The sequence below is a fragment of the Nerophis ophidion genome, linkage group LG08 (assembly GCF_033978795.1).
Source record: "Nerophis ophidion isolate RoL-2023_Sa linkage group LG08, RoL_Noph_v1.0, whole genome shotgun sequence".
NCBI classification, from domain to species: Eukaryota; Metazoa; Chordata; class Actinopteri; order Syngnathiformes; family Syngnathidae; genus Nerophis; species Nerophis ophidion.
Genome location: NC_084618.1, coordinates 3,819,242 through 3,891,330, shown reverse-complemented (window position 1 = coordinate 3,891,330; position 72,089 = coordinate 3,819,242). Strand labels below are relative to the sequence as shown.

The 72,089-nt window shown below is 42.8% G+C and overlaps 2 protein-coding genes across 2 annotated transcripts; both read right to left on the bottom strand.

Moving 5' to 3' along the window:
* Positions 1-28,166: 28,166 nt before the first annotated feature.
* On the bottom strand, positions 28,167-44,977 carry LOC133557211 (cytochrome c oxidase subunit 7A-related protein, mitochondrial). The gene is made up of 3 exons (XM_061907503.1): positions 44,824-44,977; positions 30,828-30,962; positions 28,167-30,743 (listed from the first exon to the last, which is right to left on the bottom strand). Exons 1-3 carry the CDS (start codon positions 44,896-44,898, stop codon positions 30,594-30,596), a joined length of 360 nt encoding a protein of 119 aa, XP_061763487.1. The 5' UTR covers positions 44,899-44,977; the 3' UTR covers positions 28,167-30,593.
* Positions 44,978-57,829: 12,852 nt separating this feature from the next.
* LOC133557210 (potassium voltage-gated channel subfamily G member 3-like) lies at positions 57,830-71,365 on the bottom strand. Its single transcript, XM_061907502.1, has 2 exons — positions 70,574-71,365; positions 57,830-59,086 (listed from the first exon to the last, which is right to left on the bottom strand). The coding sequence occupies exons 1-2, from the start codon at positions 71,191-71,193 to the stop codon at positions 58,441-58,443; spliced, it is 1,266 nt and encodes a 421-aa protein (XP_061763486.1). The 5' UTR covers positions 71,194-71,365; the 3' UTR covers positions 57,830-58,440.
* Positions 71,366-72,089: the final 724 nt, after the last annotated feature.

Here is a 72,089-nt window from a genome sequence, read left to right as displayed (position 1 = left end):
TCCGCTTTTCCTCCATTCAAACAGCGTGCCGGCCCCTGTCACACGATAAACGCGGCTTCTACACACACACAAGTGAATGCAATGCATACTTGGTCTACAGCCATTCCGATCACACGGAGGGTGGCCGCATAAACAACTTTACACAGTTACAAATATGCGCCACACTGTGAACCCACACCAAACAAGAATGACAAACACATTTCGGGAGAACATCCACACCGTAACAGAACATAAACACAACAGAACAAAGACCCAGAATCCCTTGCAGCACTACCTCTTCCAGGATGCTACAATATACACCCCTTGCTACCACCAAACCCTGCTCACCTCTTTATTCTATTTTCAAATTTATTAGCCTGTGGAAAAAGTTAATGTTATTTACCTCAGAAGGTTGCAAATAGAAAAGAGGCATTACATTTTTTATTTAGATTTTATTTAATATACCATTGATGTTTTTCATTAGTTTTGTGAAAGTTGATTTTGCACCATTAAGTTATATGAGTGTTGCTTGTTCCATATTCATTGTTCAAGCAAATCAGTGTAGCAAACTGAGCAATAATTAATTTATTCATGCACTTTCTCTTGTTACTTCAAGGCTTGAATGTTTGATTCATTCATTATTGTTATTTTATTTTCAAATTTATTATTAGCCTGTGGACAAAGTTTATTTTGATATTTACCTCAGAAGGCTGCAAACAGAAAATAGGCACTCAATTTGTATTTAAATTTAATTTGATATGCCATTGATTTTTTTAATTATCATTATTATTATTTGAAACTGGATTTTGCATGTCACTATAAAGTTACATAAGCCTTGTTTGTTCAATATTCAATGCAAAACTTGTTTGAGTTCCTATTAAAATGTTAATTTGTTCAACCCTGGCCCGCGGCTTTGTTCCGTTTTTAATTTTGTCCCACTCTGTATTTGAGTTTGACACCCCTGTTCTACATTAATAAAAACATGACTTTGTGAGTTGTGCCAGCTTATTCTCGCTAGGGGGCGCCTTTGCACCATGACCTGCACCTGGGGATAGGTGGATTGGCAACACTAAATCGGCCCTAGTGTGTGAATGTTGTCCGTCTATCGGTGGCGACTTGTCCAGGGTGTACCCCGCCTTCCGCCCAAACGCAGCTGGGATAGGCTCCAGCACACCCCAAAAGGGCAAACGGTAAAAAATGGATGGATGACAGGGTGCTTGCTTACTGTGTAGCTCAGGGGTGCCCACACTTTTTCTGCAGGCGAGCTACTTTTCAATTGACCAACTCGAGGGGATCTACCTCATTTATATATATCATTTATATTTATTTATTTATGAAAGAGACGTTTTTGTGAACAAGTTAAATGTGTTTAATGATAATACAAGCATGTGTAACACATATAGATAAATGATAAATGGGTTGTACTTGTATAGCGCTTTTCTACCTTCAAGGTACTCAAAGCACTTTGACACTACTTCCACATTTACCCATTCACACACTGATGGAGGGAGCTGCCATGCAAGGCGCTAAACGGCACCCATCAGGAGCAAGGGTGAGGTGTCTTGCTCAGGACACAACGGACGTGACGAGGTTGGTACTAGGTGGGGATTGAACCAGGGATCCTCGGGTTGCAGACGGCCACTCTGCCACGCCGTCCCTTGAATTTCAGTGTTCATTTATTTACACATATACACACACATTACACTCATCTACTCTACGTTGAGTTAAGGGTTGAATTGTCCATCCTTGTTCTATTCTCTGTCACTATTTTTCAAACTACCACTACGTCCTCCTGGAGGCTATCCAGGTCCAATCGCAGCTGCGGCTTGGAACTTACAAGCGTATTTCTTCATCTTACTCGTTGTCGGCGTCGCCACCGGCTGTATCTTCCTCGTTCTTCTGCTTCATCTCCTTGTTGTGGGCCCAGTCGTGCACTGCATTCTTTAAAAGCCGTAGATTTTATTGTCACATATGCATGTACAGGAGATGGCAGTATTGTCCTGTTTAAGAGTGTCACAACATTGCCGTTTACGGCAGACAAACTGCTTTACGGTACATGAAAACTTGTTGTGTGTTGTTCCCGCGCTGGGAGGACTTTAATGAAACTGCCTAATAATAAACCCAGATAAGAAACCAAGAACTCGCCTTTGATTATTCTACAGTTATAACGTCATTGGGCAGACACGCTGTTTATATTGTGGGAAAGCGGACGTGAAAACAGGCTGTCTTCATGGAGCTGGAGGGGGCGTGGCCTCCAGCTCCGCCTGAATTTCGGGAGATTTTCAGGAGAAAATTTGTCCCGGGAAGTTTTCGGGAGAGGCGCTGAATTTCGGGAGTCTCCCGGAAAATCCGGGACAAGTATGCTTGCAGCCCTATAATCCTGCTTTGATGACAAGTTGAGGAGGTTTCCCGTACTGATGTCTTTCTTTCACAAAGACAAGAATATAAGTTGGTGTATTACCTGATTCTGATGACTTGCATTGATTGGAATCAGACAGTAATGATGATAACGCCCACATTTTCAAATGGAGGAGAAAAAAAGTTGTCCTTTCTGTACAATACCACATGAAAGTGGTTGGTTTTTGGCATCTAATTCATCCAGCTTCCGTACACTTTACAAGAAAAACATTGGCGGCAAATTCCGTAGCTTGCTTGATTGACATTCACGGCACTCGAGGGTCTTGTGAGATGACGCTGGCTGCTGCCAGTTCATTATTATGAAAAAATGACAGAGAGGAAGGCGAGAAACACTTTTTATTTCAACAGACTTTCGCGCCGTCCCTTCCGTCAAAACTCTAAAGGCCGACTGCACATTTCCTATCTTCACAATAAAAGCCCTGCTTCATGCTGCCTGCGCTAACAAAATAAGAGTCTCGGAAAGCTGGCGTGCACAAGTGATGTGCACGCCAGCTTTCTCAGGGATCGCTTGTGCACGCCAGTTTTCCGAGACTCTGTATTTAGTTAGCGCAGGCAGCATGAAGCAGGGCTTTTATTGTGAAGATAGGAAATGTGCAGTCGGCCTTTAGAGTTTTGACGGAAGGTACGGCGCGAGAGTCTGTTGAAATAAAAAGTGTTTCTCGCCTTCCTCTCGGTCATATTTTCATAATAATGATCTTGCAGCAGCCAGCGTCATCTCACAAGACCCTCCGGTACCGTGAATGTCATTTAAGTGACGTCTTGGTGAAGATTGATGATCACTCATTTTTAGGTCTATTTTTTTTAAAAGCCTGGCTGGAGATCGACTGACACACCCCCCGCGGTCGACTGGTAGCTTGCGATCGACGTAATGGGCACCCCTGGTGTAGCTACTTCAAAGTGTGACACGTAACATGACGCAGCCTACATTCCTGCACCTGATGAATACTCTTCCTTTTTAACCCACCATTCAGCACTTCCCCACATCCCCGGGAGCCACTTTATTGATTCATTTTCATTTCGAGATCATTAACTTCCCGGCGCATTTTCAGGCGGCCCGAGACCCTCGTTAGTCAGACCGGCGCACGGAAGGGAGCCTTTTACCCAGGTTTGGCTTAAACAAGTTGAAAAACTTATTGGGGTGTTACCATTTAGTGGTCAATTGTACGGAATATGTACTGTACTGTGCAATCTACTAATACAAGTTTCAATCAATCAAAGACCGATTCAAAATGTCGGCGGAAAACTGGCCGACTTTCGCCATCACTGTAGGGTTAGTTACTGAAAACCAGTTACTAGTTACAGTTCCTAGTTACTTTATTTCAAAAGTAACTCTGTTACAACAAAAAGTAATTTGTTACTGTGAAAAGTAACTATTTAGTAACTTCTTCAAAACTATTGTAGATAGCTGCGACATAACATACATAAGTAACAAACCACACGGTCAAAACATCGCTGTAAACCTGGCTTCGACCAAGGAAGGCACACATGACACACACCAAGTCTAACCAGGCTTTTTTTTCTCTCTCATGGAATTGTGAAATAAAAATCATGTCTTCAGGAGATCAACACTGTACTGAAGCCCAGAACACTGAACGCATTTCCCCAGTTTTAGTTTAGAGATAAGGAACGATTGGCCTGGCCCACTAGGATCCCTTTTTATGTTTGCGAACTTTATAGTCCAGTGGTCCCTAACATTTTTGTAGCTGCGGACCGGTCAACGCTTGATCATTTGTCCCGCGGCCCGGTGGGGTTTGGGTTTTTTTTGGGGTTGGTGCACTAATTGTAAGTGTATTTTGTGTTTTTTATGTTGATTTGATTAAAAAAAAAAAAAAAATATATATATATATATATATATATCCTGCGGCCCGGTAGTTGCTGTTATAGTCGATTCATTTAAAGTGATGTGATAATAAAACGCTCTAGAAGTCTAGCATGAAAGAGAATATAAGTGTCATGTCTTTGTGATCGCGTTCAATTTAGTTATGTTCTGTTTTGTTTTTGACGCCATTAGTCCCTGTTTTTTTTTACTTCCCATGACAACAACTAGTTCTCACCTGTCATGTCACGCACCCGGTTCATTTGGACTCATGCGCCTGTTAATCCCCACAGCATTATTTAAGCCTGTGGTTGCCAGGCAGTCAGCCTGGCGACATCCCCCTCTACGCACCCTTGCTCCATGCTGATGATCCATGCTCTTTTCTCGTTCCCCGTAAGTTTTGTTATTCATGCCATAGTTTGCAAGTTTTGTTTTATGTCCATGGTTTATGTTGTAGTAATAGTTTTGTTTCACAGCCAAGTTTTTGTACCTCCTCTGTCAGCGTCTCTCGTTTGTACCTTTTTTGAGTTACGAATAAAAGATGTCCATTCCAATCGCTTTGCACCACGGGGGAAACCAAACACACCATAGTCCTAGTCATGACAATAAAATAATTGACAGAGTGTGTGTACCTTCAGTGGTGAATGATGAGCAGAGGCAGAGTTTGGAGTGTCTTCCTTAGCTCGCTTTCCACGTTTATGTCCTCACTGTCCACTGTGTCCAGGTACTTGGAAAAACCTAATACGCCGGTATCATGCTAATTAGCTGCCGGAAATTGGGTGACTCCACTGTAGAAATAGCCTGCATGTCTTCTAGCACATACACTGCAATGTCTCTAACAATGTTGTCATTGGCTAGCAGTCCTTCGTTAAAATCCAGCCGAGGTCAAGTGTGTCTCTATCTTTACTAGCTTTTGTAGCTGTTTCAGCAGATTTGAATTGCTGTTTTGGGCAGTAGATAGGAACTTTAATCCAAGACACAACTTACATTTAACTAAAATGTTATTTTCTTTGTGCTCGACAAAGGAAAAGTAGAGAGAATATCTCCACGTTAAGAAACTCGACTTCTGGCACTGCAGCGCTCCAATAAAACACACTCAGATCTTCTGTTTCTGGCTGATACTACATAAAAAACAAGGTAAAATAACGCACTAAAACATCTGTGGAGAGCCGGAGCCGGCGAACGAGCAGCGGCGAGGAGGCGGGGATGGCGGGGCGTGACGGGAGCGACGCCACGATCGAGTTCAGGTGCGTGGATCGCGCACCTGTACACAACCGGTGAGTCTCCTCCATCCATCCATCCATCTTCTTCTGCTTATCCGAGGTCGGGTCGCGGGGGCAGCAGCCTAAGCAGGGAAACCCAGACTTCCCTCTCCCCAGCCACTTCGTCTAGCTCTTCCCGGGGGATCCCGAGGCGTTCCCAGGCCAGCCGGGAGACATAGTCTTCCCAACGTGTCCTGGGTCTTCCCCGTGGCCTCCTACCGGTCGGACGTGCCCTAAACACCTCCCTAGGGAGGCGTTCGGGTGGCATCCTGACCAGATGCCCGAACCACCTCATCTGGCTCCTCTCCATGTGGAGGAGCAGCGGCTTTACTTTGAGTTCCTCCCGGATGGCAGAGCTTCTCACCCTATCTCTAAGGGAGAGACCTGGAAACTCATTTGGGCCGCTTGTACCCGTGATCTTATCCTTTCGGTCATGACCCAAAGCTCATGACCATAGGTGAGGATGGGAACGTAGATCGACCGGTAAATTGAGAGCTTTGCCTTCCGGCTCAGCTCCTTCTTCACCACAACGGATCGGTACAACGTCCGCATTACTGAAGACGCCGCACCGATCCGCCTGTCGATCTCACGATCCACTCTTCCCCCACTCGTGAACAAGACTCCTAGGTACTTGAACTCCTCCACTTGGGGCAGGGTCTCCTCCCCAACCCGGAGATGGCACTCCACCCTTTTCCGGGCGAGAACCATGGACTCGCACTTGGAGGTGCTGATTCTCATTCCGGTCGCTTCACACTCGGCTGCAAACCGATCCAGTGAGAGCTGAAGATCCCGGTCAGAAGAAGCCATCAGGACCACATCATCTGCAAAAAACAGAGACCTAATCCTGCGGCTCCTCTCGCTGTATAAAAGAGCAGCAGCAGAGGAGGGTGAGGCGGAAGGAGTTGGAGAGCCTGCAGCAGTGAATGAAGAGCGGAGGCGACAGAGAGCAAGACGGCGACGACGGGGGGCGGCTGAAAAGCGACCGATCAACGAGCAGTGGAGGAATAGCTGAAAAGCGACCAGTCCTGCAGACAAGCTTGTATTGAGGAATAAAGCAAGTCAGACCTGCTCGATCATGTCCTTCCTTGATGGTCCTGGGAACCCGCACGACGGCATGAGACTGTCACAGCATCATGTAGTTTCGGTGACTGAGTTACTGAACATAAAAAATAGCGCGTTAGACTACTAGAGTATACTACTATCGATACAGCGGACACTGTATCAATCCGTTGTGGTGAAGAAGGAGCTGAGCCGGAAGCCAAAGCTCTCAATTTACCGGTCGATCTACGTTCCCATCCTCACCTATGGTCATGAGCTTTGGGTTATGACCGAAAGGACAAGATTACGGGTTCAAGCGGCCGGAATGAGTTTCCTCCACTGGGAGAGGATCCAGATGAGGTCATTCGGGCATCTGGTCAGGATGCCACTCAAATGCCTCCTTAGGGAGGCGTTTCGGGCATTTCCAACCGGGAGGAGACCACTGGGAAGACCCAGGACACGTAGTAACAGGAACTGAGGAACTGAATATAAAAAATAACACATTAGACCTCTAGGGTAGACTACAATGGATACAGCGGACGCTGTATCGATCCATTGTGTTGAAGAAGGAGCTGAGCCGGAAGGCAAAGCTCTCAATTTACCGGTCGATCTACGTTCCCATCCTCACCTATGGTCATGAGCTTTGGGTCATGACCGAAAGGATAAGATTACGGGTACAAGCGGCCGGAATGGGTTTCCTCCGCCAGGAGAGGAGCCAGATGAGGTCATTCGGGCATCTGGTCAGAATGCCACCCGAATGCCTCCTTAGGGAGGCGTTTCGGGCATTTCCGACCGGGAGGAGACCACTGGGAAGACCCATGACACGTAGTAACGATAACTGAGGAACTGAATATAAAAAATAACACGTTAGACTTCTAGGGTAGACTACTATGGATACAGCGGACGCTGTATCGATCCATTTTGTTGAAGAAGGAGCTGAGCCGGAAGGCAAAGCTCTCAATTTACCGGTCAATCTACGTTCCCATCCTCACCTATGGTCATGAGCTTTGGGTCATGACCGAAAGGATAAGATCACAGGTAAAAGCGGCCGGAATGGGTTTCCTCCGCCGGGAGAGGAGCCAGATGAGGTGGTTCGGGCATCTGGTCAGGATGCCATCCGAACGCGTTTCGGGCATGTCCGACCGGTAGGAGGCCACTGGGAAGACCCAGCACACGTAGTAACAGGAACTGAGGAACTGAATATAAAAAATAACACATTAGACTTCTAGGGTAGACTACAATGGATACAGCGGACGCTGTATCGATCCGTTGTGGTGAAGAAGGAGCTGAGCCGGAGGGCAAAGGTCTCAATTTACCGGTCGATCTACGTTCCCGTCCTCACCTATGGTCATGAACTTTGGGTCATGACCGAAAGGACAAGATCACGGGTACAAGCAACCGGAATGAGTTTCCTCCGCCGGGTGGTGGGTCTCTCCCTTAGAGATAGGGTGAGAAGCTCTGCCATCCGGGAGGAACTCAAAGTAAAGCCGCTGCTCCTCCACATGGAGAGGAGCCAGATGAGGTGGTTCAGGCATCTGGTCAGGATGCCACCCGAACACATCCAACCGGTAGGAGGCTACGGGGAAGACCCAGGACACGTTGGGAAGACTATGTCTCCCGGCTGGCCTGGGAACGCCTCGGGATCCCCCGGGAAGAGCTAGACGAAGTGGCTGGGGAGAGGGAAGTCTAGGCTTCCCTGCTTAGGCTGCTGCCCCCGCGACCGCACCTCAGATAAGCGGAATAAGATGGATGGATGGAACGCGTTGGACTACTAGTTACCGCCGAAAATAACGACCCAACACTGGTCGCCATTAGCCTCGCTCGCGATTCCTCAATTGTGGCGAGGACCGGAGCACGGAGAAGTCTCTCGGGCCTGCGGCTGTCACCTCACCTTGGAGCCTCCGGCACAAGAGGGGTGTTACTGGGAGCTGAGATGATTCATAGCACCAGGGGGTGTTACATTTTACGGTAAAGGTGATTAATTTGCGGACAGTAGGCGCACGGCGTGGCAGCAGCCTCAATCTGCTCGTACTAGTCGACACGTCCAGGCTTCACAAATGGCTTCCCTCATTCAATCTGGGGAGGATTTTATTTATTCATCATTTGTTCCCGGGCAGGGACGAATCACCTGACTTCTTGCCTGCTCAAGGGGGGTGTGAGGAGACACCATTCCTTTTTATTGCTGTTCCTTCCAATACGTGCGGAGCAATAACATCGCCGACTGCAGGGGTTCCTCGGCTCAACTTTTCCACTCAAATATGAACACTGAATGAGTAATCCCACGGTCGATTTGAATCATATTCAAAAATGATATCTAACACCGATGACATCTATTAAACAAGAAGAAGCAAGGAATTAAACAGAGACAGAATTAAATTTGGCTCCATTGAGGAGAGACGTCTGGACTGTAGTAAGTCTCACCACGCTCTGACGAAAGATTGTCAATCAATCAATGCTTATTTATATAGCCCTAAATCAAAAGGGTCTCAAAGGGCTGCACAAGCCACAACGACATCCGCGCTACAGAGCTAAAAAAAGGACAAAGAAAAACTCACCCCAGTGGGACGTGGATGTGAATGACTATGAGAAACCTTGGAGAGGACCGCATATGTGGCCTCATATTCGAATCAATTCTTTCCCACACTCCTAATATATATACATATATACATACATACATGTATATATACATACATATATATATACAAACATACATATATACATACATACATGCATATATATATACATACATATATACAAACATACATATATACATACATACATGCATATATATATACATACATATATACAAACATACATATACATGTACACATATACATATATACACATATATATATATATATATACAAACACACACAAACATACATATGTGTATACATATATATGTATATATACATATATATATACATACATATTTATGTATATATATATATTTATATATACTGTATATATCTGTGTGTGTGTACAGTATATATACAGCTGCGATCAAAAGTTTACATACACTTGTAAAGAACAAGACCCCATCTCCGGGCTGATGATTTTAGGTTGTCCTAAAGAATTTGGAGGTAAACCTCCTTTTTTATTGTCCCCTTTAAAGCACCAGTTCCATCGGCAGCAAAACAGGCCCGGAGCATAACACTACCACCACCATGTTTGACAATAGGTGTGGTGTTCCTGTGACTGAAGGCCTCACTGTTTCTCCTCCAAACATAGTGCTGGGTTTTGTGGCCAAACAGCAACATTTTTGTTTCATTGTTTCAAATAAATTTCCTCCAGATAGTCTTATCTTTGTCCATGTGAAATCACGGACAAATAAAATATCTGTACAGTCCTTTTACGAAAGTCTTTTTTAAAAATATTTTTTAATAAAAAAAAAAAGTTGATGTTTAATCACTGTAATAAATTATCTACATTTCATGTATTTGCTAATTCTATGCTCAGTCTTGTTCCTCCAATGAGGAACTTTAGTGACCCGACTTGTGTCGATGTACATTTTGAGTAGTTCAATGTTTTGTTTTGTTTTTTAGCTAGAACAACAAGCAAATAGCTTTCAGACTTCTTTGATCTCAAGCTGACGTTTGAATCTTGCTGAATCAATTTGTGGATAGACTTGCTGATAGACCCTGCGTCATCATCATCATCATCATCATCATCATCATCATCCATCACGACGGCCCACTTGAGCACCACCCCTGCCCCTCGCAAACAATGGCCGCCTTTGTTGTCGCGCGACAGGAGAGCCGTGCGACAACATGCTTAGTGCGACACTCCAACTGTGATGAGGAGATGAGAGAAGATGGCCGAGACTCTTTCGGAGACAAACAGAAAGTGTCTTCCTCGCCGTGAAAGGTGTCATTTGTTTGGAGCCAGGCCTCAATTGAACATGCGAACATAAACAAATGATAGCCTTGTTGTCAAAATTAGTTTGTGACGAACCCCAAGATGCAGAGATGGAGGCAGGCATAGAATAGGAAAACATGATTTAATAAAGATACTAAGACAAAAACAAAGGGTTAAAAAAAAAAGCGCGCACGTGGGCGGATAACAAACAAAAGGCCTAGCGTGGAAGCTAACAGGTATCCAGCAGGAAACAGAAGTCGTACTTGTAAAATGAAAAAACAAACTTGGAAGCAGGGAACTAAAGACAATAAACTACAAACCACTATCGAATATAGCTTACCGCAACGCTGCATGGACAAGATATGATACGACACGACAGGCAGCAACGACACAAGAGCGACAAGAAGTGACATCGACAAGACAATAATCCAGCACTGACTGGAAGACAAAGCAGGTACAAATAGGTCGGGCTGATTGACACCAGGTGTGGCCAGGTGCCAATGTTTGTCTGAGGGAGACAAACAGGAAGCTGAACCAAAATAAGACTGCTGACAGGAACTAAGGAAAGGAAATACTAAACACACAGAGAAAAAACTAAAACACAAACCAACTGTCAGTGGCAAGCCTGAAACTTGTTCCAGCATTTACAAAAGCCACTTCTTACTGTAGGATTATTATATGTTTTACAGATGGGTATAATATGAAAAGCAGATGTATAAATGTTTATTTTCAATAACCGCAAAATATGATTGGTGCATCAGATCATATTAAAATGTGCAACATTTTTCTGTCAAAATTGAAAGAACACATACTTTCATTTTAGCCAGGAAGTGCCTTTTTTATTAGTCCGAATCAGGCGTTTAACGAGCATAAAAATAGCTAAATTAACTTAAACGATAGCGATACCACTGATTTTCTTTATGATCCGATACCAAGTAAAAATCAGGCTGGTGTCGGCAATCATGATCCAATACCGATACTTTGTGCACATGTACTTAACCTGTCTGCTAAGGTTTTAAAAGTTCTGCATTTTAAAATCATACCATATCTAAAAAATATTGTAAAAATTTAAGAAAAATAGCAAAAAAAATCGGAATGTAATGAGAGAAAGCTGGATATATATATATATATATATATACATACATACATATATTAGGGTTGCGAATCTTTGGGTGTCCCACGATTCGATTCTTGGGTGTATATAGTTTTCATTTTTTTATTTTTTAAATAGAACATTTCAAAATGCCCCCCATAATTTCCTTTTCAGAATTTCTTCTCCACAAATACACCAAGTAAAAAGTACAATTTATCCCAAAAAGTTACTTAAGTAAAGATCATTGTCATTTGTGGGTTCTTCCGAGGATGTTGTAGTCGTAATAGTTTGTGCAGTCCTTTGAGACATTTGTGATTTGGGGCTATATAAATAAACATTGATTGATTGATGATTTGGGATTAAACGTGCTTAAAAAAAAACATTTTTATTCCATCCATCTAGAAAAGCGCTATACAGGTACAACCCATTTATCTTTTTCTGCTTATCTGAGGTCAGGTCGCGGGGGCAGCAGCCTAAGCAGAGAAGCCCAGACTTCCCTCTCCCCAGCCACTTCGTCCAGCTCCTCCCGGGGGATCCCGAGGCGTTCCCAGGCCAGCCGGGAGACACAGTCTTCCCAACGTGTCCTGGGTCTTCCCCGTGGCCTGCTACCGGTCGGACGTGCCCTAAACACCTCCCTAGGGAGGCGTTCGGGTGGCATCCTGACCAGATGCCCGAACCACCTCATCTGGCTCCTCTCCATGTGGAGGAGCAGCGGCTTTACTTTGAGTTCCTCCCGGATGGCAGAGCTTCTCACCCTATCTCTAAGGGAGAGACCCAAACTCATTTCAGCCGCTTGTACCCGTGATCTTGTCCTTTCGGTCATGACCCAAAGCTCATGACCATAGGTGAGGATGGGAACGTAGATCGACTGGTAAATTGAGAGCTTTGCCTTCCGGCTCAGCTCCTTCTTCACCACAACGGATCGATACAGCGTCCGCATTACTCAAGACGTCGCACCGATCCACTCTTCCTTCACTTATGAGCAAGACTCCGAGGTACTTGAACTCCTCCACTTGGGGCAGAGTCTCCTCCCCAACCCGGAGATGGCACTCCGGACTTGGAGGTGCGAATCCCCATCCCAGTCGCTTCACACTCAGCTGCGAACTGGTCCAGTGAGAACTGAAGATCCCGGCCAGATGAAGCCATCAGGACCACATCATCTGCAAAAAGCAGAGACCTAATCCCGCAGCCACCAAACCGGATCCACTCAACGCCTAGAAATTCTGTCCATAAAAGTTCTGAACAGAATGGGTGACAAAGGACAGCCTTGGCGGAGTCCAACCCTCACTGGAAATGTGTTCGACTTACTGCCAGCAATGCGGACCAAGTTCTGACACTGATCATACAGGGAGTGGACCGCCACAATAAGACAGTCCGATACCCCATACTCTCTGAGCACTCCCCACAGGACTTCCCGAGGGACACGGTCCAATGCCTTCTCCAAGTCCACAAAGCACATGTAGACTGGTTGGGCAAACTCCCATGCACCCTCAAGAACCCTGCCCAGAGTATAGAGCTGGTCCACAGTTCCACGACCAGGACGAAAACCACACTGTTCCTCCTGAATCTGAGGTCCGACTATCCGGCGTAGCCTCCTCTCCAGTACACCTGAATAGACCTTACCAGGATGTCATCTTTGTTTTATATTGATACTGTTGTTGATAATATTCAAAAGTCCAATGATAATACTTTGGACTTTTTAGCTCATAATTACGACTTTCAATTAATAAGAGTCATGTTTATGAGTTAAGAAAGTCAAAATTATGAGATGAAAAGTGGTAATTATGAGATTAAAAAATGATAATACTTTGGACTTTTTAGCTCATAATTACGACTTTCGACAAATAATATTCATGTTTATAAGATAAGAAAGTCAAAATTATGAAATGAAAAGTGGTAATTATGAGATAAAAAATGATAATTGGACTTTTTAGCTCATAATTACAACTTTCTATAAATAGGAGTCATGTTTATAAGATAAGAAAGTATAAAATTATGAGATGAAAAGTATAGCTCGGTTGGTAGAGTGGCCGTGCGAGCAACTTGGGGGTTGCAGGTTCGATTCCCGCTTCCGTCATCCTAGTCACTGCCGTTGTGTCCTTGGGCAAGACACTTTACCCACCTGCTCCCAGTGCCACCCACACTGGTTTAAATGTAACTTAGATATTGGGTTTCACTATGTAAAGCGTTTTGAGTCACTAGAGAAAAGCGCTATATAAATATTATTCACTTCACTTCACTATTGCATCAACGAAAAGATGAGGCCACTTATTCATGATGAAGGGGATATTTTTCATCATACGTGTTTGTCTTTGTAAAGCCACCTCCTCTGAGCATCTCTGAGCGATGTTATTATTTAAATATAATTTTAAATGCAGTAACCTGTATCCAGCCGCCTGAACTGATGGACCACATTATTATTATTTTTTTATTTGCCTGTCATTCATGTCATGATTTCAATATGTCATTCTCAATAACAGTGATTTGATTAAAAATATTAAAAGGCCCAGGGAAATAAACTGGATACATGCAAAATACATGTAAAACGAGGAAAACAATGACTAAGCAAAGTGTTTTATCTAATAAGCATAATTTTATGTTCCTCGTCTTTGTTTTTTAAATGTATACCTAGATGTTGACTGGTATACTCAAGCTATGGCGATGATATCAGGAGAAAACTGCATTTAAATGAGATAATAATGAGTCATATCTTGGAAAAATGGTGTCAAAGTCTGTTGTTGACGAACCCCAAGATGCAGAGATGGAGGCAGGCATGGAGTGAGAAAACATGATTTAATTTAAATAATGGAACAAGAACAAACAAAAGGCGGATAACAAACTAAGGGAGCCAGCATGGGAGCTGGAAAACAAAAGGGAACTTAGCATGGGAGCTAGCAAGAAACGAAAAGGGGCCTAGCATGGAAGCTAGCGGGTAGCAAACAGGAAAACAGAAGTCGTTACTTGTAAAGCAAAAACAAAACAGAAGCAGGGAACAAAAAAAAACAGTAAGCTACAAACAGATACCGAAAGATACCTTACCGCTACGCTGCAATGACTCGACACGACAGGAGCAACAATTGGGAAGTCATCGACAATACAATAATCCAGCACTGACTGGAGTAACAAAAAAGGTAAAATAGGAGCGGGCTGATTGACACCAGGTGTGGCCAGGTGGCAATCAGCCACAGCTGAGGGGAAACAAAGTACTCAGGGAGACAAACAGGAAGCTGAACCGAAATAAGAGTGCTGACAGGAACTAACGACAGGAAATACTAAACACACAGAGGAGAAACTAAAACACAAACTGTCAGTGGCAAGCCTGACATATTGGCTCCATTCTATATCTATATATATATATCTATATTATACATCTTTGCAATTACTCCAAAATTCAGCGGAACGTGTCAAAGACCAGAAGGCGGGCTCATATTACACCAGTTTTAAAATCTCTGCATTGGCTCCCCGTGTGTTTCAGGATCAATTTTAAGGTACTTCTTATGGTTTATAAATGTTCTTTTATGGTATTGGGCCTTCTTATCTTTTAGGTTTGAGTCTACCCTAAGAACCCTGAGATCCTACGGCACTCATCTCCTAATTATTCAAAAAGTCAGGACACAAAGTCACGGGACGGCATCTTTCCACTATTGTGGCCCCCCATCTAAGGAACAGCTCGCCGGAGGACCTCAGGGCTGTGGAGAACGTTCATAGTTTTAAGAGAAGGCTTAAGACCAACCTTTTTGATTTGGCTTTTTAACTGATATTAGTTTATTAAAGTCGTTTGTATTAAACTTTTTATCCTATTAGTTATGCCAGACTTTTATATATATATATATATATATATATATACATACATACAAACCCCGTTTCCATATGAGTTGGGAAATTGTGTTAGATGTAAATATAAACGCAATACAATGATTTGCAAATCCTTTTCAACCCATATTCAGTTGAATGCACTACAAGACAACATATTTGATGTTCAAACTCATAAACTTAATATTTTTTGCAAATAATAATTAACTTAGAATATCATGGCTGCAACACGTGCCAAAGTAGTTGGGAAAGGGCATGTTCACCACTGTGTTACATCACCTTTTCTTTTAACAACACTCAATAAACGTTTGGGAACTGAGGAAACTAATTGTTGAAGCTTTGAAAGTGGAATTCTTTCCCATTCTTGTTTTATGTAGAGCTTCAGTCCTTCAACAGTCCGGGGTCTTGTTGTCGTATTTTACGCTTCATAATGCGCCACACCTTTTCCATGAGAGACAGGTCTGGACTGCAGGCGGGCCAGGAAAGTACCCACACTTTTTTTTTTACAAAGCCACGCTGTTGTAACACGTGCTGAATGTGGCTTGGCATTGTCTTGCTGAAATAAGCAGGGGCGTCCATGAAAAAGATGGCGCTTAGATTGCAGCATATGTTGTTCTAAAACCTGTATGTACCTTTCAGCATTAATGGTGCCTTCACAGATGTGTAAGTTACCCATGCCTTGGGCACTAATGCACCCCCATACCATCACAGATGCTGGCTTTTGAACTGTCGATAACAGTCTGGATGGTTCGCTTCCCCTTTGGTCCGGATGACACGATGTTGAATATTTCCAAAAACAATTTGAAATGTGGACTCGTCAGACCACAGAACACTTTTCCACTTTGCATCAGTCCATCTTAGATGATCTCGGGCCCAGAGAAGCCAGCGGGGTTTCTGGATGTTGTTGATAAAGGGCTTTCACTTTACATAGTAGAGCTTTAACTTGCACTTACGCTGTTGTAACACGTGCTGAATGTGGCTTGGCATTGCCTTCCTGAAATAAGCAGGGGCGTCCATGAAAAAGACGACGCTTTGATGGCAACGTATGTTGTTCCAAAACCTGTATGTACCTTTCAGCATTAATTGTGCCTTCACAGATGTGTAAGTTACCCATGCCTTGGGCACTAATGCACCCCCATACCATCACACATGCTGGCTTTTCAACTTTGCGTCGATCAATCAATCAATCAATCAATGTTTATTTATATAGCCCCAAATCACAAATGTCTCAAAGGACTGCACAAATCATTACGACTACAACATCCTCGGAAGAACCCACAAAAGGGCAAGGAAAACTCACACCCAGTGGGCAGGGAGAATTCACATCCAGTGGGACGCCAGTGACAATGCTGACTATGAGAAACCTTGGAGAGGACCTCAAATGTGGGCAACCCCCCCCTCTCTAGGGGACCGAAAGCAATGGATGTCGAGCGGGTCTAACATGATGCTGTGAAAGTTCAATCCATAGTGGCTCCAACACAGCCGCGAGAGTTTGCCGGAGGACCTCAGGGCTGTGGAGAACATTCATAGTTTTAAGAGAAGGCTTAAGACCAACCTTTTTGGTCGATAACAGTCTGGATGGTTCGTTTCCCTTTGTCCGGATGACACGATGTCAAATAAATATTTCCCAAAACAGTTTGAAATGTGGACTCGTCAGACCACAGAACACTTTTCCACTTTGGATCAGTCCATCTTTGATGATCTCGGGCCCAGAGAAGCCGGCAGCGTTTCTGGATGTTGTTGATAAATGGCTTTCGCTTTGTATAGTAGAGCTTTAACTTGCACTTACAGATGTAGCGACGAACTGTATTTAGTGACAGTGGTTTTCTGAAAGATTCGTGGATGAGGATAGAGTGAAGGACTAGGAAAAAAATAGACAGGGCAGTGGGAGCGATTGAGATGTTATTAGACACATTTACTAGGATAATTCTGAAAAATCCCTTAACTGCTTATTCTGTTACTAGTGTTTTAGTGAGATTATATAGTCTTACCTGAAAGTCGGAGGGGTGTGGCCAGGGGTGTGGTGACCACCGGTGTCTCTGAGGGAAGCCACGTTTCTCAACGAGGCGAAGCAAGGCAGCCGGTCGGGCCGGGCTGAGCTTTTTTTGTGTGTGAATTTTATTTATATAGCGCTTTTCTCTAGTGACTCAAAGCGCTTTACATAGTGAAACCCAATATCTAAGTTACATTTAAACCAGTGTGGGGGGCACTGGGAGCAGGTGGGTAAAGTGTCTTGCCCAAGGACACAACGGCAGTGACTAGGATGGCGGAAGCGGGAATCGAACCTGCAACCCTCAAGTTGCTGGCACGGCTACTCTACCAACCGAGCTATACCGCTTTTTCCCCCTACTCCATGGTGGAAGCATCCCACGTTCGGGGGCGGCCGGTCAGAGGAGGCAAGAGAGTCCACAGCTGCCTCTTTGAAAGGTGCACAAGGAATGACGCAAGCTCCGTTCATGTCTACAGTATATTACCACAATTTTCTCACCGAAACCTGCCAGTTGACATGTGGTAGGGAACCATGTTCGCTTGACCGCTCTGTTCCATAGTAAAGCTTCACCTTCGGGAATGTAAACAAGGAATCACCGTGTGTTTGTGTTGCTAAAGGGAGTCGCAATACACTGCTTCCCACTTACATCTTTCTTCTTTGATGTCTCCATTATTAATTGAACAAATTGCAAAAGATTAGCAACACAGATATCCAGAATACTGTGTAATTATGCAATTAAAGCGGACTACTTATAGCTGGGATCAAACTGGAACAAAATACCCGCTACAATCCGTGACGTCACGCGCACGCATCATCATACCGCAATGTTTTCAACAAGATACTTGGCGGGAAATTTTAAATTGCAATTTGGTAAACTAAAAAGGCCGTATTGGCATGTGTTGCAATGTTAAAGGCCCACTGAAATGAGATTTTCTCATTTAAACGGGGATAGCAGGTCCATTCTATGTGTCATACTTGATCATTTTGCGATATTGCCATATTTTTGCTGAAAGGATTTAGTAGAGAACATCCACGATAAAGTTCGCAACTTTTGGTCGCTAATAGAAAAGCCCTGCCTGTACCGGAAGTAGCAGACGATGACGTCACCCGTTGAGGGCTCCTCACATTGTTTTTAATGGGAGCCTTCAACAAAAAGTGCTATTCGGACCGAGAAAACGACAATTTCCCCATTAATATGAGCGAGGATGAAAGATTTGTGTTTGAGGATATTGATAGCGAAGGACTAGAAACAAAATAAAAAATTCAAAAATCAAGCTAAAAAAAACAAAACGCGATTGCATTGGGACGGATTCAGATGTTTTTAGACACATTTACTAGGATAATTCTGGGATATCCCTTATCTTTCTATTGTGTTGCTAGTGTTTTAGTGAGTTTAGTCGGAAGGATGTGTCCACGGGTGTCTTGATGGAAGTCGACGGCAGCTGTACGGACGGCACAAGCTCAGCTGATCTCCAGTAAGAGGCGACTTTTTACCACAATTTTCTCACCGAAAACTGCTGGTTGACATTTGGTCGGGATCCATGTTCGCTTGACCGCTCTGAACCATAGTAAAGTTTCACCTCTGGGAATTTTAAACAAGGAATCGCCGTGTGTTTGTGTGGCTAAAGGCTAAAAGCTTCCCACCTACATCTTTCTTCTTTGACGTCTCCATTATTAATTGAACAAATTGCAAAAGATTCAGCAACACAGATGTCAAAAATACTGTGTAATTATACCGTTGAAGCAGACGACTTTTAGCTGTGTGTGTGTGTGCAGCGCTTAATATTTCCTAACAGTCCGTGACGTCTTGCGTACACGTCATCATTCCGCGACGTTTTCAACAGGACACTTCGCGGGAGATTTAAAATTGCAATTGAGTAAAGTAAAAAGGCCGTATTGGCATGTGTTGCAATGTTAAAGGCCTACTGAAATGAGATTTTCTTATTCAAACGGGGATAGCAGGTCCATTCTATGTGTCATACTTGATCGTTTCGCGGTATTGCCATATTTTTCCTGAAAGGGTTTAGTAGAGAACATCCACGATAAAGTTCGCAACTTTTGGTCTCTAATAGAAAAGCCTTGCCTGTACCGGAAGTCGCAGACGATGACGTCACCCGTTGGGGGCTCCTCACATTGTTTTTAATGGGAGCCTTCAACAAAAAGTGCTATTCGGACCGAGAAAACGACAATTTCCCCATTAATATGAGCGAGGATGAAAGATTTGTGTTTGAGGATATTGATAGCGACGGACTAGAAACAAAAGTTAAAATTTAAAAATCAAGTTAAAAAAGAAAACGCGATTGCATTGTTACGGATTCAGATGTTTTTAGACACATTTACTAGGATAATTCTGGGAAATCCCTTATCTTTCTATTGTGTTGCTAGTGTTTTAGTGAGTTTAGTCGGAAGGGTGTGGCCACGGGTGTCTTGATGGAAGTCGACGGCAGCTCAGCTGATCTCCAGTAAGAGGCGACTTTTTACCACAATTTTCTCACCGAACACTGCTGGTTGACATTTGGTCGGGATCCATGTTCGCTTGACCGCTCTGATCCATAGTAAAGTTTCACCTCTGGGAATTTTAAACAAGGAATCGCCGTGTGTTTGTGTGGCTAAAGGCTAAAAGCTTCCCACCTACATCTTTCTTCTTTGACGTCTCCATTATTAATTGAACAAATTGCAAAAGATTCAGCAACACAGATGTCAAAAATACTGTGTAATTATGCCGTTAAAGCAGACGACTTTTAGCTGTGTGTGTGTGCAGCGCTCAATATTTCCTAACAATCCGTGACGTCTTGCATACACGTCATCATTCCGCGACGTTTTCAACAGGACACGGGAGATTTAAAAATGCAATTTAGTAAACTAAAAAGGCCGTATTGGCATGTGTTGCAATGTTAATATTTCATCATTGATATATAAACTATCAGACTGTGTGGTCGCTAGTAGTGGCTTTCAGTAGGACTTTAAGAACCACTGAGGGCAGATTTGAGAGAATAACATGCAGTGACATTTGTGACGCGGTGCTTACTCGGGAGACTGGAATAATCCAGCTGGGACCACCTGTGGTGCGACATGTGACCTTGCGATCAATACGGCACACGACATAGAGGCCAAGTGCACGTTTTTGTCGATACAACAGAGAACAAAATTCAAAGATTTAAAAAAAAATAAAATCTCATCCGACCCAAGTCTGTGCCGTCATGTTAGCGTCAGACATGCTTAAATAGTGCATGAGGATGCTTTTATGCCGAGTGAGGAGTTATGTTGCGGGACGTGCATGAATGTTGACTTTCCCACGGGACTGCAGGCGTCTCATTTGCATAATTGGCCATTTGGTAAAAAGGTAGCAAAAAAATAATCGGAAAAAAGAAGAAGTACAAATGAACTTTCTTCCGTGTTAGGTGCAACAGGCAGGACGTGCGCAACCCGAGGGTCCCGGGTTCAAATCCCCACCTAGTACCAACCTCGTCACGTCCGTTGTGTCCTGAGCAAGACACCTCACCCTTGCTCCTGATGGGTGCTCGTTAGCGCCTTGCATGGCAGCTCCCTCCATCAGTGTGTGAATGGGTAAATGTGGAAGTAGTGTCAAAGCGCTTTGAGTACCTTGAAGGTAGAAAAGCGCTACACAAGTACAACCCATTTACATCCATTTTCTACCGCTTGTCCCTTTTGGGGTTGCGGGGGGATGCTGGAGCCTATCCCAGCTGCATTCGGGTGGAAGGCGGCGTACACCCTAGACAAGTCGCTACCTCATCGCAGGGCCAACACAGATAGACAACATTCACACACTAGGGCCCATTTAGTGTTGCCAGGGTTTCCCACACATTCATTTATTTGTGGCGGCCCGACACGAAAGAATTACGGCCGCCACTGCAACAACAACAAAAAATAGATTAAAATAAATAAAAAATATTTATTTTTTCCGGCTTTTGCCTCGCTTGACCGCTCATAACAATGGGACTCTGTCTGTGAATGGAGCTTGTAGTTACGTATTATATAAATATTACATAAATATGTACATAAAGTGTTGTAATTATATTCCAACTCCGCGTTCTTCTTGGTCATCGCCGCCGCCGCTGTACTCCCCCACCCCCATACCCCCCGCCGCCCGACCACACCACCACAAATAGATGCCTGACCTGAGGGAAACACTGGTGTTGCCAATCAACCTATCCCCAGGTGCATGTCTTTGGAGGTGGGAGGGGCCTATCCCCAGGTGCATGTCTTTGGAGGTGGGAGGGGCCTATCCCCAGGTGCATGTCTTTGGAGGTGGGAGGGGCCTATCCCCAGGTGCATGTCTTTGGAGGTGGGAGGGGCCTATCCCCAGGTGCATGTCTTTGGAGGTGGGAGGGGCCTATCCCCAGGTGCATGTCTTTGGAGGTGGGAGGGGCCTATCCCCAGGTGCATGTCTTTGGAGGTGGGAGGAAGCCGGAGTACCCGGAGGGAACCCACACAGTCACGGGGAGGACATAGCTCGGTTGGTAGAGCGGCCGTGCCAGCAACTTGAGGGTTGCAGGTTCGATTCCCGCTTCCGCCATCCTAGTCCCTGCCGTTGTGTCCTTGGGCAAGACACTTTAATCAATCAATCAATCAATGTTTACTTATATAGCCCTAAATCACTAGTGTCTCAAAGGGCTGCACAAACCACTACGACATCCTCGGTAGGCCCACATAAGGGCAAGGAAAACTCACACCCAGTGGGACGTCGGTGACAATGATGACTATGAGAACCTTGGAGAGGAGGAAAGCAATGGATGTCGAGCGGGTCTAACATGATACTGTGAAAGTTCAATCCATAATGGATCCAACACAGTCGCGAGAGTCCAGTCCAAAGCGGATCCAACACAGAAGTGAGAGTCCCGTTCACAGCGGAGCCAGCAGGAAACCATCCCAAGCGGAGGCGGATCAGCAGCGCAGAGATGTCCCCAGCCGATACACAGGCAGGCAGTACATGGCCACCGGATCAGACCGGACCCCCTCCACAAGGGAGAGTGGGACATAGAAGAAAAAGAAAAGAAACGGCAGATCAACTGGTCTAAAAAGGGAGTCTATTTAAAGGCTAGAGTATACAAATGAGTTTTAAGGTGAGACTTAAATGCTTCTACTGAGGTGGCATCTCGAACTGTTACCGGGAGGGCATTCCAGAGTACTGGAGCCCGAACGGAAAACGCTCTATAGCCCGCAGACTTTTTTTGGGCTTTGGGAATCACTAATACCCACCTGCTCCCAGTACCACCCACACTGGTTTGAATGTAACTTAGATATTGGGTTTCACTATGTAAAGCGCTTTGAGTCACTAGAGAAAAGTGCTATATAAATATAATTCACTTCACATGCAAACTCCACACAGAAAGATCCCGAGCCCGGGATTGAACTCAGGATTACTCAGGACCTTCGTACACTAACCCCTGTGCCACCATGCTGCCAGGACGGAGCCAAACGTGTTCAATTGGAATGCCACAAAAAAATGACTAGAGATGTCAGATAATGGCTTTTTTGCCGATATTCCGATATGGTCCAACTCTTAATTACCGATACCGATATATACAGTAGTGCAGGGGTGTCCAAAGTGCAGCCTGGGGGCCATTTGCGGCCCGCAGCTAATCATTTACCGCAAAGCCACACATTCTGCAAAAATTGCAAAATTGATAGTATTGCAAAAAAAAAAAAAAACATTTAACATTGTGGTGAAGAAGGAGCTGAGCCGGAAGGCAAAGCTCTCAATTTACCGGTCGATCTACGTTCCCATCCTCACCTATGGTCATGAGCTTTGGGTCATGACCGAAAGGATAAGATCACGGGTACAAGTGGCCCAAATGAGTTTCCAGGTCTCTCCCTTAGAGATAGGGTGAGAAGCTCTGCCATCCGGGAGGAACTCAAAGTAAAGCCGCTGCTCCTCCACATGGAGAGGAGCCAGATGAGGTGGTTCGGGCATCTGGTCAGGATGCCACCCGAACGCCTCCCTAGGGAGGTGTTTAGGGCACGTCCAACCGGTAGGAGGCCACGAGGAAGACCCAGGACACGTTGGGAAGACTATGTCTCCCGGCTGGCCTGGGAACGCCTCGGGATCCCCCGGGAAGAGCTAGACGAAGTGGCTGGGGAGAGGGAAGTCTGGGCTTCCCTGCTTAGGCTGTTGCCCCCGCGACCCGACCTAGGATAAGCGGAAGAAGATGGATGGATGGATGGCATTTAAAAAAGTGGAATGAGGTGAAATCTGATGAGAAAAAGTGGCAATGTTGACACAAAGCTGCCATGCAGGCAGTTTTTTTTTTCCTTTTGTCTTTATTTCCTTTTTTTTCCATTGCTCAAGAAAAAAAAGGACAAAACAAATCTACGTTATAATGAATTATTACTTAAAAATTATCACTTTAAAAGGTTTTATGTGGAAAAAATACTGCAAATGTGTGGTTGCCATATAAAAACAAAGCTTTGACAAAAGAGCATAAAACAAACAAAATAATAGTTCAAACTTAAAATCGACAGATATATCAGAAGTTGATCTTGAAATTTAAGTGTTAGAAGTAAAAAAATAATAATAAAAATGCATCACTTTATGAGTGGGGAACCTTTTGGATCTCTAATATATTTAGTAGGATTTTATTTAACTTTTCACTGTGATTACTCTAAAGTATTAAATGATTAAAATCAGTGGTGTCCTGCATTATTTATCTTTGAGGGCTTTAATTGCTAAATAAAGGAACTCTCCTGAAGAAATCAATAAAGTACTATCTATCTATCTATCTATCTATCTATCTATCTACAGTGGGGCAACAAAGTATTTAGTCAGCCATTGATTGTGCAAGTTCTCCCACTTAAAATGATGACAGAGGTCTGTAATTTTCATCATAGGTACACTTCAACTGTGAGAGACAGAATGTGAAAAAAATAATCCAGGAATTCACATTGTAGGAATTTTAAAGAATTTATTTGTAAATTATGGTGGAAAATAAGTATTTGGTCAACCATTCAAAGCTCTCACTGATGGAAGGAGGTTTTGGCTCAAAATCTCACGATACATGGCCCCATTCATTCTTTCCTTAACACGGATCAATCGTCCTGTCCCCTTAGCAGAAAAACATCCCCAAAGCATGATGTTTCCACCCCTATGCTTCACAGTAGGTATGGTGTTCTTGGGATGCAGCTCAGTATTCTTCTTCCTCCAAACACGACCAGTTGAGTTGATACCAAAATGGATACATGGATGATACAGCAGAGGATTGGGAGAATGTCATGTGGTCAGATGAAACCAAAATTGAACTTTTTGATATAAACTCGTCGTGTTTGGAGTAAGAAGAATACTGAGTTGCATCCCAAGAACACCATACCTAATGCAGTTAATGCAGTATCAAGAAGAATGTTTTAATATGTCTACATTAAAACATTCTTCTTCAAACTGCATTTAATATATGCTCATTTTAAACTTTCATGCAGAGAGGGAAATCACAACTAAGTCAATTGACCAAAACTGTATTTATCAAACAGTTATTAAGCAGTGGCACAAACATTTATGTCATTTTAAAACAGAAAGTGCAGGATTGACAGAGACATTTTAAAACACGCTATGAGTGCACTTTTGTGCATGATGTCACTCAGTGTTAATTTTGACAGCAAAACTTGATTTAGTTTTAGTGTTTTGACTAAAATGTAATTTAGTTTTAGTCATAATTAAGTTATTTAAATTGTTTTAGTTTTAGTTGACGAAATATCATAAGATTATAGTCAACGAAAACTACAATAGATTTAGTCGACTAAAGGGTAATATGTAAACTTTCCCCATGCTTCACAGTAGGTGTGGTGTTCTTGGGATGCAAGTCAGTATTCTTCTTCCTCCAAACACGACGTGTTGAGTTTATACCAAAAAGTTCTATTTTGGTTTCATCTGACCACATGACATTCTCCCAATCCTCTGCTGTATCATTCATGTATCCATTTTGGTGCAAAAGTACTTTTTAAATGATTCCACTGAAAGTTCCCTTAATCCAGTCTTCAAATCCTTCAATACTTGAGTTGTGTGTTCTATATATACAACTGATCAATATATTTCTACTTCTTTCCTGACATATCTCAGTGGTTATACACTCTTTACCATGAATTGATTAACGTGGACTTAAACAAGTTGAAAAACTTATTGGGGTGTTACCATTTAGTGGTCAATTGTACGGATTACGTACTGAACTGTGCAATCTACTAATAAAAGTATCAATCAATCAATCAATAAATCTAAAACATGGTCAATAGCTAGTGACATGTTTTTTACCAGCCTGTAATGGAAGTCCTTCATCACACACACAGCAACTCCGCCTCCCTTCTTATTTAATCTATTAATATAATTGAGTTCATATCATTCTAGTTCAAAGTCCATTCCTTTTTTTGTATCCATCCATGTCTCTGATACAGCAATTATTTTGAAAGGTTCTGTAAATTGTTCCAAAAATGATTTCATATTGTTAAAATTGGCCTACAAGCTTCTGCAGTTAATACGAATAATTGACTGTTTTATTTTTAATTCATGTTGGTGTTGAATTGTACTTCTGTATAATATAAACAATTAATGTCCATGTGAGAAAAAAAATGTGCATCTGGATCTATAGAACTGTCCAATTCTGTCCAGTTATGATCAATGCTGGAAAAGGTTATAAATTCTCTGTCTGATTGATTATTGTTTGTTTGCATCATTGTTGTGTTTAATGTATTTATCGTTATTGATATTTATCCAGCTCTGCTATTTTCCTTAGAAGTAATTACTCTTGCTTCCTCTGATGTTCCATTTAGTTTAATAAATATCTTGCAATTTGCTGTCCATGTTTGTTGTATTTTGCCTTGTTTCCTTAGACTACGTGCTTTTTCTGGCTATGTCTGAGTTTTTCTTTGTTAAATGTTCATTTATGTACACATCGGTTCCTTTTATCTTCCTCCCTTGTTTTAGTAATGCAGTTTTATATTTCCTGTTGGCGAACCTCATTATTATTGCTGGTGCAGATCCATCCTTCTTCTTATGTAGTGGGTGGCAAGCTCCTATATTTTCAAGGTCCATAAATATACCCTTGGACTCCATGAACCTTGCTACCTGTCTCTCTGTAGATGTGTCCAACTTCCCGGGCTCCTCTCCATCATTGGCGGTCACCGACCGGGGCTTTATATTAAGCCCGGTCAGAATAACGATCAGTGTCAGAGCTTGGTCCGCATTGCCGGCAGTAAGTCAAACACATTTCCAGTGAGGGTTGGACTCCGCCAAGGCTGTCCTTTGTCACCCATTCTGTTCAGAACTTTTATGGACAGAATTTCTAGGCGTTGAGTGGATCCGGTTTGGTGACCGCAGGATTAGGTCTCTGCTTTTTGCAGATGATGTGGTCCTGATGGCTTCATCTGACCGGGATCTTCAGCTCTCACTGGATCGGTTCGCAGCCGAGTGTGAAGCGACCGGAATGAGAATCAGCACCTCCAAGTCCAAGTCCATGGTTCTCGCCCGGAAAAGGGTGGAGTGCCATCTCCGGGTTGGGGAGGAGACCCTGCCCCAAGTGGAGGAGTTCAAGAACCTCGGAGTCTTGTTCACGAGTGAGGGAAGAGTGGATGGTGAGATCGACAGGTGTGGCGTATTCAGTAATGCGGACGTTGTATCGATCCGTTGTGGTGAAGACGGAGCTGAGCCGGAAGGCAAAGCTCTAAATTTACCGGTCGATCTACGTTCCCATCCTCACCTATGGTCATGAGCTTTGGGTCATGACCGAAAGGACAAGATTACGGGTACAAAATGAGTTTCCTCCGCCGTGTGGTGGGTCTCTCCCTTAGAGATAGGGTGAGAAGCTCTGCCATCCGGGTGGAACTCAAAGTAAAGCCGCTGCTCCTCCACAAGGAGAGGAGCCACTGGGGGTCCAATGTTGTTTTTTTTTACAGAAAATAGAAGGATTATGTCTCATGTTAGCTTTGCGTTTGGCGTTTGGGTTTTTCATACGCCTCACTTTTCCTACGATTTTTTTTGTATTAATAGAGCCAAACATTACACGTAACAAATAAGCCAGTCTGTTAGGGCTGGACCCCAGGGTGCAGAGGCACAGGCGACGTGCAGGAAGTGTTCTTAAATCATACTCGCATAAAGAAAAGCCACATGTCTGGACAAAAATAAAGGCCGGCGTAGTGGTTTGTTAAAGAAGGTGAGAAACACTATCAACGCTGTTTTTGATGAATAAATGACGTATCATAATTATTCTCTATAGTCAACGCTGGAAAAGGGTGGAGTGCCATCTCCGGGTTGGGGAGGAGACCCTGCCCCAAGTGGAGGAGTTCAAGTACCTAGGAGTCTTGTTCACGAGTGAGGGAAGAGTGGATCGTGAGATCGACAGGCGGATCGGTGCGGCGTCTTCAGTAATGCGGACGTTGTATCGATCCGTTGTGGTGAAGAAGGAGCTGAGCCGGAAGGCAAAGCTCTCAATTTACCGGTCGATCTACGTTCCCATCCTCACCTATGGTCATGAGCTTTGGGTCATGACCGAAAGGATAAGATTACGGGTACAAAATGAGTTTCCTCCACCGTGTGGCGGGTCTCTCCCTTAGAGATAGGGTGAGAAGCTCTGCCATCCGGGAGGAACTCAAAGTAAAGCCGCTGCTTCTCCACATGGAGAGGAGCCAGATGAGGTGGTTCGTGCATCTGGTCAGGATGCCACCCGAACGCCTCCCTAGGGAGGTGTTTAGGGCACGTCCGACCGGTAGGGGGCCACCGGAAAGACCCAGGACACGTTGGGAAGACTATGTCTCCCGGCTGGCCTGGGAACGCCTCGGGATCCCCCGGGAAGAGCTGGACCAAGTGGCTGGGGAGAGGGAAGTCTGGGCTTCCCTGCTTAGGCTGTTGCACCCGTGACCCGACCTCGGATAAGCGGAAGAAGATTGATGGATGGAGAATAATGTTGTTCATTCTTTTTTATTGTACTAGCTCGTCCACTCAGTTCTGTTAATTGTTCTATTTGTAAGTCTTTAGCGTCATTCTCGACGCGTAGAGTTTGCACTTCCTCCACCAGCTGCATTATTGTCTGTTGGTATTGCTTGATAGCTGATACTTCTGTTGTCAAAAATTCAGTATCTCCTCACCTTCATCAGGAGAGAGCACCTTCATTGGCCTCATGTTGATTTTGGCTGCTGTCCGGTCCGGGTGGATGTGGTCTGACGCCGCTGCTGGCCGCTAGCCGGGCCTTGTCGTCCCGCTGCTGTCCCGCTGCCGCGAGGTGTCGAGGTGGTGGTGTCGTCGCTGCCAGCTGCCAGCCGGGCCTCTCCCCTGCTGTCCTGCTGGCGTCACCCGGAGATGAGAGGATGCACGGGAACAGCGGGCCTCTTCGGTAGCTCCTGGTGGTCGTCAAGGCCGGGTCCTCGTCCGCTTACAGGCGCCAACGCCGGAGACTCCCCCGCTTTCCGTGTCTCCTTCCCCCGTGTGTGCTGCAGGGCGACACGTTAGCAGCACCGGCTAACTAGCGTCGCTCCGGCTGTCGGCTAGCCGCCAGCATTAGCCGTTCCGGTCCAAGCAGTCTGCTACACCGCCGGATAACACGCCGTCACTCCAAACTCAAAGTACTTTGGCTTAGTCCACCATGGTGATATCTAGCCCATACTTGCCAACCTTGAGACCTCCGAATTCGGGAGAGAGGTGGGGAAAGGGGGTTGAGGTGGGCGGGGTTTGGTGGTAGCGGGGGTGTATATTGTAGCATCCCGGAATAGTTAGTGCTGCAAGGGCTTCTGGGTATTTGTTCCGTTGTGTTTATGTTGTGTTACGGTGCAGATGTTCTCCCGAAATGTGTTTGTCATTCTCTTTTGGTGTGGCGCATTTTTGTAACAGTGTTAAAAGTTTTTTACACGGCCACCCTCAGTGTGACCTGGATGGCTGTTGACCAAGTATGACTTCCATTTACTCAAGTGTGTGTTGAAACCGCATACCGTATTTCCTTGAATACCCGCGGGGCGCTAATTAATTTAGAACCTCTTCTCACCCCTGCGCTTACCAATACCATGAATTGATTAACGTGGACCCTGACTTAAACAAGTTGAAAAACTTATCCGGGTGTAACCATTTAGTGGTCAATTGTACGGAATATTTACTGAACTGTGCAATCTACTAATAAAAGTATCAATCAATCAATCAATGCAGTAAAAAATTGAGTGTGATATAAAAAAAAAAATTCTAAATAAAAAAAATTCTGCGGCCGCGGCCCAGTGGTTGGTTACCACTGCTTTACAACATGTCATCGCGCCCACCCTTACACCATGCTATCTGCGTTCCGGTCGGACGCATGCATATCGCTGCTTCTCATACGAGATTGCAATGCATACTTGGTCAACAGCCATACCTTTTATACTGATGGTTGTGATATAAACAACTTTAACACCCTTACTAATATGCGCCACACTCTGTGAACCCATACCAAACACATTTCTGGAGAACATTGGCTCTGTAACACATTATAAACGCAACATGAGAATTACCCAGAATTCCAATGCATCCATGACTCTTGGCTATATTATACACGCGCCCCCAACCTTGCCACTTTAACCGGCGCACGGAGAGAGGGAGGGGTTTGGTGCTAGCGGGGTGTATAATATAGCCAAGAGTCATGGATGCATTGGAATTCTGGGTAATTCTTATGTTGCGTTTACAATGTGTCACAGAGCCAATGTTCTCCAGAAATGTGTTTGGTGTGGGTTCACAGAGTGTGGCGCATATTAGTAAGGGTGTTAAAGACAAGTTGTTTTATATCACAACCATCAGTGTGATCTGTATGGCTGTGGAACAAGACCCCTGGTTTACATAGTAAAAGCCAAAAATTATCCTCCACAATTTTGGAAATGACGACAGGGGAGCGAGTTTGACCCGGCAGTAATTCAAGGCAGGCGCATATTACATGCCCGGCGGCTATTCAAGGAAATACGGTATATTAAGTGGCTGGGTTGGCACGCTGTTCGCACGGAGGAAAAGCGGACGTGACGACAGGTTGTAGAGGACGCTAAAGGCAGTGCCTTTAAGGCACGCCCCAAATATGGCTGTGAGGGTGGAAATCGGGACAAATTGAGATTGAGATACGGAAGTAGGGTTGGCAAGTATGCTCTGTTTTGAAGTGTCAAGATTGGTTTCTTGACCTAAAATGTTCTCAGCTGTCAGGCGCAAACGTCATGTGTTAGATTTGTCGTACTGTTATTTACAAAAAAACTCATCAGCGCTAAGAATGGTAGCTAAGCTTCTCTTTACCGCTGTTGCGACATTGGTTGTGCAATAGAAACTTTTGTTTTTTGAACGGCTTGGTGGAGACGTGGCTGTGAATTAAAGTGTCAAGTGAGGGTTGGCGCGGGTCACTTGTTTCTGGGCTGGGCTGCCATGTAAAGAGCCACCAGGCAGCAAAGAACCCCCCCGACGGTCAGCGCCATGTTGGTGCGGTACAGCAGCTTTTCAGGAACGCCACGCTTCATGTGAACGGGGCGGCCATCTGGCGTCTGCAGGGGCTGGGGGCGGCGGGCGCAGGACGTTGAAAAGGAAACCGTCAATAATGCATTACATGTGCGACTCGTGTGGGATTTTTTTTTTACCTGGAATATCCTCTGCAAGCCGGGCACCTTGTTGGCCCCCAAGTACTCCACCATGGCCCCGCGCTCTGACACCACTTTAGTGGGTGTGGAAAAGACCATGAAAGGGGATTCTGTTGGTACACTTGGCCTCAGACCCTGTGGAAAAAACCACGAGAAAATGTCAAACCAAGGAGAGAAAAGAAAAAAAAAAGGTAAGTTAAAATACCCTTTAGGGGTTTTTTAACCTTGTACTAGGGCTGGGCAATATATCGCGGGTTTGTTTCTGTGCGATATAGAAAATAACTATATTGTAGAGCAGGGGCGCTCACACTTTTTCTGCAGGTGAGCTACTTTTCAATTGACCAAGTCGAGGAGATCTGCCTCATTCCTATTTATAATTTATATTTATTTATTTATGAAAGAGACATTTTTGTTAACAAGTTAATGGTGTTTAATGATAATACAAGCATGTGTAACACACATAGATGTCTTTATTTCATGAAGACAAGAATATAAGTTGGTGTATTACCTGATTCTGATGACTTGCATTGATTGGAATCAGACAGTAATGATGATAACGTCCACATTTTCAAATGGAGGAAAAAAAAAGTCCTCCTTTCTGTCCAATACCACATGAAAGTGGTTGGATTTGGCATCTCATTTGTCCAACTTGCATACTCCTTTTTAAACACTTTGTTATGAGAGTAGCATATGTGTGTGGCCCTTTAATGTCTGGCAGCAGGTGAGTGACGTCAGTGAGTGTGCGGGTGGGCAAGCAAGTGAGAAAGCGGTCGCTGAGGGCGGGGGAGAAATACATTGGCATCAAACTCCGTAGCTTGCTAGCTTTCTGAGACTCTTATTTTGTTAGCACAGGCAGGATGAAACAGGTCTTTTATGGTGAAGACAGGAAGTGTGCAGTCGCTCTTTAGAGTTTTGACAGTAGGTACGGAGTCTCTAGAAATAAAATGTGTTTCTCTGCGTCCGCCCTGTTAGTGATTTTTTTCTTAAATATGAGCTCGCAGCAGCCAGCGTCATCTCACAAGATCCTCGGGTGCCGAGAATGTCAAACAACTGACCAAAGTGAAGTCTTGGTATGATTGATGATTGCTCATTTTTATGTAGATTTTTTAATGCCTGGCTTGAGATCGACTGACACACCCTCCGAGATCGACCAGTCGATCGCGATCGACGTAATGGGCACCCCGGTTGTAGAGCAAGGCGATATATCGATGTACACGATATATCGCGGGTTTGTCTCTGTGCGATATGGAAAATGACTACATCGTGATATTCAAGTATACATTCTCACACAGTTGCTATTAGCTGCGGGCATTAGACTACATGCGTTTTCCACTCTCTTGTCTCTCCTTCTCAGAGACGTAAACCAAGCGCACCTTTTTACATACGTCACGTGTGCACCGTGACGTTAGCTGTGATGCCAACGGTGAGGTGTGGGTGGTAATACGAGAGACGGTGCAAATCTGGTAACAAATGGAGAAAAAATTAATTCCCAAGACAAACAGCAAGGGATCCATCGTCTGGCGGTTGGTTTGGCTTCAAATGGGAATATGTTCAACATTTATGCGGCAAAAGCGTTGCTACAAAAAGTAGCGGCACTGCTAATGTAACAACATTTGAAAAGTCACCCGCTAGAGCAGGGGTGCCCACACTTTTTCTGCAGGCGAGCTACTTTTCAAATTACCAACTCGAGGGGATCTACCTCATTTATATATATCATTTATATTTATTTATTTATGAAAGAGACATTTTTGTAAACAAGTTAAATGTTTTTAATGATAATACAAGCATGTGTAACACATATAGATGTCTTTCTTTCACAAAGACAAGAATATAAGTCGGTGTATTACCTGATTCTGATGACTTGCATTGATTGGAATCAGACAGTAATGATGATAACGCCCACATTTTCAAATGGAGGAGAAAAAAAGTTGTCCTTTCTGTACAATACCACATGAAAGTGGTTGGTTTTTGGCATCTAATTCATCCAGCTTCCATACACTTTACAAGAAAAACATTGGCGGCAAATTCCGTAGCTTGCTTGATTGACATTCACGGCACCCGAGGGTCTTGTGAGATGACGCTGGCTGCTGCCAGTTCATTATTATGAAAAAATGACAGAGAGGAAGGCGAGAAACACTTTTTATTTCAACAGACTTTCGCGCCGTCAAAACTCTCAAGGCCAACTGCACATTTCCTATCTTCACAATAAAAGCCCTGCTTCATGCTGCCTGCGCTAACAAAATAAGAGTCTCGGAAAGCTGGCGTGCACAAGTGATGTGCACGCCAGCTTTCTGAGGGAACGCTTGTGCACGCCAGTTTTCCGAGACTCTGTATTTAGTTAGCGCAGGCAGCATGAAGCAGGGCTTTTATTGTGAAGATAGGAAATGTGCAGTCGGCCTTTAGAGTTTTGACAGAAGGTACGGCGCGGGAGTCTGTTGAAATAAAAAGTGTTTCTCGCCTTCCTCTCGGTCATATTTTCATAATAATGATCTTGCAGCAGCCAGCGTCATCTCACAAGACCCTCCGGTACCGTGAATGTCATTTAAGTGACGTCTTGGTGAAGATTGATGATCACTCATTTTTAGGTCTATTTCTTTTAAAAGCCTGGCTGGAGATCGACTGACACACCCCCCGCGGTCGACTGGTAGCTCGCGATCGACGTAATGGGCACCCCTGCGCTAGAGAAAGAGGTGTACTTGAAACTCTGCATGTCAACATCTCCGTTCGGTGCCACGCCAACAAAATGCCAAAGCAACTATTTCCAGATCAACACCGTATGAAAAAAAACAGGAGATAACATACGCAGGAACCTATTATGCAGCTCATTTTTATTTGACAGTTATTGAAATATCTTGTGTGACGTCATGCACAAAAGTGCACTTTATTTGTTTTTAACTATTGTAGTACACTTTAATTTAGTGTTGTTTTGATATGTCATCTCAGTGACATCATGCACAAAAGTGCACTAATAGCTTGTTTTAAAATGTCTCTGACAATCTTGCACTTTCTGATTTGAAATGACATGAATGTTTGTGCCACTGTTTAATAAATACAGTTTTGGTAAATTCACCGCATGAAAGTTTAAAATGAGCATATATTAATGCAGTATGAAAAATAATGTTTTAATGTAGACGCATGGAATCATCATAATGATGTGATTATAAGCATCAAGTGTTCATTCAAGGCTAAGGCAAAATATCGAGATATATATCGTGTATAGTGACATGGCCTAAAAATATCGAGGTATTAAAAAAAGGCCATATCGCCCAGCCCTATGTAAAAGGTAAAAAAATGTACATGAATGACTTAATTTTATTGTTTTTTCAAATATTTTTTTTTTAATGTATTGTTGTACCTATTATTTTACTTGTTTATTTGTTACTGATTTATATCCAGTTCTTTCAAATATTTTTTTTAAGTTTTAGTCGTTTAAATTCATGATTAATTGTGCCATTTAATACTGATTTCAATATCAATCGTGATTATTATTTAGCAGCCCATGCTTATAACACACTTAGAGCAATGCAGTCAAAACAACATGACTTGAGACCGTTATCGACCGTCAATGACATGCTTGTCACCTCTGGGGCGAGCGTATGCCGCGTTTCAAAAATAATTTTCTAAGTCACGTGACGTGCCAGCAAAGGTGATAATTACAGCGCAGGGGTGGAAGAGCGAAGGTGCTAAGATGTGACACATTCATGGCTGTGGTGTGTGCGGCAGGAGCGACCACAGGCCCGGAAAGACCCCCCCCTCCACCCAAGATACCTACGACTCAACTGATTCTAGAAGCCTGCTTTAAATACAGCAAATTTGCTACGAATGTGTGTATATTCCTTGTTGTTAGGTTCCTGCCATTTCTTAACAGATTCGAACATAAAAGGGTCAACTGCGCAGCTCATTCAGGATAGTTAACATTTTTAGTGAACCAAAATAATCCACCTCAGCTCACTGTGGAAAGTTAAAGTAGCCATGATTGTCACACACACACACTAAGGGTGGCAAAATTATTCTCTGCATTTGACCCATCAGCCTTGATCACTCCCTGGGAGGTGAAGGGAGCAGTGAGCAGCAGCGGTGGCCGCACCCGGGGGTCATTTATGGTGATTTATCCCCCAATTCTAACCCTTGATTCTGAGTGCCAAGCAGGGATGTAATGGATCCTATTTTTATAGTCTTTGGTTTGCTATAATATGTTAAAAAGTTAAAGTACCAATGATTGTCTCACACATACTAGATGTGGCGAAATTATTCTCTGCATTTGACCCATCACCCTTGATCACCACCTGGGAGGTGAGGGGAGCAGTGAGCAGCAGCGGTGCCACGCCCGGGAATCATTTTTGGTGATTTAACTCCCAATTCCAACCCTTAAAGGGGAACGTTATCACAATTTCAGAAGGGTTAAAACCAATAAAAGTCAGTTCCCAGTGGCTTATTTTATTTTTCGAAAAATTTAAAAAATTTTTTACCCATCATGGAAAATTCCGAAAAAAGGCTTTAAAGTGCCTGATTTTCGCTATCTGTAAATTCACCGTCCATTTTTCTGTGACGTCATCCAGTGATGCCAATACGGATAGCACAGCAAAATATAGCGACATTAGCTCGGATTCAGACTCGGATTTCAGCGGCCTAAGCGATTCAACAGATTACGCATGTATTGAAACGGATGGTTGGAGTATGGAGGCACATAGCGAAAACGAAATTGAATCAATCAATCAATGTTTACTTATACAACCATAAATCACTAGTGTCTCAAAGGGCTGCACAAACCACTACGACATCCTCGGTAGGCCCACATAAGGGCAAGGATAATTCACACCCAGTGGGACGTCGGTGACAATGATGACTATGAGAACCTTTGAGAGGACGAAAGCAATGGATGTCGAGCGGGTCTAACATGATACTGTGAAAGTTCAATCCATAATGGATCCAACACAGCCGTGAGAGTCCAGTCCAAAGCGAATCCGACACAGCAGCGAGAGTCCCGAAAACGAAATTGAAGAAGAAACTGAAGCTATTGAGCGAATAGCTATTGAAGCTATTCGGCGATCGCCTCCTAACCAACGATTGAGTGTCGCAGGATATCCATACATCTCTGTGCCAAGTCTGTCTTAGCATCGTCGGTAAAATGTGCAGACCAAACGAGGGACTTTCGCATCTTTTGACACTGGAGCAACTTAAATCCGTCGATTGGTATGTGTGTGTTTGGCATTAAATGTGGGTGGAGGGAAAGGCCGGATGCAAATATAGCTACAAATGTACATACAGCTAGCCTAAATAGCATGTTAGCATCGATTAGCATGCCGTGCTAATCGATGCACACTCCACGTCAATCAACTTGAATCCGTCCCTAGACGTGTTGTTACACCCTCCGACAACACACCGACGAGGGATGATGTCTCCAAGGTACGGAAAACAGTCGAAAAAACGGAAACTAACAGAGCTGATTTGACTTGGTGCTTGTAATGTGTTTGAGAAAATGGCGGATTGACTACCTAAATTCTCCCATTTAGAGTTCGAAAATCGGTTAAAAAAATATATGGTCTTTTTTCTGCAACATCAAGGTATTTATTAACGCTTACATACGTCTGCTGATAATGTTCCCCTTTAATGCTGAGTGCCAAACTGGGAGGTAATGGGTCCCATTTTTATAGTCTTTGGTATGACTCGGCCGGGATTTTAACTAACAACCTACCGATCTCAGGACGGACACTCTAACCCATGGGTGTCAAACTCTGGGCCGCGGGCCAAATTTGGCCTGCCGTACAATTTCATTTGGCCCTTGAGGCAATATCTAATTAACATTAGAGCTGGCCAGCCGGTACTATAAAGGCACTGCCTTTAGCGTTGTCTACAATATGTTGTCACATGCGCTTTTACTCCATACAAACAGCGTGCCGGCCAAGTCGCATGATATATGCGACTTGTACACACATTTAAGTGAATGCCACGCATACTTGGTCAACAGCCATACAGGTCAGACTGAGGATGGCTGTATAAACAACTTTAACACTGCTACAAATATGCGCCACACTGTGAACCCACACCATACAAGAATGACTAACACATTTCAGGAGAACATCCGCACCGTAACACAACAGAACAAATACCCAGAATCCATTGCAGCACTGACTACCACCAAAACCCGCCCCACACCACCAACCCCACCCATGTAATTATTTTATTTTAAGATTTATTAGCCTGTGGAAAAATGTAATGATATTTACCTCAGAAGGCTGCAAATAGAAAAGAGGCATTATGTTTTATTTGAATTGTATTTATTTGTCACTTTTTTTTTTTCCGTTTGTTTTTTGAATGTGGATTTTGCACCATTAAGTTGTATAATTATGCTTGTTCCATATTCATTGTTCAAGCAAATCAGTGTAGCAAACTGAGCAATAATTAATTTATTCATGCACTTTCTCTTGTTACTTCAAGGCTTGAATGTTTGATTCATTCATTATTGTTATTTTATTTTCAAATGTATTATTAGCCTGTGGACAAAGTTTATTTTGGTATTTACATCAGAAGGCTGCAAACAGAAAATAGGCACTCAATTTGTATTTAAATTTAATTTGATATGCCATTGATTTTTTTTTATTATCATTATTATTATTTGAAACTGGATTTTGCATGTCACTATAAAGTTATATAAGCCTTGCTTGTTCAATATTCAATGCAAAACTTGTTTGGGTCCCTATTAAAAGGTTAATTTGTTCAACGCTTGGCGCGCGGCTTTGTTCAGTTTTTAATTTTGGCCCACTCTGTATTTGAGTTTGACACCCCTGTTCTAACCACTAGGCCACTGTCGTCCTGGATTCTTCACTTATTATTGGCATAATCGGGTCCCCTTTAAATGATTTCATAATACGAGGTTTTGTACTACTGCGATCACATCATCAACCAGTATTTCAAAAACATTTCGAAGCGTTTGAATAAATTTGCACCGCCACAAATAGATTTGGTGCTACACGTTGATCCAAATGTCCAAACATTGATTATTTACGTAAATAAAGTAATACAGACGGTTTTAAATGTGGCAATGATGCTAATGTTCTCTGAATGTTAGTTCTAGGTTTGGTTCTAATTAACCGTTAGAGAACCATTACGTAAAAGTATTTTAAAATGGTGTTAGCTGGGTTAGCATGGACACACACGGAGGATAGCTAGATAAAGCTAAGGTGGATTGAATGCGATAAACAGTAATGAAACACAAAGAGATTACCGTAAATTATAGATTATAAAACCCATTACCTCCCTGCTGTTTTGTTGGTATTTTCCTGTTGCAGTTTCATGTCTTCCTTGAGCGCTATTCCCCACACCTGCTTTGTTTCCGCAATCCAGACTATTTAAATTGTGCGGACGCTTTCCTTCTTTGTGGGGACATTGTTGATTGTCATGTCAAGCACGGATGTACTTTGTGGACGCTGCAAGTCTTTGCTGTCGTCCAGCAATTTTGTGTTTTGTTTACTTTGCAGCCAGTTCACTTTGTTTCGTTTTGCATAGCCATGCCTTAGCTTCAATGCCTTTTTCTGTGGTATAGCTCGGATGGTAGAGTGGCAACTAGAGGGTTCCAGATTTGATCCCCGCTTCCGCCATCGTAGTCCCTGCCGTTGTGTCCTTGGGCAAGACCCTTTACCCACCTGCTCCCAGTGCCACCCACACTGGTTCAAATGTAACTTATGTAAAAGCGCTTTGAGTCACTAGAGAAATGCGCTATATAAATATACCTCACTTCACTTCTTAGCGGCACTCACATTTTGTTTATTTTTGGTTTGAGCAATAGATACCTTAGTACCTGCAAGCTGCCTCCCACTGTCGTCTGCATATTGTGATCACGACACGTTTCCAACATCTACAAAGCAATTAGCTACCTGCTGCCACCTACTGATATGGAAGAGTATTACACGGTTACTCTGTCGTGCTCTAGACAGCACCGACACTCAACAACAGCACATTATTGTATTGATTGTATTGTACCATATGTCCCGGCAAGAAATCTGCGTTCAAAGGACTCCGGCTTATTAGTGATTCCCAAAGCCCAAAAAAAGTCTGCGGGCTATAGAGCGTTTTCATTTCGGGCTCCAGTACTCTGGAATGCCCTCCCGGTAACAGTTGGAGATGCCACCTCAGTAGAAGCATTTAAGTCTCACCTTAAAACTCATTTGTATACTCTAGCCTTTAAATAGACTCCCTTTTTAGACCAGTTGATCTGCCGTTTCTTTTCTTTTTCTCCTCTGTCCCACTCTCCCTTGTGGAGGGGGTCCGGTCCGATCCGGTGGCCATGTACTGCTCGCCTGTGTATCGGCTGGGGACATCTCTGCGCTGCTGATCCGCCTCCGCTTGGGATGGTTTCCTGCTGGCTCCGCTGTGAACGGGACTCTCGCTGCTGTGTTGGATCCGCTTTGGACTGGACTCTTGCGACTGTGTTGGATCCATTATGGATTGAACTTTCACAGTATCATGTTAGACCCGCTCGACATCCATTGCTTTCCTCCTCTCCAAGGTTTTCATAGTCATCATTGTCACCGACGTCCCACTGGGTGTGAGTTTTCCTTGCCCTTATGTGGGCCTACCGAGGATATCGTAGTGGTTTGTGCAGCCCTTTGAGACACTAGTGATTTAGGGCTATATAAGTAAACATTGATTGATTGATTGATTATTTACAGATTATAATCACTTGTGTGCAAAAACTACATTTTTAACCCAGTTAGGTGAAATGACATGATCTCAGACAACGACACACCAGACTGTGTTTCAAGGCACACTAGTGTGCCACGGCACAGTGGTTGAAAAACACTGCACTCGGCCACTGAGCAGCAAGAGCTTTGAAATTCAGGTTGCAGAATCACACAAAAGACAATTTAATTGAGATCATCACCTGAAAAGGTTAAATGTTTTGTTACAATTTAAAAATTGAGGGGGGAAAAACAAAAAGAACCGTTCAAAATGTCGTTTGGTTGAATTAAATGTTACATAATATGAACTAGGGCTGGGCAATATATATCGATAAACTTGATACATCGCGGGTTTGTCTCTGTATGACATAGAAAATGACTATATTGTGATATTTGAGTATATGTTCTCACGCAGTTGCTTTTAGCTGCGGGCATTACACTACATGCATTTCCCACTATTTGTTGTGTCTCACAGACACGTAAACCAAGCGCACCTTCTTACACACGTCACATACGTATACGCCCTCACGAGGTAGAGAGGTGCCAGCATGGGTAACGTAAGCTGTGATGCTAGCGGAGCCGTGCGAGTGGTAATACAAGAGAAAGAAGGTGCAAATCTGGTAGCAAATGAAGGAAGAATTAATTCCCAAGAAAAACAGCAGGGGGAGCATGGTCTGGCGGTGGTTTGGCCTCAAGTGGGAATATGTCAACAGACAACCGTAATTTGTCAAGTGTGGGGCAAAAGCATTGCTACAAAAAGTAGAATTACTGCTAATGTGTAGCATCATTTGAAAAGTCACCCGCTAGAGAATGAAGAGTGCTTACTCCGCATGTCAACATCTCCATTCGGTGCCACACCATCAAAATGCCGTATGAAAAAAATAGTCAACAACAGAAGAAGATAACGTCCGCAGTAACCTACTACATAGCGGAGGACGAACACTATTTGATTTCCTATTGTGCAGCTCATTTTTATTTGACGGTTATTGAAATATCTTGTGTGACATCATGCACAAAAGTGCACTTTACTTGTTTTAAACTATTGTAGTGGCGTTCTGTACAAAAAGTGCACTTTAAATTAGTGTTGTTTTGATATGTCATCTTAGTGACAGGCTTCACGGTGGAAGAGGGGTTAGTGCATCTGCCTCACAATACGAAGGTCCTGCAGTCCTGGGTTCAAATCAATCAACCAATCAATCAATGTTTATTTATATAGCCCCAAATCACAAATGTCTCAAAGGACTGCACAAATCATTACGACTACAACATCCTCGGAAGAACCCACAAAAGGGCAAGGAAAACTCACACCCAGTGGGCAGGGAGAATTCACATCCAGTGGGACGCCAGTGACAATGCTGACTATGAGAAACCTTGGAGAGGACCTCAGATGTGGGCAACCCCCCCCCCCCTCTAGGCTCGGGATCTTTCTGTGTGGAGTTTGCATGTTCTCCCCGTGAATGCGTGGGTTCCCTCCGGGTACTCCGGCTTCCTCCCACTTCCAAAGACATGCACCTGGGGATAGTTTGATTGGCAACACTAAATTGGCCCTAGTGTGTGAATGTGAGTGTGAATGTTGTCCGTCTATCTGTGTTGGCCCTGCGATGAGGTGGCGACTTGTCCAGGGTGTACCCCGCCTTCCGCCCGATTGTAGCTGAGATAGGCGCCAGCGCCCCCCGCGACTCCGAAAGGGAATAAGCGGTAGTAAATGGATGGATGGATTTTAGTGACATCAGTGTTAATTTTGTTGACGAAAAATTTTCGTCATAGTTATCGTCAACGACCTTTTTTTCTGACTAAAACGAGACGATAACTAAATAAAAAATAATTTACGTGGACTAAGACGATGACGAGGTATATTGACATATTCGTCAACGAATAAAAAGGAGACGAAAATGTCTGCCAGAGACGAGATCCAATCGGAACTCATCTCGTTAGGAAGAGGCGGGAGGAGTTGGGAAGAGAACCAATCAGAGCGACGTGGTAAGGAAGGTTTGAAACATAGTTTGCGTGTGAGACTGAATGCGCTGCAGAAGACAACATGTCAACAACGCCGGGGAGGAAGAGGAGAGAGGACATATGGGGAAATTTTATATTTGACGTCAAAGATAACAAGACGCAGTTTAAGAAATGCAGCTCGAGGATTACGAGGAAAAACACAACAAACTTGAAGCGACATTTACAGTCGAATCACCCCGAAATCCACACACAGGTAAGCATGTCCCACAACATACAACTCAATCGACGTTATCTCGTTTATTACACGGCTTACTCGTGAAATACTCATTTTGAGACATGATTTTCATCAAAATACGACTTTTATCGGTGATTTTTCCGCTGTTTTGCTTTGACTTACAGAAATTGAAGGGAAAGTTTACATATTACCCTTTAGTCGACTAAATCTACTGTAGTTTTCGTCGACTATAATCTTATGATATTTCGTCAACTAAAACAATTTAAATAACTAAATTAGGACTAAAACTAAATTACATTTTAGTCAAAAGACTATGACTAAAACTAAATCAAATTTTGCTGTCAAAATTAACACTGAGTGACATCATGCACAAAAGTGCACTCATAGCGTGTTTTAAAATGTCTCTGACAATCCTGCACTTTCTGTTTTAAAATGACATAAATGTTTGTGCCACTGCCTAATAACTGTTTGATAAATACAGTTTTGGTCAATTGACTTAGTTGGGATTTCCCTCTCTGCATGAAAGTTTGAAATGAACATATATTAAATGCAGTTTGAAGAAGAATGTTTTATCCATCCATCCATCTTCTTCCGCTTATCCGAGGTTGGGTCGCGGGGGCAGCAGCCTAAGCAGGGAAGCCCAGACTTCCCTCTCCCCAGCCACTTCGTCCAGCTCTTCCCGGGGGATCCCGAGGCGTTCCCAGGCCAGCCGGGAGACATAGTCTTCCCAACGTGTCCTGGGTCTTCCCCGTGGCCTCCTACCGGTTGGACGTGCCCTAAACACCTCCCTAGGGAGGCGTTCGGGTGGCATCCTGACCAGATGCCCGAACCACCTCATCTGGCTCCTCTCGATGTGAAGGAGCAGCGGCTTTACTTTGAGTTCCTCCCGGATGGCAGAGCTTCTCGCCCTATCTCTAAGGGAGAGACCCACCACACGGCGGAGGAAACTCATTTGGGCCGCTTGTACCCGTGATCTTATCCTTTCGGTCATGACCCAAAGCTCATGACCATAGGTGAGGATGGGAACGTAGATCGACCGGTAAATGGAGAGCTTTGCCTTCCGGCTCAGCTCCTTCTTCACCACAACGGATTCAAGAATGTTTTAATGTAGACATATTAAAACATTCTTCTTGATACTGCATTAACTGCATTAGGTATGGTGTTCTTGGGATGCAACTCAGTATTCTTCGTCCTCCAAACACAACGAGTTGAGTTTATATCAAAAAGTTCTATTTTGGTTTCATCTGACCACATGACATTCTCCCAATCCTCTGCTGTATCATCCATGTATCCATTTTGGTATAAACTCAACTCGTCGTGTTTGGAGGAAGAAGAATACTGAGTTGCATCCCAAGAACACCACGCCTACTGTGAAGCATGGGGGTGGAAACATCATGCTTTGGGGCTGTTTTTCTGCTAAGGGGACAGGACGATTGATCCGTGTTAAGGAAAGAATGAATGGGGCCATGTATCGTGAGATTTTGAGCCAAAACCTCCTTCCATCAGTGAGAGCTTTGAATGGTTGACCAAATACTTATTTTCCACCATAATTTACAAATAAATTCTTTAAAATTCCTACAATGTGAATTCCTGGATTTTTTTTTCCACATTCTGTCTCTCACAGTTGAAGTGTACCTATGATGAACATTACAGACCTCTGTCATCATTTTAAGTGGGAGAACTTGCACAATCGCTGGCTGACTAAATACTTTTTTGCCCCACTGTAGATAGATAGATAGATAGATAGATAGATGGATAGATGGATAGATAGTACTTTATTGATTTCTTCAGGAGAGTTCCTTTATTTAGCAATTAAAGCCCTCAAAGATAAATAATGCAGGACACCATTGATTTTAATTATTTAATACTTTAGAGTAATCACAGTGAAAAGTTAAATAAAATCCTACTAAATATATTGAGATCCGAAAGGTTCCCCACTCATAAAGTGATGCATTTTTATTATTCTTTTTTTACTTTTAACACTTAAATTTCAAGATCAACTTCCGATATATCTGTCGATTTTAAGTTTGAACTATTATTTTGTTTGTTTTATGCTCTTTTGTCAAAGCTTTGTTTTTATATGGCAACCACACAACATTTGCAATATTTTTTCCACATAAAACATTTTAAAGTGATAATTTTTAAGTAATAATTCATTATAACATGGATTTTTTTTGTCCTTTTTTTTTTGAGCAATGGAAAAAAAAGAAAATAAAGACAAAAGGAAAAAAAAACTGCCTGCATGGCAGCTTTGTGTCAACATTGCCACTTTTTCTCATCAGATTTCACCTCATTACACTTTTTTAAATGTTTTTTTTTTTAAATTTTTGCAATACTATCATTTTTGCAGAATGTTGTGGCTTTGCGGTAAATGATTAGCTGCGGGCCGCAAATCGCCCCCGGGCTGCACTTTGGACACCCCTGCACTACTGTATATATCGGTATCGGTAATTAAGAGTTGGACCATATCGGAATATCGGCAAAAAAGCCATTATCTGAGTTGCATCCCAAGAACACCCTACCTACTGTGAAGCATGGGGGTGGAAACATCATGCTTTGGGGCTGTTTTTCTGCTAACGATTGATCCGTGTTAAGGAAAGAATGAATGGGGCCATGTATCGTGAGATTTTGAGCCAAAACCTCCTTCCATCAGTGAGAGCTTTGAATGATTATTTTCCACCATAATTTACAAATAAATTATTTAAAATTCCTACAATGTGAATTCCTGGATTTTTTTTTCACATTCTGTCTCTCACAGTTGAAGTGTACCTATGATGAAAATTACAGACCTCTGTCATCATTTTAAGTGGGAGAACTTGCACAATAAGTGGCTGACTAAATACTTTTTGGCCCCACTGTAAAGAATCAGACTGAGTGGTCGGCAGTAGTGGGTTTCAATAGGCTTTTAAGGTTGTTGGGACATTTCGCCTAACAACGTCAATATAGCACACAAAATATTAATAAATACATGTATATATTTAATGAATATATGTATATATTAATAAATATATGTATATATATTTTTTAATAGTTTATGCAAGCAGCATTAGAACTAAGCAGGGTCGTGAAGGTCAGCCGTTTACCGTGACCGCCTTTAAAAAAAACACGGTGCCGTTTTCGAACTTACCTTCGGGGTGGAGGCCGTCATCGCAGAAGAACGCACTAGTTTCTGTGTGAAACTGCTGCTGAACTTGTGGGACATTTTGGGCTCACTTTGTTTCGGCCGAAGGGTGAGCGGACACACGGCGCGCAACCAAAAACCATCCTCTTCCGGGTGAAAAGTGACGTCACAGTCAGCTGACACTGCCCTGCCTTTTCATTGGTGGGCCAAGAGAGCCCAATCAGTGTCGTAAAAGCAAGCCCAAAAAATGATGTTTTTACGACAAGGGTGACGTCAGCAACCTTTTTGAAAGCAAGAGCTACTTCTTGGGTACTGATTCATGCCAAGGGCTACCAGTTTGATACACACTTCAATAAATTGCCAGAAATAGCCAATTTGTTCAATTTACCTTTAATAAATATATCTATATATATTAAAAAAATGGGTATTTCTGTCGGTCATTCCGTCGTACATTTTTTTTCCTTTTACGGAAGGTTTTTTTGTAGAGAATAAATGATGAAAAAAACACTTAATTGAACATTTTAAAAGAGGAGAAAAGAGGAAAAAAAGAAAATTTAATTTTGACACATAGTTTATCTTCAATTTCGACTCTTTAAAATTAAAAATTCAACCGAAAAAAAGAAGAGAAAAACTAGCTAATACGAATCTTTTTGAAAAAATAAAAAAAATAATTTATGGAACATCAGTAGTCATTTTTCCTGGTTAAGATTAATTTTAGAATTTGGATGACATGTTTTAAATAGGTTAAAATCCAATCTGCACTTTGTTAGAATATATAACAAATTGGAACAAGCTATATTTCTAATAAAGACAAATCATTATTTCTTCTAGATTTTCCAGAACAAAAATTTTTAAAGAAATTCAAAAGACTTTGAAATAAGATTTAAATTGGATTCTACAAATTTTCTAGATTTGCCAGAATATTTTTGGGGAATTTTAATCATAAAAAGTTTAAAGAAATATTTCACAAATATTCTTTGTCGAAAAAACAGAAGCTAAAATGAAGAATGAATGAAAAAAATACATTTACTTGAACATTGATTCAAATTGTCAGGTAAGAAGAGGAAGGAATTTAAAAGGTAAAAAGGTATATGTGTTTGAAAATTCTAAAATCATTTTTAAGGTTGTATTTTTTTCTCTAAAATTGTCTTTCTGAAAGTTATAAGAAGCAAAGTAAAAAAAAAAAAAAAGAATTTATTCAAACAAGTGAAGATTAAGTCTTTAAAATATTTTCTTGGATTTTCAAATTCTATTTGAGTTTTGTCTCTCAGAATTAAAAATGTCGAGCAAAGCGAGACCAGCTTGCTAGTAAAAAGATCAAATTAAAAAAATAGTGGCAGCTCACTGGTAAGTGCTGCTATTTGAGCTATTTTTAGAACAGGCCAGCGGGCGACTCATCTGGTCCTTACGGGCCACCTGGTGTTGGTGACCCCTGGTTTATAAATAGCTGTGAAAACGATGTTCCAAATTTTAGTCATTTATAGAAATTGAGTGAGCCTATGGCTTTGCACTTTGTTTATATATATATATATATATATATATATATATATATATATATATATATATATATATATATATTCGGGCTGCGAATCTTTGGGTGTCCCACGATTCGATTCTTGGGGTCGCGATTTGATTATAAATCGATTTTTTTGATTCAACTTGATTCTCAATTCAAAAACGATATTTTTCCGATTCAAAATGATTCTGTATTCATTCAATACATAGATTTCAGCAGCATCTACGCCAGTCTGCTGAAACGCAAGCAGAGTAGTAGATTTTTGGGAAAAGCTTTTATAATTGTAAAGGACAATGTTTTATCAACTGATTGCAATAATGTAAATTTGTTTTAATTATTAAACGAACCAAAAATATGACTTATTTTATCTTTGTGACAACATTGGACACAGTGTGTTGTCCAGCTTATGAGATGCCATGCAAGTGTAAGCCACTGTGACACTATTGTTCTTTTTTATTATTTTTATAAATGTCTAATGATAATGTCAATGAGGGATTTGTAATCACTGCTATGCTGAAATTATAACTAATATTGATACTGTTGTTGATAATATTCACTACTTTTGGTTTGTTCTGTGTGGTGTTTGTGTCTCCTCTCAATTGCTCTGTTTATTGCAGTTCTGAGTGTTGCTGGCTCAGGTTTGGTTTTGGAATTGGATTGCATTGTTATGATATTGCTCTTTATTGTTTTGTTGGATTGATTAAAAAAAAAAATACCCCCAAAAAATCGATTTTTTAAAAATGAGAATCGATTCTGATCCGCGCAACGTGAGAATCGCGAGTCATATTCGAATCGATTTTTTTCCCACACCCCTAATATATATATATATGTATATATATATACATACATATATATATATATATATATATATATATATATATATATATATATATATATATATATATATATATATATATATATATATATATATATATATATATATATATATATATATACATATATACATATATATACATATATTTTCTTGTAAACTATTTTAGTTACTTTGAACTCACACCCCCCTGGCGCTGTTTTATTTTGTACTGTTTTGTACTTATTTTGATTTTTTTCCGTCTGTTTGTAAATGTTGAAAATTATAAATAAAAGTTTATTATAAAAACTGATGTCATTTGCACTGTTTTGTACTGTTTTTGTACTGTCTTTTTGTGCTTCGATTATTATTTCTCAACTGTTTGAAAATGTTGAAATTTATAAATAAAGGTTTACTAAAAAAACATGCTAATGCTGTAAAAAAAATGTTAAAGGAATTTTACATTTGCAACCTCTTGATACAAATGGGTAAGTTTTATATCCATAAATGTAAATTTCTCAATACCCGACCTGTTTTTTTTTGCCTTTAAAAAAATAATTAGAACTCTACGTTAAAACATTCTCTACCTCTAACAACCAAAAAAAAGCTGAGAAAACGATGACGGTGTGTTTTAAATTTAAATTAGTTACTGAACTTGTGTGCGCCTATGGCTTTGCACTTTGTCTTTTAAATATATATATATATATATATATATATATATATATATATATATATACGGAGAAGAGGGGTTAGTGCGTCTGCCTCACAATACAAAGGTCTTGAGTAGTCAGGGTTCAATCCCGGGCTCGTGATCTTTCTGTGTGGAGTTTGCATGGAACATATATATATATATATATATATATATATATATATATCCATCCATTTCCTACCGCTAGTCCTGTTCGGGAAGCGGGGTGGTCGCTGGAGCCTATCTCAGCTGCATTCGGGCGGAAGCCGGGGCACACCCTGGACAAGTCACCATCTCATCAGAGATATATATGTATGTATATGTATCATTCTATTTTGGCGCTGATTTGTACTTTTTTTTGTATTTATTTTTAATATTATTATTTCTCGATTGTTTGTAAATGTTGCAGTTAAGGGTTTATAAGATAAAATAAAAATGTTTACAGTTAAAAAATAATTAAAAAAAACATGCTCATGATGTGTTAGTGTACATTTGTTTTGGGAGGAGATCAGAGGTTGGCTAAAAGACAAGAATACAGAGATAAACGAAATTACATTTGGCATTTTTATAAAATATACGTTTTGTTTTGTTTTGTTTCATTTATTTTATTATTTATAGATTTTCATTTTATTTTAACAAACATACATTTATAAGTCACACAACAGTCAAGGCACCATCAACAACAAGGAAAGAAAACAAAAGCAAATACAGATAGAGTATTAAATATTAACAAATACAGACCGAAGCCCAGCTCAAGATGGCGGCAAGGAGGCTCTGACGGCGAGCGAGTGGCGAGGCGGGGCGCCCTGGGAGCGACGCCCCAATCAAGATCAGGTGCGTGGATCGCGCACCAGGGGACACTTGATTAATCCTCTCGCACTGTATAAAAGGGCGACAGCCGTGAACGTCAGAGGTAGAGGCGGAGAGACGAAAAAGAACCAGAGGGAAGCTGACGCTGAGAGAGAGAGACTGAGAGGCGACGACGCCCGAAGCAGAAAGACAAGCGGAAGAGCAGCTGAAAAGCAGTCTTTATTGAAAAATAAAGAAGGGGGCGGCATGGCATAGTGGGTAGAGCGGCCGTGCCAAAAACCAGAGGGTTGCAGGTTCTCTCCCCGCCTATTGACATCCAAATCGCTGTCGTTGTGTCCTTGGGCAGGACACTTCACCCTTTGCCCCCGGTGCCGCCGCTCACACTGGTGAATGAATGAATGGTGGAGGGGCCGTAGGCGCAAATTGGCAGCCACGCTTCCGTCAGTCTACCCCAGGGCAGCTGTGGCTACAGATGTAGCTTACCACCACCAGGTGTGAATGAATGATGGGTTCCCACTTCTCTGTGAGCGCTTTGTGTATCTAACAATAGAAAAGTGCGATATAAATGTAATCCATCATTATCATCATCAAACGTGCCCCCGTTATGTCCTTCCTTGACGGTCCTTGGAACCCGCACGACGGCTTGAGAAGTCTGCCACACAGACTAAAACAGGAAAAACTACCAAACATAAATCATGCCACGACCCAGGTAACGGATCATGACAGATGGATTTTATGTAGGGACGGCGTGGCGCAGTGGTAGAGTGGCCGTGCGCAACCCGAGGGTCCCTGGTTCAAATCCCACCTAGTAACAACCTCGTCACGTCCGTTGTGTCCTGAGCAAGACACTTCACCCTTGCTCCTGATGGGTGCTGGTTGGCGCCTTGCATGGCAGCTCCCTCCATCAGTGTGTGAATGTGTGTGTGAATGTGGAAGTAGTGTCAAAGCGCTTTGAGTACCTTGAAGGTAGAAAAGCGCTATACAAGTACAAACCATTTATTTATTTATGTAATATAAGGGGATGGCTGTTTATGACTCTAGAATAATTGTTTCTAAATTATCACAAAAAACTTTGTATTACATTATGTTCCTGACAAGAAGACACTTGGACTACAAAGCGGACGGATGGCAGGATCTGCCAAACTTCCAGAAGGACTCCTTTTGAAGTACTTTAAAAAATATTTTTGAACTATTTTATGGGACTCTCTTTGAACTATTTTATAGGACTCTCTTTGAACTATTTTATGGAACTCATTTTGAACTATTTTGTGGGACTCTCGTTGAACTATTTTATGTGACTCTCCTTGAACTATTTTATGGAACTCTTTTTGAACTATTTGACAAACTTTCTTCGAACTGTTGGGTAACCGAAGGCAACGCTGTTTACGACCCACTTCCCTGAGGAAGCAGCTGTGGGAAGGAGGGGGGAGAAAATCAAATAAAGAAGGAGGAGTACGATCTTGGGGCAGAGCGTGGTGCAGGACTGTACAGGGAGTACTGTGGCCAAGTCTCTCCCCAGATCTGAGTCCAAATTTAATTCTGTCTCTGTTTGATTCTTTGCCTTTTGTCTTGTTTAATAGATGTCATCAGTGTTTGAACCTGACAATTACCCCGTCCCTTTGAAAGCAGATGTCGCCACGTGGTCAGTTACGGTCCAAATAAAAGAAGGAGGCGTATAGACCTTGCCAAAAGACTCGCAACAATAAGACTCGCCGCTTTATTATACAAACCTTTGTAAATCATGCCCTGACCCGGGCAACGGATCGTGACAGATGGATGTTATGTAATCTAAGGGGATGGCTGTTTATGACCCCGTCCCCTTTGAAAGCAGATGTTGCCACTTGGTCAGGGAAGGTCCAGATAAAAGAAGGAGGCATAAAGACCTTGCCAAAAAGCTAAGGTGTTCTTCGCTTGGAGCTGTGCCTTGTTCGGCCTCAGGGGTGGTGGTGGGGGGGTGCTGAATTCAGAACCTTCTTTTTGTGAGTGGCGCTGGAAAGCAGAGGGTTGTTTGTTGACACCTCAACTCGCGACAAAAAGACTCTGCCTTGAAACGGCACCGATCACAGTGATTGCTTTATTATACAAACGTTTGTAAATCATGCCCTGACCCGGGTAACAGATCGTGACAGATGGATGTTATGTAATCTAAGGGGATGGCTGTTTATGACCCCGTTCCCTTTGAAAGCAGATGTTGCCACTTGGTCAGGGAAGGTCCAAATAAAAGAAGGAGGCGTAAAGACCTTGCCAAAACACTCAGGTGTTCTAACGTGGACCCTGACTTAAACAAGTTGAAAAACTTATTCGGGTGTTACCATTTAGTGGTCAATTATACGGAATATGTACTGTACTGTGCAATCTACTAATAAAAGTTTCAATCAATCAGTTCGCTTGGAGCTGTGCCTTGTTCGGCCTCGGGGGTGGGGGTGGGAGTGGGTGGGGTGGGGTGTGTGAATACAGAACATTCTTTTTGTGAGCCGCGCAGGAAAGCAGATGGTTGTTTGTTGATACGTCAACTCGCGACAATAAGACTCGCCGCTTTATTATACAAACGTTTGTAAATCATGCCACGACCCGGGCAACGGATCGTGACAGATGGATGTTATGTAATCTAAGGAGATGGCTGTTTATGACCCCGTCCCCTTTGAAAGCAGATGTTGCCACTTGGTCAGGGAAGGTCCAAATAAAAGATGGAGGCGTAAAGACCTTGCCAAAACACTCAGGTGTTCTTCGCTTGGAGCTGTGCCTTGTTCGGCCTCGGGGGTGGGGGTCGGGGGAGGGGGGGGGGGGAGGGGTGAATAGAGAACCTTCTTTTTGTGAGCGGCGCTGGAAAGCAGATGGTTGTTTGTTGACACGTCAACTTGCGACAAAAAGACTCTGCCTTGAAACGGCACCGATCACAGTGATTGCTTTATTATACAAACGTTTGTAAATCATGCCCTGACCCGGGTAACGGATCGTGACAGATGGATGTTATGTAATCTAAGGGGATGGCTGTTTATGACCCCGTGCCCTTTGAAAGCAGATGTTGCCACTTGGTCAGGGAAGGTCCAAATAAAAGAAGGAGGCGTAAAGACCTTGCCAAAACACTCAGGTGTTCTTCGCTTGGAGCTGTGCCTTGTTCGGCCTCGGGGGTAGGGGCTCGGGGGAGGGGGGGAGGGGGGATTAGAGAACCTTCTTTTTGTGAGCGGCGCTGGAAAGCAGATGGTTGTTTGTTGACACCTCAACTCGCGACAAAAAGACTCTGCCTAGAAACGGCACCGATCACAGTGATTGCTTTATTATACAAACGTTTGTAAATCATGCCCTGACCCGGGTAACGGATCGTGACAGATGGATGTTATGTAATCTAAGGGGATGACTGTTTATGACCCCGTCCCCTTTGAAAGCAGATGTTGCCACTTGGTCAGGGAAGGTCCAAATAAAAGAAGGAGGCGTAAAGACCTTGCCAAAAGACTCAGGTGTTCTTCGCTTGGAGCTGTGCCTTGTTCGGCCTCAGGGGTGGGTGTCGGGGGAGAGGAGGAGGGGGTGATTACAGAACCTTCTTTTTGTGAGCGGCGCTGGAAAGCAGAGGGTTGTTTGTTGACACCTCAACTCGCGACAAAAAGACTCTGCCTAGAAACGGCACCGATCACAGTGATTGCTTTATTATACAAACGTTTGTAAATCATGCCCTGACCCGGGTAACGGATCGTGACAGATGGATGTTATGTAATCTAAGGGGATGACTGTTTATGACCCCGTCCCCTTTGAAAGCAGATGTTGCCACTTGGTCAGGGAAGGTCCAAATAAAAGAAGGAGGCGTAAAGACCTTGCCAAAAGACTCAGGTGTTCTTCGCTTGGAGCTGTGCCTTGTTCGGCCTCAGGGGTGGGTGTCGGGGGAGAGGAGGAGGGGGTGATTACAGAACCTTCTTTTTGTGAGCGGCGCTGGAAAGCAGAGGGTTGTTTGTTGACACGTCAACTCGCGACAAAAAGACTCTGCCTTGAAACGGCACCGATCACAGTGATTGCTTTATTATACAAACGTTTGTAAATCATGCCCTGACCCGGGCAACGGATCGTGACAGATGGATGTTATGTAATCTAAGGGGATGGCTGTTTATGACCCCGTGCCCTTTGAAAGCAGATGTTGCCACTTGGTCAGGGAAGGTCCAAATAAAAGAAGGAGGCGTAAAGACTTTGCCAAAACACTCAGGTGTTCTAACGTGGACCCCGACTTAAACAAGTTGAAAAACTTATTCGGGTGTTACCATTTAGTGGTCAATTATACGGAATATGTACTGAACTGTGCAATCTACTAATAAAAGTTTCAATCAATCAGTTCGCTTGGAGCTGTGCCTTTTTCGGCCTCGGGGGTGGGGGTGGGAGTGGGTGGGGTGGGGTGTGTGAATACAGAACATTCTTTTTGTGAGCCGCGCAGGAAAGCAGATGGTTGTTTGTTGATACGTCAACTCGCAACAATAAGACTCGCCGCTTTATTATACAAACGTTTGTAAATCATGCCACGACCCGGGCAACGGATCGTGACGGATGGATGTTATGTAATCTAAGGGGATGGCTGTTTATGACCCCGTCCCCTTTGAAAGCAGATGTTGCCACTTGGTCAGGGAAAGTCCAAATAAAAAGATGTTATGTAATCTAAGGGGATGACTGTTTATGACCCCGTCCCCTTTGAAAGCAGATGTTGCCATTTGGTCAGGGAAAGTCCAAATAAAAAGATGTTATGTAATCTAAGGGGATGACTGTTTATGACCCCGTCCCCTTTGAAAGCAGATGTTGCCATTTGGTCAGGGAAGGTCCAAATAAAAGAAGGAGGCGTAAAGACCTTGCCAAAAAGCTAAGGTGTTCTTTGCTTGGAGCTGTGCCTTGTTCGGCCTCGGGGGTGGGGGTGGGGGGGCGCTGAATTCAGAACCTTCTTTTTGTGAGCGGCGCTGGAAAGCAGATGGTTGTTTGTTGACACGTCAACTCGCGACAAAAAGACTCTGCCTAGAAACGGCACCGATCACAGTGATTGCTTTATATATAATAAATGAGTTTGTAACTCATGCCCTGACCCGGGTAACGGATCGTGACAGATGGATGTTATGTAATCTAAGGGGATGGCTGTTTATGACCCCGTGCCCTTTGAAAGCAGATGTTGCCACTTGGTCAGGGAAGGTCCAAATAAAAGAAGGAGGCGTAAAGACCTTGCCAAAACACTCAGGTGTTCTTCGCTTGGAGCTGTGCCTTGTTCGGCCTCGGGGTTGGGGGTCGGGGGAGGGGTGATTAGAGAACCTTCTTTTTGTGAGCGGCGCTGGAAAGCAGAGGGTTGTTTGTTGACACGTCAACTCGCGACAAAAAGACTCTGCCTAGAAACGGCACCGATCACAGTGATTGCTTTATAATAAAACCAGACACCGGTCTACAGATGAAAAAGCTTTTCTTGTTGTGATGTTTCAGCAGCGACGACAAAACACTCATTGCGGCCCACTTACAATACGTGGCGTTTATGCTACTTTAAAAAAAAAAAAGCACACCGACGGCACCAAGACAAAGGATATCGACGCGGCGACTCTACAAGTCGCTACAGCTCTGCTTGATGAATAACATGACGAATGGAAAGGCATAAATATATATATATATATATATATATATACACACTGTACACATAAAGACATGTCTGATCATGAAGACGGAGGAAGGCGACAGGTGGAAGAAGAAGAGTGAGACTGTTGTGTGGGAGAGGTGTCGACTTGTTTGTTTGCTTCATGTCTCTCTCTCCCACCAATCATCTTCATCAAGCCGGAGACGTGATTCACGGAATGTCCGAACGCTTCCACTGTTCATTTGTGCGTGTAACTCGTGCAGCCATGACCCTTCCTCCTCTTTCAATAATAACAGGATAATAAAGAATGTGTGTATAAGTGTGTGTGTGTGTATTTGTGACGGGAATGTCAGAGTATGAGGTTGCCTTGGAGACGGCGTAATACAAAATCATGACCTAAGGCACGCTTTCCTATTTATTCTTTGTCCTCCTGATCCATTTTATCCTCTAACTTCGCCATCTGCTTCATCTCTTTATTGTGGGTGTCCGCCACCTTGAAGTTGTGCCCGACCCGTTTCCATATTTCATCATCCCGACCTAAGCCCCTGACTCCACACGAGTGGTTCTCCATTCTTGTTTTGTAGCATGCTCACTCTTTGGGGAACTAAATTATTTTGAAGCCTTCCTTCCCCCGAATTTAAATACTCTTTAGAATCTGATAAAATAGGTTTATCTGGTAACAAGTATTTTTGATCTATGATAAAGTCATCCTGCCTCTCACACCCCCCCCCCCCCTAAATCTGAGAACATTAATTTATTCATGAAAAAGTCCTCCTTGCTCTCCCACCCGCCCAAATATAATTACTATTGACGATCTGGTAACATTTATTTGTTTTTTTTTATAAAGTCCCACTGCCTCTCACGCCCCCCCCACCCCATAGTTTAAATAGTATTTAGAATCGGATAACACATATTTATTTATGACAAAGTCCCGCTGCCTCTCACGCCCCCCCAGAATTCAAATACTATTAGGAATCTGATAACATGTATTTATTCATGACAAAGCCCCCTGCCTCTCACGCCCCCAAATTTAAAGACTATTCGCAAAATCTGTTAACATTTATTTATTCTCATTATCCCCCCCGCCCCCCCCCCCCCCCATGAATTTTAATTCTATTGAGGATTTGAAAACATTCATTTATTTATGATTAATTCCTTCTGCCTCTCACACCCCCCACCCCAAATTTAAATACGATTGAGAATTTAAAAACATGAAGTTATTTATGACAAAGTACTCCTTGCTCTCCCACCCGCCCAAATATAAATACTATTGACAATTTGGTAACATTTATTAATTTTTTATAAAGTCCCCCTGCCTCTCACTCCCCCAAAATTAAAAATCTATCAAGGATCTGATAACATGTATTTATTCATGACAAAGTCCCCCTGCCTCTCACTCTCCCAAATTTAAAGACTATTCGCGTAATCTGTTAACATATATTTATTCTCATTATTCTCCCTGCTGCCCCCCCAACCGATGAATTTTAATTCTTTTGAGAATTTGAAAACATTCATTTATTTATGAAAAAATCCCCATACCTTTCACACCCCCCTTCAATATAAATACTATTAATAATCTGAGAACATTCATTTATTGATGATAAAGTCCTCCTTGCTCTCCCACCCGCCCAAATATAATAACTATTGACAGTCTGGTAACATTTATTTGCTTTTTTATAAAGTCCCACTGCCTCTCACGCCCCCCCACCCCATAATTTAAATACTATTTAGAATCCGATAACATGTATTTGTTTATGACAAAGTCCCCCTGCCTCTCACGCCCCCAAATTTAAAGACTATTCGCAAAATCTGTTAACATTTATTTATTCTCATTATCCCCCCATGAATTTTATTTCTATTGAGGATTTGAAAACATTCATTTATTTATGATTAATTCCTTCTGCCTCACACCCCCCCCCCCCCCACCGTAGATTTAAATACTATTGAGAATTTAAAAACATGAAGTTATTTATGATAAAGTACTCCTTGCTCTCCCACCCGCCCAAATATAAATACTATTGACAATTTGGTAACATTTATTAATTTTTTATAAAGTCCCCCTGCCTCTCACGCCCCCAGAATTAAAAATCTATCAAGGATCTGATAACATGTATTTATTCATGACAAAGTCCCCCTGCCTCTCACTCTCCCAAATTTAAAGACTATTCACGGAATCTGTAACATTTATCTATTCTCCTTATTTTCCCTGCCGCCCCCCCCCTCCCATGAATTTTAATTCTATTGAGGATTTGAAAACATTCATTTATTTATGAAAAAGTCCCCCTACCTCTCACACCCGCCTTCAATATAAATACTATTAATAATCTGAGAACATTCATTTATTGATGATAAAGTCCTCCTTGTTCTCCCACCCGCCCAAATATAATTACTATTGACGATCTGGTAACATTTGTTTATTTTTTATAAAGTCCCACTGCCTCTCACGCCCCCCCCACCTACCCCATGATTTAAATAGTATTTAGAATCGGATAACATGTATTTATTTATGACAAAGTCCCCCTGCCTCTCACGCCCCCCAGAATTGAAATACTATTAGGAATCTGATAACATGTATTTATTCATGATAAAGTCCCCCTGCCTCTCACGCCCCCAAATTTAAAGACTATTCGCGGAATCTGTTAACATTTATTTATTGTCATTATCCCCCCGCCCCCATGAATTTTAATTCTATTGAGGATTTGAAAACATTCATTTATTTATGATTAATTCCGTCTGCCTCTCACACCCCCCACCCCAAATTTAAATACTATTGAGAATTTAAAAACATGAAGTTATTTATGATAAAGTACTCCTTGCTCTCCCACCCGCCCAAATATAAATACTATTGACAATTTGGTAACATTTATTAATTTTTTATAAAGTCCCCCTGCCTCTCACGCCCCCAGAATTAAAAATCTATCAAGGATCTGATAACATGTATTTATTCATGACAAAGTCCCCCTGCCTCTCACGCTCCCAAATTTAAAGACTATTCACGGAATCTGTAACATTTATCTATTCTCCTTATTTTCCCTGCCGCCCCCCCCCCCTCCCATGAATTTTAATTCTATTGAGGATTTGAAAACATTCATTTATTTATGAAAAAGTCCCCATGCCTCTCACGCCCCCCTTCAATATAAATACTATTAATAATCTGAGAACATTAATTTATTGATGATATAGTCCTCCTTGTTCTCCCACCCACCCAAATATAATTACTATTGACAGTCTGGTAACATTTATTTGCTTTTTTATAAAGTCCCACTGCCTCTCACGCCCCCCCACCCCATAGTTTAAATAGTATTTAGAATCGGATAACACATATTTATTTATGACAAAGTCCCGCTGCCTCTTACGCCCCCAGAATTCAAACACTATTAGGAATCTGATAACATGTATTTATTCATGACAAAGCCCCCCTGCCTCTCACGCCCCCAAATTTAAAGACTATTCGCAAAATCTGTTAACATTTTTTTATTGTCATTATCCCCCCCCCCCCCATGAATTTTGATTCTATTGAGGATTTGAAAACATTCATTTATTTATGATTAATTCCGTCTGCCTCTCACACACCCCCCCACCCCAAATTTAAATACTATTGAGAATTTAAAAACATGAAGTTATTTATGATAAAGTACTCCTTGCTCTCCCACCCGCCCAAATATAAATACTATTGACAATTTGGTAACATTTATTAATTTTTTATAAAGTCCCCCTGCCTCTCACGCCCCCAGAATTAAAAATCTATCAAGGATCTGATAACATGTATTTATTCATGACAAAGTCCCCCTGCCTCTCACGCCCCCAAATTTAAAGACTATTCGGAATCTGTTAACATGTATTTATTCTCATTATTCTCCCTGCCACTAAATTGAATTCTGTCTCCGTTTAATTCCTTGCTTCTGGTCTTGTTTATTAGACAGTTAGATATCATTTTTTGAATTTGATTAAAATCAAGCGTGGGATTACTAATTCAGCGTTCATATTTGAGTGGAAAAAAATGCGTCCATGTACACGCGGCAGATCTAGGTCAGCTGCAGGCCGGGCAAACACAAGACGATGGAGTGTAAACAAAGCGTGCAGGGAGAAGCAGATTGACACCGCCTGGCGGGGATGAATAAATAATGATTTGTGTGTTTCTAACACCTCTGTCCAAGTACGGCAGATTAGAAAAGAGGAAGAGGGCGGGGCAGACGTCCGGGAAGCGGATAAAAGGCTCACTGCAGGATTTCCGTGGAGACGCTGCGAGCGTACCTGGCCGAGCGCAGTCTGAGTTCATGGTAGCACTGCACAAAGCTGTGGTAGATGAAGGTGATGGGCAGGGCGAGCAGGACGATGCCGCTCACCACGCACATCCCCCCCAGGACCCGCCCCCCGACGGTCACCGGGTACACGTCCCCGTAGCCCACCGTCGTCATGGAGATGATGACCCACCAGGCGGCGGCCGGGATGCTGGCGTAATCCTGGTTCTGCGTGCCCAAATCCAGGCCGTGCTCCAGCAGCTGCGCCAGGGCGCTGTATATCGCCATGGCGACGAAGACAAACACCATCAGCATCACCATCTCCCGGTAGCAGCGCCGCAGCGTCAGCCCCAGCGTCTGCAGGCCCAGGAAGTGGCGGGCCAGCTTCATCAGCCAGAAGACCCGCATCATCCGCAGCACGCGCAGGATGACGCCCGCCACCCCCAGCCCGGCGCCCGGCATCCCCGCCCGGGCCAGCGCCATGGTGACGTAGTACGGGGTGATGGCGATCACGTCGATGATGTTGAGCGGCCGGCGGAGGAAGTCCCACTTGTCCCGCGCCACCAGGAAGCGCACGCTGCACTCCGCCGTGAACCAGCCGATGCACACGGCCTCCACCACCCTGCGGAGGAGAGACCAGGCCAGGACGTCAACAGGAAGTGAGGGATGCGTTATGTAAGAGTCGGACAATCAGTGGCGCTAATCATGTGACACCGGACATCCAGCATGGATGACGTCGCAGGTTGGCGGCGCCGAGGCCTCCAGTGATTATCACGGCGAAAGGCAATCAAAAGTGAATTAGAGGCAAGAAAAGAAAGGAGCACAGAGCGGAGACAACCGCGGCAAAGGAGCTGGCCAACAGGAAGTATAAATAAAGCCGGCGTGGAGACGTTTAAACTGTACCTGACCACGTCCAAACAACAGCCATATATGGAGGGGGGGACTCCAGGAAGACGAAATAGTATCTTTTTTTTCTTCCACCTCTCCCACGCATTCCTCAAGGGACTTCTTTTGCACACAATCGCCGTCATGCAGGAGTAAGGGCCATCTGATGGATTAGGGGTCCCCAAACTTTTGGACTCAGGGAGCTGCATTGAGTTTTAAAAAATCTGGCCGTATATATATATATATATATATATATATATAGTATATTATAAAGTCCCTTGCAGAGTAGAGGCTATTTCATCCCCACAAGACTGTTTCGCAGGTTTTTCCCTGCTCTTCGGAGGATTTTATTATATTATATAAATGGGTTGAAAAAGATGTGACTTTAAGGTTTTACTACTTACGTATAAAATACTACACGGTCTAGCTCCATCCTATCTTGCCGATTGTATTGTACCATATGTCCCGGCAAGAAATCTGCGTTCAAAAGACTCCGGCTTATTAGTGATTCCTAGAGCTCAAAAAAAGTCTGCGGGCGATAGAGCGTTTTCCGTTCGGGCTCCAGTACTCTGGAATGCCCTCCCGGTAACAGTTCGAGATGCCACCTCAGTAGAAGCATTAAAACTCATCTGTATACTCTAGCCTTTAAATAGACCTCCTTTTTAGACCAGTTGATCTGCCGCTTCTTTTCTTTCTCCTATGTCCCCCCCTCCCTTGTGGAGGGGGTCCGGTCCGATAACCATGGATGAAGTACTGGCTGTCCAGAGTCGAGACCCAGGATGGACCGCTCGTCGGGACCCAGGATGGACCGCTCGCCTGTATCGGTTGGGGACATCTCTACGCTGCTGATCCGCTTGAGATGGTTTCCTGTGGACGGGACTCTCGCTGCTGTCTTGGAGCCACTATGGATTGAACTTTCACAGTATCATGTTAGACCCGCTCGACATCCATTGCTTTCGGTCCCCTAGAAGGGGGGGGTTGCCCACATCTGAGGTCCTCTCCAAGGTTTCTCATAGTCAGCATTGTCACTGGCGTCCCACTGGATGTGAATTCTCCCTGCCCACTGGGTGTGAGTTTTCCTTGCCCTTTTGTGGGTTCTTCCGAGGATGTTGTAGTCGTAATGATTTGGGCAGTCCTTTGAGACATTTGTGATTTGGGGCTATATAAATAAACATTGATTGATTGATATATCGCTTTTCTACCTTCAAGGTACTCAAAGCGCTTTGACACTACTTCCACATTCACACACACATTCACACACTGATGGAGGGAGCTGCCATGCAAGGCGCTAACCAGCACCCATCAGGAGCAAGGGTGAAGTGTCTAGCTCAGGACACAACGGATGTGACGAGGTTGGTACTAGGGGGGATTTGAACCAGGGACCCTCGGGTTGCGCACGGCCACTCTTCCACTGCGCCGCGCCGTCCCCTATACAGTATATTATGAAGTCCCCTGAAGAGCAGGGGCTATATCATCCCCACAAGCCTGTTTTGCAGGTTTCTATGCTCCTCAGGGGATTATATATATATATATATATATATATATGTGTGTGTGTGGGGAAAATCACAAGACTACTTCATCTCTACAGAACTGTTTCATGAGGGGTTCCCTCAATCATCAATCAATCAATCAATGTTTATTTATATAGCCCCAAATCACAAATGTCTCAAAGGGCTGCACAAATCATTACGACTACAACATCCTCGGAAGAACCCACAAAAGGGCAAGGAAAACTCACACCCAGTGGGCAGGGAGAATTCACATCCAGTGGGACGCCAGTGACAATGCTGACTATGAGAAACCTTGGAGAGGACCTCAGATGTGGGCAACCCCCCCTCTCTAGGGGACCAAAAGCAATGGATGTCGAGCGGGTCTAACATGATACTGTGAAAGTTCAATCCATAGTGGCTCCAACACAGCCGCGAGAGTTCAGTTCAAGCGGATCCAAGACAGCAGCGAGAGTCCCGTCCACAGGAAACCATCATCAGGAGATTTCCATTATCCATCCATTTTTCGACCGCGTGTCTCTTTTGGGGTATAAAAACTATAAGAGAAAAAAAATACAGCATAAACGATTGGGACAAGTTTGCGGGGATATGTGTTTTCAGAAATCTCCTGATGATTGAGGGAACTCCTCATGAAACAGTTCTGTAGAGATGAAGTAGTCTTGTGATTTTTCCCACACCTACATATTGCGCTCTACCACGGTATCGAGCACTATTCTCTGGATAATCCAATCAAGACACATATATATATATATATATATATATATATTTATGGACATATGTATGTATATATATGTATCCATCCATCTTCTTTCGCTTATCCGAGGTCGGGTCGCGGGGGCAACAGCCTAAGCAGGGAAGCCCAGACTTCCCTCTCCCCAGCCACTTCGTCTAGCTCTTCCCGGGGGATCCCGAGGCGTTCCCAGGCCAGCCGGGAGACATAGTCTTCCCAACGTGTCCTGGGTCTTCCCCGTGGCCTCCTACCGGTTGGACGTGCCCTAAACACCTCCCTAGGGAGGCGTTCGGGTGGCATCCTGACCAGATGCCCGAACCACCTCATCTGGCTCCTCTCCATGTGGAGGAGCAGCGGCTTTACTTTGAGTTCCTCCCGGATGGCAGAGCTTCTCACCCTATCTCTAAGGGAGAGACCTGGAAACTCATTTGGGCCGCTTGTACCCGTGATCTTATCCTTTCGGTCATGACCCAAAGCTCATGACCATAGGTGAGGATGGGAACGTAGATCGACCGGTAAATTGAGAGCTTTGCCTTCCGGCTCAGCTCCTTCTTCACCATAACGGATCGGTACAACGTCCGCATTACTATCTCATGATCCACTCTTCCCCCACTCGTCAACAAGACTCCTAGGTACTTGAACTCCTATATATATATATATATATATATATATATATATATATATAGTCATAGCGACTAGGAGACACCGAGAGTAGCGCTAGAAAATGGATTAGAGAAGACAGATTTTAACAAATTATAATTATAAGAAATATTTTAACTTTTTTTTTTCCCACTTGGGACTTCCCGTGGGCCGGACTTTGGACACTGGTGGGCCGGATCCGTACTTTGGGGACCCCTGTCATAGATAATGTGGATTACCTATTGATTGGCCAGATGGTCGATGCGTGAAAAGTCAATATTAATCAGCTGCCATCTTCAAATTGGGCATTGACTTTATTGACCCGAGTGAGCCAAATTTAGACATCCGGCTCGGAAAAGCTCTGCTTCTTCCTGCTTCTTTTCAAACATTGTGTGCACAACACTGAGGTGCAATGTTTATTTTGAACCTGCAGTTATGATGTGGTGCATCACATATTTCCTTACAAAACAGGTGTCAAACTCAACTTTATCCGGCCCGCAAACACCTGGAAATGATATGTGTCAATAAAATATTTCATATTTTCTCACTAAAGGTAATCGATTTTTTTCAATTTTGACAGAAAAAAATATATAATTGCTTGAAATTGCATACCTTTTAATCTTTAATAGTATCCAATATTGCAGCAAATATTACAGAATAGTATCACACTTTCCAAACATGTTTTTATCTAAATAAAAATACTTAACTTTACAGCAAACTAACCATCAAATTCATAAAAATGACAATAAATGTTACTGTCAAAGCTAGTTTGTGACGAACCCCAAGATGCAGAGAAGGCGGCAGGCATCGTGTAAGAAAACATAATTTATGTTCAAAAATGTTAAAATAAAGAAGAAACACAAGGGTACAAACCAAGGGCGCGCACAAGGCGGATAACAAACTTGGCTATGAATAAAAAACACTTACTATGACATAAGTAATAACGACAGGTAAAGGTGACATCGACACGAGTCATAATGACAATAATCCAGCATCTGACTGGAGGACAAACCAGGTTCAAATAGCAGCGGGCTGATTGACACCAGGTGTGGCCAGGTGCCAATCAGCCGCATCTGAAGGGAACCAGCGCTCAGGGAGAAGAACAGGAAATAACCAAACAGGAAACAGGAACATTTTTAACTTCCTGTGGATTTTTGCTTAAGGATGTCAATTATTAAAATGTAGGTCTTAGTGAGACCTACATAGATGTTTTTGTTTCATGTCTCTCCGACATTCCTACCGGAAGTTACAAGCAGTTTTGTCTGTGTTTTCTTCCTAGGAGCAGTTTTTTCTGTGTTTTATTAAAAAATTGCATTATAGCGCAATTTTGAGTTTTGGGGTTTGTTTTTTTCATTAGATCGCAATTCTTACCAGTCCTGATGTGTGTGCCAAGTTTGGTGAGTTTTGAAGCATTTTAAGGGGGTCAAATTACAGCTCAAAGAGGCAAAAATTGCATTTCTTGCGAAAATTTTATTTTGAAGGGGTTTTTGCTAACTTCCTGTTGATTTTTGCCCGAGAATGTACAATTAGGAAATGTAGGTCTAGTTTAGACCTACATAGAGGTTTTTGTTTCATGTCTTTCCGGCATTCCTACCGGAAGTTACAAGCAGTTTTGTCTGTGTTTTCTTCCTAGGAGCAGTTTGTCTGTGTTGTATTCCTAGGGGGCGCTAGAGCGCAATTTTGAGTTTTGGGGTTTTTTTTTTTTTTTATTAGATCGCATTTTTCACCAGTCCTGATGTGTGTGCCAAGTTTGGTGAGTTTTGAAGCATTTTAAGGGGGTCAAATAACAGCTCAAAGAGGCAAAAATGACATTTTTTAGGAGAGTTTGCATAGGGGTTATTTAAAAGTGCCTAAAATCTACACCTAAAAACTCTGTGAATAACTTTCAATAAGAAGGGTTCAAACTCTCTCCTGTCCGAGTTTGAAACCGACACGACAAAGGCGCTCAGAGGAGATAATGTTAGAAAAAAGGTGACGGGTTTTTACAAAACTTTTATTTTGAAGGGGTAATTTTTTACTTCCTGTGGATTTTTGCTGAAGGATGTCAATTATTAAGATGTAGGTCTAAGTGAGACCTACATGGAGGTTTCTGTTTCATGTCTCTCCGACATTCCTGCCGGAAGTTACAAGCAGTTTTGTCTGTGTTTTCTTCCTAGGAGCAATTCTTACCAGTCCTGATGTGTGTGCCAAGTTTGGTGAGTTTTGAAGCATTTTAAGGGGGTCAAATTACAGCTCAAAGAGGCAAAAAATACATTTTTTAGGAAAATTTGCGCAGGGGTTATTTAAAAGTGCGTAAAATCACGACAAAGGCGCTCAGAGGAGATAATGTTTGAAAAAAGGTGACGGGTTTTTACAAAACTTTTGTTTTGAAGGGGTAATTTTTAACTTCCTGTTGATTTTTGCTGAAGGATGTCAATTATTAAAATGTAGGTCTAAGTGAGACCTACATGGAGGTTTCTGTTTCATGTCTCTCCGACATTCCTGCCGGAAGTTACAAGCAGTTTTGTCTGTGTTTTCTTCCTAGGAGCAGTTTTTTCTGTGTTTTATTCAAAAATTGCGCTAGAGCGCAATTTTGAGTTTTGGGGTTTGGTTTTTTCATTAGATCGCAATTTTTACCAGTCCTTATGTGTGTGCCAAGTTTGGTGAGTTTTGAAGCATTTTAAAGGGGTCAAATTACAGCTCAAAGAGGCAAAAATTGCATTTCTTGCAAAAAATTTGTTTTGAAGGGTTTTATGCCAACTTCCTGATGATTTTTGCCCAAAAATATACAATTGGGAAATGTAGGTCTAGGTTAGACCTACATAGAGGTTTTTGTTTCATGTCTTTCTGACATTCCTACCGGAAGTTACAAGCAGTTTTGTCTGTGTTTTCTTCCTAGGAGCAGTTTGTCCATGTTGTATTCCTAGGGGGCGCTAGAGCGCAATTTTGAGTTTGGGGTTTTTTTTTTTCTTTATTAGATCGCATTTTTCACCAGTCCTGATGTGTGTGCCAAGTTTGGTGAGTTTTGAAGCATTTTAAGGGGGTCAAATTACAGCTCAAAGAGGCAAAAAATATTTTTTTTAGGAAAATTTGCACAGGGGTTATTTAAAAGTGCCTAAAATCATGACAAAGGCGCTCAGAGGAGATAATGTTTGAAAAACGGTGACAGGTTTTTAAAAAACTTTCATTTTGAAGGGGTAATTTTTTACTTCCTGTTGATTTTTGCTGAAGGATGTCAATTATTAAAATGTAGGTCTAAGTGAGACCTACATAGAGGGTTTTTTTTCATGTCTCTCCGACATTCATACCGGAAGTTACAAGCAGTTTTGTCTGTGTTTTCTTCGTAGGAGCAGTTTTTTTCTGTGTTTTATTCAAAAATTGCGCTAGAGCGCAATTTTGAGTTTGGGGGTTTGGTTTTTTCATTAGATTGCAATTTTTACCAGTCCTGATGTGTGTGCCAAGTTTGGTGAGTTTTGAAGCATTTTAAAGGGGTCAAATTACAGCTCAAAGAGGCAAAAATTAAATTTTTTGGGAAAATTTGCACAGGGGTTATTTAAAAGTGCCTAAAATCTAAACCAAAATCTCTGTGAATAACTTTCAATCAGAAGGGTTCAAACTCTCTCCTGTCCGAGTTTGAAACCGACACGACAAAGGCGCTCAGAGGAGATAATGTTTGAAAAACGGTGACAGGTTTTTACAAAACTTTCATTTTGAAGGGGTAATTTTTTACTTCCTGTTGATTTTTGCTGAAGGATGACGATTATTAAAATGTAGGTCTAAGTGAGACCTACATAGAGGTTTTTGTTTCATGTCTCTCCGACATTCATACCGGAAGTTACAAGCAGTTTTGTCTGTGTTTTCTTCCTAGGAGCAGTTTTTTCTGTGTTTTATTAAAAAATTGCGCTAGAGCGCAATTTTGAGTTTGGGGGTTTGGTTTTTTCATTAGATCGCAATTCTTACCAGTCCTTATGTGTGTGCCAAGTTTGTTGAGTTTTTAAGCATTTTAATGGGGTCAAATTACAGCTCAAAGAGGCAAAAAATAAATTTTTTAGGAAAATTTGCACAGGGGTTATTTAAAAGTGCCTAAAATCATGACAAAGGCGCTCAGAGGAGATAATGTTTGAAAAAAGGTGACGGGTTTTTACAAAACTTTTATTTTGAAGGAGTAATTTTTAACTTCCTGTTGATTTTTGCTGAAGGATGTCAAATATTAAAATGTAGGTCTAAGTGAGGCCTACATAGAAGTTTTTGTTTCATGTCTCTCCGACATTCATAACGGAAGTTACAAGCAGTTTTGTCTGTGTTGTCTTCTTAGGAGCAGTTTTTTCTGTGTTTTATTAAAAAATTGCGCTAGAGCGCAATTTTGAGTTTGGGGGTTTGGTTTTTTCATTAGATCGCAATTCTTACCAGTCCTGATGTGTGTGCCAAGTTTGGTGAGTTTTGAAGCATTTTAAGGGGGTCAAATTACAGCTCAAAGAGGCAAAAATTGCATTTCTTGCGAAAATTTTATTTTGAAGGGGTTTTTGCTAACTTCCTGTTGATTTTTGCCCGAGAATGTACAATTAGGAAATGTAGGTCTAGTTTAGACCTACATAGAGGTTTTTGTTTCATGTCTTTCCGGCATTCCTACCGGAAGTTACAAGCAGTTTTGTCTGTGTTTTCTTCCTAGGAGCAGTTTGTCTGTGTTGTATTCCTAGGGGGCGCTAGAGCGCAATTTTGAGTTTTGGGGTTTGGTTTTTTTTTTATTAGATCGCATTTTTCACCAGTCCTGATGTGTGTGCCAAGTTTGGTGAGTTTTGAAGCATTTTAAGGGGGTCAAATAACAGCTCAAAGAGGCAAAAATGACATTTTTTAGGAGAGTTTGCGTAGGGGTTATTTAAAAGTGCCTAAAATCTACACCTAAAAACTCTGTGAATAACTTTCAATAAGAAGGGTTCAAACTCTCTCCTGTCCGAGTTTGAAACCGACACGACAAAGGCGCTCAGAGGAGATAATGTTAGAAAAAAGGTGACGGGTTTTTACAAAACTTTTATTTTGAAGGGGTAATTTTTTACTTCCTGTGGATTTTTGCTGAAGGATGTCAATTATTAAGATGTAGGTCTAAGTGAGACCTACATGGAGGTTTCTGTTTCATGTCTCTCCGACATTCCTGCCGGAAGTTACAAGCAGTTTTGTCTGTGTTTTCTTCCTAGGAGCAATTCTTACCCGTCCTGATGTGTGTGCCAAGTTTGGTGAGTTTTGAAGCATTTTAAGGGGGTCAAATTACAGCTCAAAGAGGCAAAAAATACATTTTTTAGGAAAATTTGCACAGGGGTTATTTAAAAGTGCGTAAAATCACGACAAAGGCGCTCAGAGGAGATAATGTTTGAAAAAAGGTGACGGGTTTTTACAAAACTTTTGTTTTGAAGGGGTAATTTTTAACTTCCTGTTGATTTTTGCTGAAGGATGTCAATTATTAAAATGTAGGTCTAAGTGAGACCTACATGGAGGTTTCTGTTTCATGTCTCTCCGACATTCCTGCCGGAAGTTACAAGCAGTTTTGTCTGTGTTTTCTTCCTAGGAGCAGTTTTTTCTGTGTTTTATTCAAAAATTGCGCTAGAGCGCAATTTTGAGTTTTGGGGTTTGGTTTTTTCATTAGATCGCAATTTTTACCAGTCCTGATGTGTGTGCCAAGTTTGGTGAGTTTTGAAGCATTTTAAAGGGGTCAAATTACAGCTCAAAGAGGCAAAAATTGCATTTCTTGCAAAAAATTTGTTTTGAAGGGTTTTATGCCAACTTCCTGATGATTTTTGCCCAAAAATATACAATTGGGAAATGTAGGTCTAGGTTAGACCTACATAGAGGTTTTTGTTTCATGTCTTTCTGACATTCCTACCGGAAGTTACAAGCAGTTTTGTCTGTGTTTTCTTCCTAGGAGCAGTTTGTCCGTGTTGTATTCCTAGGGGGCGCTAGAGCGCAATTTTGAGTTTGGGGTTTTTTTTTTTTTTTATTAGATCGCATTTTTCACCAGTCCTGATGTGTGTGCCAAGTTTGGTGAGTTTTGAAGCATTTTAAAGGGGTCAAATTACAGCTCAAAGAGGCAAAAATTAAATTTTTTGGGAAAATTTGCACAGGGGTTATATAAAAGTGCCTAAAATCTAAACCAAAAACTCTGTGAATAACTTTCAATCAGAAGGGTTCAAACTCTCTCCTGTCCGAGTTTGAAACCGACACGACAAAGGTGCTCAGAGGAGATAATGTTTGAAAAAAGGTGACGGGTTTTTACAAAACTTTTATTTTGAAGGGGTAATTTTTAACTTCGTGTTGATTTTTGCTGAAGGATGTCAATTATTAAGATGTAGGTCTAAGTGAGACCTACATGGAGGTTTCTGTTTCATGTCTCTCCGACATTCCTGCCGGAAGTTACAAGCAGTTTTATCTGTGTTTTCTTCCTCGGAGCAATTCTTACCAGTCCTGATGTGTGTGCCAAGTTTGGTGAGTTTTGAAGCATTTTAAGGGGGTCAAATTACAGCTCAAAGAGGCAAAAAATAATTTTTTTAGGAAAATTTGCACAGGGGTTATTTAAAAGTGCCTAAAATCATGACAAAGGCGCTCAGAGGAGATAATGTTTGAAAAACGGTGACAGGTTTTTACAAAACTTTCATTTTGAAGGGGTAATTTTTTACTTCCTGTTGATTTTTGCTGAAGGATGTCAATTATTAAAATGTAGGTCTAAGTGAGACCTACATAGAGGGTTTTTTTTCATGTCTCTCCGACATTCATACCGGAAGTTACAAGCAGTTTTGTCTGTGTTTTCTTCCTAGGAGCAGTTTTTTTCTGTGTTTTATTCAAAAATTGCGCTAGAGCGCAATTTTGAGTTTGGGGGTTTGGTTTTTTCATTAGATTGCAATTTTTACCAGTCCTGATGTGTGTGCCAAGTTTGGTGAGTTTTGAAGCATTTTAAAGGGGTCAAATTACAGCTCAAAGAGGCAAAAATTAAATTTTTTGGGAAAATTTGCACAGGGGTTATTTAAAAGTGCCTAAAATCTAAACCAAAATCTCTGTGAATAACTTTCAATCAGAAGGGTTCAAACTCTCTCCTGTCCGAGTTTGAAACCGACACGACAAAGGCGCTCAGAGGAGATAATGTTTGAAAAACGGTGACAGGTTTTTACAAAACTTTCATTTTGAAGGGGTAATTTTTTACTTCCTGTTGATTTTTGCTGAAGGATGACAATTATTAAAATGTAGGTCTAAGTGAGACCTACATAGAGGTTTTTGTTTCATGTCTCTCCGACATTCATACCGGAAGTTACAAGCAGTTTTGTCTGTGTTTTCTTCCTAGGAGCAGTTTTTTCTGTGTTTTATTAAAAAATTGCGCTAGAGCGCAATTTTGAGTTTGGGGGTTTGGTTTTTTCATTAGATCGCAATTCTTACCAGTCCTTATGTGTGTGCCAAGTTTGTTGAGTTTTTAAGCATTTTAATGGGGTCAAATTACAGCTCAAAGAGGCAAAAAATAAATTTTTTAGGAAAATTTGCACAGGGGTTATTTAAAAGTGCCTAAAATCATGACAAAGGCGCTCAGAGGAGATAATGTTTGAAAAAAGGTGACGGGTTTTTACAAAACTTTTATTTTGAAGGAGTAATTTTTAACTTCCTGTTGATTTTTGCTGAAGGATGTCAAATATTAAAATGTAGGTCTAAGTGAGGCCTACATAGAAGTTTTTGTTTCATGTCTCTCCGACATTCATAACGGAAGTTACAAGCAGTTTTGTCTGTGTTTTCTTCCTAGGAGCAGTTTTTTCTGTGTTTTATTAAAAAATTGCGCTAGAGCGCAATTTTGAGTTTGGGGGTTTGGTTTTTTCATTAGATCGCAATTTTTACCAGTCCTTATGTGTGTGCCAAGTTTGTTGAGTTTTTAAGCATTTTAATGGGGTCAAATTATAGCTCAAAGAGGCAAAAAATTGCATTTCTTGCGAAAATTTTGTTTTGAAGGGGTTTTTGCTAACTTCCTGTTGATTTTTGCCCGAGAATGTACAATTGGGAAATGTAGGTCTAGGTGAGACCTACATAGAGGTTTTTGTTTCATGTCTCTATGACATTCCTAAGGGAGGTTACAAAAAGTATGTTTTTTTTTTTCTTCCTAGGAGGCGCTAGTGCGCAATTTTAATTTTGGGGGTTTGGTTGCTTAATATGTTGGGGAGGCCCACCGTACTGATGTGTGTGTACAATTAGGTGAGTTTTGAAGCATGTAAAGGGGCTCAAATTACAGCGCATAGGTGCGGAAAGGAGTCCTTTTGCAAGGGGCCTGGCGGACCCTAAACATGCGGGGATATGTGGAAGAGGAGCGGAGAGTTGGCGGAATAATGTCTGCCGAGCACGGACTCACCGGTGCTCCTCCACGGTGTTCCTCTTGGCCGTGTCCCAGTCCGGCAGAGTACTCGCACACAGCATGACCATGGACACGATGACGAAGATGACGGACACCGACGCCAGCAGCTGCGCCCCGACGGACGAGCTGGGCTCCTCGAACGCCCTCCGCGTCCTCTCCATCCACTTGGCGCGCCCGGTGAGCGCCGCCCGCGGCAGGCTCTCTCCGCCCCCGCTCTCCGCCTCCTCCCCGGCGTCCTCCTCGGAGAGCCCGTCCAGCCCGATCTCGGAGAGCCTTTCGTCCAGGCGCTTCTGGCAGCAGGAGTCCAGGTGCGCGCTCTCCAGCCCCCAGTAGAGCATCTCCGAGTAGAAGGAGAGCTCGCACAGGCCGGGCAGGAAGCGCAGCTTGCCGGAGCGCACGTAGAGCATGATGAAGACGAACGCCTGAGCGTGGCGGTCGAAGAAGAACTCGTTGCGGTCCCGGTCGTAGTCGTCGCACAGCTCCAGGACCTCCTTCTCCGTGGCGCACGCGTGGAGGCGGCTGACGCGCCGGAGAGGGAAATCCCGGATCACGTCGCGGGTGAAGGCGTAGCGGGTCCCCCCGACGTTCAGCACGCAGATGCTCTTCCCGAACTTCATCGCTCCGACCCCCGCTAAACGAGCTCCGTCTTCCCCGCTCCCATGGCGGAAGTTGGAGGCACCTGGACACCTGTTTATCCACCTCCCGCGGGGCGTGGTCGGCCCGGGGTGTCGAATTTTTTATTTTTTTTGGGCGGTGAATGGAGTGGATGTTGCTCCCCGACCACCACCTCGCGAGTCTGCTGCGTGTGCACTCACTTCTCCCGGGGAGGACTTTCGCTCCCCACCCCTGTCCCGGAGAGCCAATGGCGTCACGGCCGGGTGTCACGCACGCAAGTCTGTCAGCTCCCGCATGCTGGCGTGCACGAATGGCCAGTTGATTAGGAACACCTGTGCACAAATCTGCTCTCACAAGTAGAGGGGCGGTATGGCTCGGTGGGTGGAGTGGGTTCCAGGTTCGATCCCCCGCTTCCGTCATCCCAGTCACTGCCGTGGTGTCCTTGGGCAGGACACTTTAGGTGTGTAAAGTGCCACCCACACTGGTTTAAACTTCAATATTGGGTTTCGCTATGTAAAAGCGCTTTGAGTCATTAGAGAAAAGCGCTATATAAATATAATTCACATCCACATTCAATGACTGGCCAGTTTATTAGGAACACCTGTGCACAAATCTGCTCTCAAAAGTAGAGGGGCGGTATAGCTCGGTTGCTAGAGTGGCCGTGCCAGCAACTTGAGGGTTCCAGGTTCGATTCTCGCTTACACTATAGTCACTGCCGTTGTGTCCTTGGGCAAGACACTTTACCCACCTGCTCCCAGTGCCACCCACACTGGTTTAATTGTAACTTAGATATTGGGTTTCACTATGTAAAGCGCTTTGAGTCACTAGAGAAAAGCGCTATATAAATATAATTCACATTCAATGAGTGATCGATTTATTAGGAACACCTGTGCACAAA

Excerpts from the sequence above, each read along its gene's own strand:
- LOC133557211 (XM_061907503.1), bottom strand. The coding sequence starts at position 44,898 with ATGTCCCACAAGTTCAGCAGCAGTTTCACACAGAAACTAGTGCGTTCT. Across the intron at positions 30,963-44,823 it reads TGACGGCCTCCACCCCGAAG|GGTCTGAGGCCAAGTGTACC; the intron begins GTAAGTTCGAAA and ends TTTTTTCCACAG. Across the intron at positions 30,744-30,827 it reads GCTTGCAGAGGATATTCCAG|CCCCTGCAGACGCCAGATGG; the intron begins GTAAAAAAAAAA and ends CGCCGCCCCCAG.
- LOC133557210 (XM_061907502.1), bottom strand. The coding sequence starts at position 71,193 with ATGAAGTTCGGGAAGAGCATCTGCGTGCTGAACGTCGGGGGGACCCGC. Across the intron at positions 59,087-70,573 it reads AACACCGTGGAGGAGCACCG|GGTGGTGGAGGCCGTGTGCA; the intron begins GTGAGTCCGTGC and ends TCTCCTCCGCAG.